Consider the following 72089-nt stretch of genomic DNA (forward strand, 5'->3'; position numbering starts at 1 on the left):
AAATCGCATCTTTTTTAATATCCAACGAGTCAGCATATCATTGACAGTGACAGAGAAAGAAACAGCCTGCAGGCACACAGAGAGGAGCCTCAGCTTTAATGCAGTGAACACATTAGCTTGGATGTTACACACACACACACACACAACACACACACACACACACTCTCCAGGGACATAAATATTTCAGAGAGTGGTTGTTAGTTCCAGTCTGCTGGGCTGGATGAGCCCGTAGCGAAGCAGCAAACACCAGTTTCTAGAGAAGAGGGACACAAGTTCATGACCCATATAGAGGAAATAAAGTCAATGGAAGCAATCTGGCTGAATGATTTCAGAGGCTGTCGCACCTGGAGAAAGTATTTCGGGGAGAAATTAAGCATTCAGAAAACAAGTGAAAGCGTTCGGGTCAGCTGTGCACGTTGGTTTCTCTCTGCCATAACTTCGGACTTCGACCTTTGACATCAAGCCTCACTGTCTTCATGGACACACAGCTTCAGCTTGTGAATTCGCTTATTCAAATGTCAACATTTCATTCCTTGAAGGTATTGACTGTATTATCTGTCACACACGTTTTGAGTAAAACAAGATACAACATAAGGTCGATGAGTGTACGATAAAGTATCAGAAGCTCATTGGAAAAGATTCAAAATGTACTTTTGGAGCCTTCCTCCCATCAGACATATCACATTTCCCCCACAAAGTAAATATCTAAATATGCTTCTACACTCATGACATATTCATCAACATATCTCTCTGATCTGAGGAACGCTGTGAAACCTCACGTTCTGCAGCTCAGTGGACTCGAAACTGCCAAATGCGCTCCCCTCGTTTTCTGAGGGGTCACTCATGTGAAGCACGCAGTTTGCCTGTCAACTCTTTGTGTACAGGCCTGAGGACACTGAGCGGGGAAGACGTGTCCAATCTGACAAGGAAAAGAGAAAATCTCTATTACTCCAAAGGCCTTTGGGCCACACAGCCATCATGAGAAGCAAACAGAATCTAAAACACTGACGTGAGTGAGTAAAAAGCATACGGAGAGAGATATTTCATGAAGAAATAAATCTAACGAGAAAACCTTCTTCTGGGCATAATAACAAAACTGAAATAATCTCAAATCTTTCAAAAGAAGCTGCATTTTATCAAACACAACTTCACATTTCTCCATAATGTCAGACATATGAATAACTTAATTTAATTTTGTCACTTTTGTCTGAATTTCGGTCTAAAATCACAACAAAAACGTCTGAATATTTAGATTAATTGTCAACAATGACGAGAAATGTTCGTACATTTTCACCAGAAACAGGATTAACTCGTTTTTTCTTATTCCACCTGTGATGCTGAGCGATTAGCAAACGGTCGACCCCTTTTTCGCTGAGTACAGTAGACTCATAAAATCAAAACAACAAGCTGAAAGACACTAAAATGTTTGGAGGAGGGAGCCGCTGAGTTGAAAGCTCATTTAAACGACTCAATTACGCACAAAAGAGTATTTTCTTTGCCAGGTGTTGAAAACATTAGCTTGCATTGAAGCGGATCAGAGCAGAGAAGGTTTATGAAGAGAGTGTGTGCCGCCATGAATCACTTCAATTAAATATTATTCTATAAATAAATGGACACACTAATCAGCTGTGAATGCTACGAAGGTACATGCCAAGTTTAATCTGCTCTCGCATCTGAATTGTTTCTGCACTTTGTGGCTCATGAGCACACCCACACATACAATTTAACACATATATATATATATATATATATATATATATATGCACACTTGCAGCACAAGAAAACTCTTGGAGTGCCAGCCTGTGATTTCAAATTAGCGCTTTCAGGCCCGTAGCTTCGGCCTCCATGATTGCCAATTATGTTTTACTCAGCCTGTATTCAGAGACGGAGTGAAGTGTTGCCTGAGCTATCACGGTCAGCATCCTCATTCTTCATTATGACCACGTTATCATTCTCGGGTGGTGAAATATTGATTTTGCTTGTCATTGTATAAAAGTCATTCCCGTATTTACGACGCAGTGTTTGTTCTGCAGGGACCTGTGCGGACATTTTGAGAGTTCTCCCCCCTCCCCCCCTTAATCAAGTGTCAGACACACTATATTCATATATATTCTTTTATTGGTTGAACAGCAGACATTTTGGCTCGTCATAGCAGGAAAAGCACAGATGCAATTATTAAGAATGATTACGAGTGTATTCCACTTAGTCATGGTGTTGTGAATGCTGAGTCACCGTCATGCAGTGAAATACATTCTGAGTGTTGTTTCTATGATAAGTTGTGTCTTGAGTAACTTATTTAACGTTTTTTAATGAATTTGCTCATTTGACATTTGATCTAAATGCAGTCCTAATCCTGCTCGGGTCTAAATATAGAACTGGATGTGCAAACAGTATGTTAAAAACACACACAGTTCACACAATGTATATAGTAAGTGCATTTAACATTACATAAATACACGTTACTTACAAAAGACACAGGAACAAATGTAGTTTTGGAGGTTGTGTGTACGTTTAAATCATCATTATGGAGGCAGCTTTACAACACAGCTGCCTCCGTTTCTCTCTGTGTGCTTCTGTCGCCTGTTTATCTGTAAACAATGTGCAACATCCAATATGAGCCTTTATTGATAACGCTACATTAGCATTCCGTGCAAAGCTAATATGAGCAACAATATGTGCCAAAGTAAAAGCATGGACACTGCTCAACGAACATAAACACAGACCTACAAGCATTACAGTGGCCTTTATGCTAATTAGCTGATTAATGAGGAACAAGCAACGGTGAAGTTGCAGTCAAACAACCACAATAACCTCCTTCCATAGCTGACTGGAGCAGCAGCCAAGTCAAAGAGAAGAAGAGCCAAACCCCGATCACCAAATGTGCGTCATCAAGCTGTTCATAAGAAAGTGGGGAATATTTCTCAATATTGACAAAAGAGGGAACAATGATGCTGATCCAGCCTTCTGAGGACTATTACTTTACGTTTGCATTTAGTCGGCAACAAGACAGAAGAATCTCTGCAATTATGTGAATTTGGCAGATTGGGGAGCGCGGTGAGAGAGGACGTACACGTTGATCTCGGCGTGAAAAACAGCAACATGCGGCGTTGCAGTTTGGGGGGAGTGAGCTTGTAACTTGGCTCCTGCTGATACTGGAAGGCATTTTGGAGACTACTCATGTTTTGCTGAGCACTCTCTAAGAACTGGCCACATATTGCGTCTGTGTGCAACGTGGTGTAGAAATATGCCTGTACTGCCGTAGGCCTATGACTAAAGGCTTCATTCTTACATCTGGGAAAATACATTTAAATATACAGAGAAGTTCCAGAGCCGGGTGATTAAACGAGGGGTTTTTTCTTTCAAGACTAATTTGCAGATGTTGTTTGTGATCTTAATCATGTGTAAATCTTCCATGTTCGTAATTTGTCAACTAAAGAATTCCACCGCAAATCCACCATATTTCACAACACAGAGGATCATCAATCATGGAAGCTGTGTTGGCAATTATAAATGAAGGTTTTTGACAGTATGTTGGGTGCAGGAGGCTCATCTAGCTACACGCCAATGAGATCCATTTAAACTGGCAACGGATCAAAAGGTCTTTCTGAATATTAAAGAAACTTAAATAGTGTTATATTCATAATATAAGCGGAAGTTACGCCGAATCAAGTATCATCCCACGGGGATAATATCAGCGAATTTGAGTAAAGTACTGACTTTGCTTGCTCCGAACACAGACGTGCGATGCATGCAGCTCTGTGAGGCTGCACTGAGACTAGCTAAATGCTAACATGCTCACAATGACAGCGCTCCCATGTTCGCATGTCATGTTTACTATTATGACCATCTTTAGTTTAGCATGTCAGCAGTACAATTGCTAATTAGCAGCAAACATAAAGTATAACTGAGGCTGTTAGTTTTGCAGGAATTTGATCATAAATCTCATTTACTCACAAATCAATGATGCAAATAGTCATTAGCTGCAGCCTTATAATAATAATAATAATAATAATAATAACAATAACAACAATAATAACAACAACAATAATAATAATAATAACAATAATAATAATAACAATAATAACAATAATGATAATAATAATAATAATGACAATAATAATAATACTAATAATACTAATAATAATAATAATAATAATAATAATAATAATAATAATAATAATAACAATCACGTGGAATAAGAGTGAAATACAAGACATCTTCCTCCTGTCTTTCTCGTGCCTCTCTGTTGAGGTGCAGCTGCAGTGCGTACGGTGGATCAGTGGTTGTGATCTCTGGAGGGCAGTTCAATATATGGATGTGTTTACCTCCTCTCTGCATCGACAGGGGGCAGCTCCGTGCTCCCCGCCCTGCATGGTAACACAACAGGTTACGAATTCGACAGAATCGAACCTCAACAAGTTCTCAGTGAGAGACGTTCACGCTCGATAATGGGAGTCCTTCATGTAATACTTACTATTTGAAACACTCTGCGGGGAATCGAGCTTGATTTGTTGCGGAATTGAAAGCAGACGGCTGTAGGTAGAAGGAGTTTCCCCCGATCAGCAGGCGTCCTACTGCTGCTGTTGTAATAGTGTTGTTCTCAAACACTCTTATTATCTCTGTGGAGTGCTTATTTTGCTCTTCGATAAACCTAACAAAAAGATCATTAAGATTTTCACAAAATCCTCCAATGGGGGCTTCTAATATGTGTGTGGAACTCAGTAATGATGTTTACAAGGACTTTATCAAACTGCAGCTTATTACTGATGAGGTTTCAGACATAAACGGTGTATCTTGCAGTTCTTCTCTGATATTAGAACTTCTATAATGTTGCACACATTGAAATGAGGAAATGATCAATTTAAAAGCAACAGTTTCAGTGACAACGTGCAGTGAGCTGTGCTGATGCTCATGTGCTGTATATTATAGCCGGATTCATCTGTCAGGGGGCCGCTGTCCCCCATGTTTAGGAATGTGCACCATGTGAGCACAATAATAAACTAAAATAACCGGTGGGAAAGCGGGCCCCTGACTGCCTGGTTGAGATTCCAGTCATGCTGCATATGATAGTCACAATAAAAAAACTGTCACAGGCTTTGAACATTTGGAATCTGCATCACGATACTACAGTAACACTGTAACAACAGTCGTCCACATCCTTTCCTTCTGCAAACCCTCCCTGATCTACGGTCATACTTCTCACCGAGGCAAAGTGCAATCAAATGCATCCTGCTTCGCAGTTCTCTTAATCTATCAGTGAGAGTGCAGTTGAGGGAAGAGTTTACAAGTTTAGAGTGAATGCATGAACGTCTGCAGCAGAGTCGTGGTGAATGTTGGGTCTCCAAAGCACACTTTGCATCTGGACTGTGGTTCGTTTTAGGCAAACAAAGACTCCGGATAGGTTAGGGAAAGTGATGCTGGTTAAATGCAACTAAACAAATTGTGTCTTGGGATTCAAGTCACTTCAAACTCTCTGTATAGAGGCTAAACACGTGACGTCACAATAGGAAGAAGTCCCACTGAGTGGGCAACGTAAGCTAACCTACAAACGCAGCTAGCTTACAGTTTTCCACATTAAAAGGTGTAATAAAATAAACAATCCACTGGTGTCCTCGTCTCTCTCATTTCACCAACATATCCCACCTTGAAGTATTACCAAGCATCTAGACTTTTCTATGCCTTCATGCTTTGCTTTCTGTCTTTCAGATACACATTAATGTCAGGAAACCCGTCTGGTCACATGCCAATGTCCATGGACCTCTGGCTCTTTGGTAGGTTGTGAGGATCACGAGTCTAACTGCCTTAATAACAGCAACCCTGTTGCAGGAAGTTGTTTCAGGTCCGACTGGTGGGAGATTGACATCAGCGCATGCCCTCTATTAAACCAGGACCATAATCTTTCCCTAACCTTAACCAAAGTGTTAACCTTTAGTGCTGTGAGTGTCCAACAAAGTATAAAAAGTGTCGACAATGCTGCAGTGACTACAAGCACGCATCCCTAGATTTCAGTTTTTGTCCTTTGTCAGATGTTATCAGGCTGTTTTCATATCGATTTGTGTATGCTCCTCCATTAACCTGAAACAGCCCGTAGCCCCAACAGATCAGCCGGTAACACTGTCAGGTACTACTGCAGCTTCTCCTCAAAGAAAAAGTCCCTGAAGTCGTTGAAGTCCTTCCTCAGGGAGCGATAAATAAGTTGGAAGATCAGCAGCCTCCAGCTAGATCAAAACACATCAACCTGCAGGTCCCGTGTGCATCCCTGATGGAAGGAAGGGAGGGAATCTCACATTTCTGTTGCTCACTTGCACTATTTCATTTCTAAAGTGGCTTATGTAACAAATTAAATGTGTTCTGCAGCTACAGCTGAAACGCACAACAAGCTGCAGGTCAACATGTTCAAATTTAACTGAAGTTCACTTGAATTTAAAAATAAATAACAAGTGATGAAACACGACCAGAAGAAAGGGACATGCTTTTATTTCAAAACTAGCTGCAATCTATGGACATTGCCGAATAGAAATGCAGACGATTAGCCTTCATATTCAGGCTGCAAACTAGTGGGAAGCCTCCTCAAGTTATTGTCTAAAGTAAAACATAATTCCAAAACAGGCACCTGCCTGCTGCTCACTAACAATGACAACATCTGGTCTGTCAGCTGTTAACGGTTGGGCCGTGAGAGCAACATGGAAATGTTTTCATTTCAGATTCCTCAATTAGTTTTACAGCAGATCCATAAACATACATGCCAAAGTAGGAATAATTGAAATAGAATGATATTAAATGGTACATCAATAGTAAAGGCTGCTCCAGTATGCAGCACTACCTGTGGCATGCACACATGATAACTTTATTCAAGACATGTTTAAGAGTAGCTTCTTGCTCCGCTGGCCAACGTTGTAATAAAAATCTCTGGTGCAGTTTGAACCCGTTCGTCACAACCACGGGAAGATGTTGCAAATACACGGGGTCTCCTGAAATGAAAAGCCTTGGGCAGAATGGAGACAGGGAGCCAACAACAGTTACATCATGTTTTTAAAGAAGAAATTATTGCATCTTATGCCAAATCCAAAAGACATATTCCAGTGTAACATCAAAGAAACATCGCCAGCATTCAACCCACAACCCCCAGGCATGTGTGGACGTTCTTACAGATGGAGAAGCATGTGATAAAGCTTTTCATCATTTGCATCTACTATCAGTATGCTGGCAATCTCTCTGTGTGTGCGTGTGTGTGTGTGTGTGTGTGTGTGTGTGTGTGTGTGTGTGTGTGTGTGTGTGTGTGAAAAACTAAGCACAGATTTGAGCCATAACCAACCAGAAAATGGTTAAATTATGATTAAATACGAAGATAACAGATTATTTGCAACTATCTTTTAACTGTTCATTAACCAATTATTGGATAACGTTATTACATTTGACTAATGGCGACAAGAGGTTAAAACTCCAAGTCCCAGAAGACCTTGCGCCACCCACTGGTGTGTGTGCTCTGCATGCAGTGGAGGCGGAGAGTCAGTCGGCTCACTGTGGAGCTGTGTCGGGCAGCAGGAGGAGCCGACACCGACAGAAAACACCGATTCAAAGGAAGACGTGAACGTCGCTCAAACGCAGACATTGGGGCTTTGAATTGCACCGGAGGAAACGGTCGAAATTGTTCATCTGAATCGTTTGGTTTTTAACGTGGACATACATGGTGTTGACTACGGAAACAGCAAACCCCCCCCAAAAAAAAAAAAACAGCAAGAGGAATAGGCAAGAGGTGAGAGGAAAACCGTCTGGGGCTGTGAGAGATATTTGAAACTGTAGCGAAAATAGTGAAACGCTCCACAATTGGCTAAATTGAAGTTTAAGGAACAGCTTGGTCTGCCTGCAGTAACACGACAGGCTACATTTACCGTCTGTGTTGGGGGGTTTCCCCCTCAGAGCATGCAACTGTTACCTAGTCTGGACGGTTTTTTAAAAAGCCCCCATAGGTGTAAATTGTATCCCATCTGAAATGGGTGAGGTTTGTGTGGCCATACAAAAGACTTGTGCTGCCTCTTCAGTCACTGCGCTGAGTTAATGTCGTGTGCTTTGATTGATTCTTTGTCGCCATTGGCCTCAGAACAGCTGACCCTTGATGTGTTTCATATTTATTTGGTAAAGCTTTGTGTTGGATGCAGGGAGCGGCTTACACAAAACTGAAAGGTGGCAATGTATCGCAGCCCGTGTAAAACCTTGTTATTTGGCAGCATTACAAAGTAACCAGCAAGACTGTGCGTGCGTGCGTGCCTGTGCGTGTGTGTGTGTGTGTGTGTGTTTTCTTGGCTGGAGAGACTGGGTAATATGTGCTGCTCTAGTATAGAGAAGCAGCAGTAGTAGACTGTGATGAAGGGCTAAATAAAAAGGTGGTTAAACTGCAGTTAGCCAAAAAGCATCATAAATCATATCAAGAGAAGCTTAAATGTTATGCCCTTTCCCATTTTCAAAGATCCATCATCATGGCACTTAACACCACTTCCTAATTCACATGCATACATACCGTTACTCTGGATTAAACTAAGATTACACCTTTTTTAAATTTAAAAACAACTATTAAAGCCTTTTTTTTTAAGGTGGGTTACCTTTCTCTTCCACCCATGTAAACGACGCATGAAAGTGCAGGGAAGTGGGTCCTCTTCTTTGGACGGATGTGGACTGTTTGGGATTTAAAGCCACATAGGAAGGAAGGAAGGAAGGAAGGGGGGGGGGGGGGGGGATCAGTGGATAGACTAGAGAAACTGGACGAACCCCTAACATGGATTTAGTTGCAGGCAGTGATGTGGGTTGTGGAGGATGAAAGCGCCACAAAATAACTTGCAGTACCCACCTTTTTGTATCTGCAGGAATAGTTCACCCTTCTTTTGAAGGCTGGAAAATAACAACGTGCATCATAATTCAGTACGTAGTGGCAAACTGTTGCAGCTTATAAGGGAGGCAATGCATGTACAGATTTGTTAATACTGCTATTTGTTCATCACCTTCATCCCTGCCTTGAACACTGTTAATTATATCTCAACAATCTCCTTGAGGAGGATGGTTAATGGTGCATTAGCATAAAGCATGAAGTTGTATTTAAAATGTGTCCTAATGTCTCCTTTATTTCTGTCTCTGTTTTCCAGGGAAAGAGCCAGGCATAGTATGTTATTGGAGAGATTGACTCTGCGCTGGCAGTCCCTTCCATGTTAATGTAATGGAAACACGCTTTGGTCACCCTCGGTAGCATCTGAAATGCATCAGCGGAAATATATCAGCAACTCTCATGGCTAATTGTATCAAGCGGCGGTGGCTTGAGTTTGCCAGTGGATGCACTCAAGAGCCGGGTGCCCTGCCATGCCCAGCGCCATGCTAAAGCAACACACTCATAATAACAAGGAGCACTCAGTTCAACCAGTGGGAAAGCTGTGGAAAAAGTTGGTGGAAAATCTATGGTTTGAGCCTCAATTTTGATTTCCTTTTTTTATTTTGACCTAGATATTCTGTAAAGCACCATAGCTTGGCTGCTTTTTCTGCCATCTGCAGCGGCTCGGCTTCCTTCTCTGCTTTCATTCAAATTACATTCTCTCTGGCTCCTTGTTGACAACAACACCAAGGACGGCCAGACTGCAGCCTGCTTTCCGAGAGATACCTCTTCAGTCGGCAAAATGGATGTTCGAATTTACTGCCGACCTTTGTTGGAGTTGAAAATGTGAGGGTCAGAATGAAGGGACCCCTATGAAGAGGAGGATTAGGTGGAACAGCAGCACTAGATCAAAATGGCCCAAACCAGTTTGCTGCAGGGGAAGCGCTTTTACTGCCGGGAGTGGGTCTTCCATAAGATCCAGCATTGCCTCCAGGAGAAAACCAACAACCTCAGTGGAGTGACCAGCACTCCCAGTAAGCAGCCCCCGCTGACGCCCGGCGGGGGTGCGTCCAATCCCAGCACCCTGACAGCAGGATCCACAAAGTCAGGTAGCTCCTGGGGGGTGTTGCTGGTCGGGGGGCCGGGAAGCGGGAAAACTGCACTTGGCACAGAGCTGGTATGGCCCACATCAGTCCAGGGAACACACCGGGGTCTGCAACAGCAGAGCCTGGCTTTCCACTTCTGCCGGGCGGACGACTCGGACACGCTGTGCGTCGGGGGGTTCATCCGAGGTCTGGTGGCTCAGATCTGCCGCAGCGGGCTGCTGCCGGGATACGAGGAGAAGGTGCGCGACCCAGCTGTGCAGAGCACTTTGCAGCCTGGAGAGTGTGAGAGGAACCCCACAGAGGCTTTCAAGAGGTAAGGACCAACACGTACACACAAACACAGCCATCTTCTCTTTTCTTGCTTCTTACTATCTTAACTATCTTAACTACAGACGCATTATTTCACAATTGTTTCCCACATATGAGTATTTGCTGCTTTTCTCAGTTTCATATCATTAACTGAATATCTTTGAGTTTCTGACTGTGGCTTTGACAAATCAAGCATTTTGCAGATGCTACCACCTTGGGCAATTTTCACTTTTTTCTCTAACATTGACTGAAAGAATAATTGAAAAAGTAATTATCCGGTGAATTGCTAATCAAAGCAACAGATTGTTGAATCCCTGCATGAAATCACCTGCAGTGTACTTTTGTTAGGAATAAAAAGCTGCATATTATTTGCTTTGCATGCTTATTGACGAGGCTTATTGGTAACATCTAGAATAAGAGCATTGGAATTGAAACACTGCTGGTTCCAGGTAGTGTTTGAAATCTAGGAATCTGGTTTGCCTAGAAATGTAAAATGCAAAGCCAACCCCTCCCCCTCCCTTCCCTCTCCACCTCCTGACCCTGATGCACCCCTCCCCCCCTTTTTTTTTCTTCTGATTGCTCACACTCATCGCATAGCTCCGCCTCAGCAGCCTCTCCACTTATTTGATGTCATGGTTTTGTTGGTTTACCCCCCTGGTGTGGCATGTTGGGTGGGACTGTCTCTCTGCTTGGCTTCTGATTCAAGAAAGGTCAGATATTTTTAAGTCTCAGCCGAGCTTAGGTGGCCGGAGACTCATGAGGAAGGTGCTGCGACTCACTGACTGACTGACTCGATTGACTGCACTGCAGAAAGATGAAGCGCGGATGTGAAACTGAAGTACAGTAGACTTGTGGACTTCGAGGGCCATGCCCGGGCATGTAACACGATCAAGATGGACTGTTATTGTAGGCAGAAGCTTTGAAAGGAGCTGCATGTGTGTATGTGGTTTCCTTGCACAACTTGTCTACAGTGTATAGGTCAGGCAGTCTATGCAACACAGGCTGGAATGCAGCACTGAACACACACACTCACACTTCTTGTCTGGCCATCTGCCAATGCTTATTCCACCATCTCAACATCACACACACGGGGGGGAAGTGGGTCAAACGTTCAGCAAGGTAAATCATTTTATTTTTTAATGCTCACCAAAGTCAACAGCTCAACCAACTCTTCACTTTTTTAAAACACTTGTTCCCTCGGAAGTAAGTGCTTCTCTTGTCATCTGCTTGTAATCAAGTGGCCTCTACCGATGACTCTGACTTCAGTTTGACCCTCTCAGATAAAAGGCAGGTTATCGTAGGGGCATAACCAGAGACTGAACCCTGCTGGGTTCTCACTTCAGCTCTGCTCTGTGTCACGCTGGATGTCGAGGGCCTTTTGCAGACGAGTCACATTTGCTCAGCCTCTCATCGTGAAACAAGTTTTCTGTAGCATCCGAAAACCTCAGGCCTCAAATCTGCGGACAACAAAAGACACCATGCTTATCACCGCAGCCTGTTTTGTTTGCGAGCCAAATAAGCACTTGGGCGAATGCCTTCTCGCCATCTCAGGTGTAAAAGCGTTCTAAGCACCGTTGTACACAAACAATCGTAACGACTCCCCTGCTCGTAGATGATATCTGGTTTCAGGAAGCAAAGATTACTGTCTGTAACTGGCAGTGACATTTAAAAAATAAATTATTATTCCAACATTATGACCTCTAATTGACATCAGGGGTGCATACTTGGTTTGGATTGAACAGATTCTGGTCTGTACTTTACTCGACACAAGTTTCATTTAGTTAAGGGTTAGTTTGTTTAACACAGATTTTTGGGGAGTTTTTGACACCCCCAACCCCCTTCCAGCTGTTTTTTTAAATGTTAGCTAGTGAGTGATTGTAAGAGGCCTTGTCAAATTCTTGAGCCTAGTCAAAGACAAACAAGTCTGTTTGTTGATAGTAATCCCCAGTCTTGTGTTAATACATTAAACTGGTTCAGACACAGGTTTACGTCGCCTCTGTGCAACTTGATCGTTGCGTTTCCATCTGTACGTCTGCATCCACGGCCAACTGGACCTTTTCTTATCTCAAAAGTTGCAAAGAGGCTATCTGCAAAAACATATATTTATTAGCGACATTTTGATACGACACCATCAGGGAAATAGACGTGCATGTTTTTCTGCTCAAAGCTTTTTATAACTTTTTTTTATCAATGAATCTCATTAATCTATGTTATGCACTTTTTACACACAAACAACCGACTGGTTCCAGCTTCTCAAATATGAATATATTTAATATTTTTTCTTGGTCTTCAGTCATAGCGAAGTGAATATTGTTGGATTTTGGACTGTCTGTTGGATAAAACAACATGTAAAGATGTCATCATGGCCTACAGGAACACACTAACGGCATTCTACCTATTTAATAACGCATAAATCAACTAAATGAATAGATTAAACGTTAATGAAAATAGTCCTTAGTTACAACCTTTTATTATTGAATAGAAAACTATTCTTACGAATACTGTTATTGATTTAAGCCTTCCAAGAATGTGTTTTTATTTCATATATTACAAAAAGCACTGTGATGAATTAGTTTGGCAGATGCCTGCCAGCAAAGGCCAGGAGCCACAGTTCTCCGGATAAAAAGCAGTTCCACCTTTTCAGTTTGCTTTTCTTCTGCTTTAAGTCGACCAGCACAAGCTGACGTCTTGTTCAGACAATACACTTGATACTTGTACTTGCACTGTCTGAAGGGTTTGACACTTGGGTTGAAGTGTATCATCAATGATTTGGGATTACCAAAGCACATTCCTCTGATAAAGCGAAGACGGGGAATAAAGAAACAAAGGCCAGTGCCGTGTTTTGACTGGAGTCCTCCAGTTTGAATGAATTTGTGAGTTTTACACAACCTGCCATCATGCCTCACTTTCTCCCTTCCGAACAAAAGAGCTGGCTTCAAATAGGTGGATTTAACCCAGGCATGTGGGTCAAACTAAAGGCAACAGGGTTTTTTTTTTTTTGCTGATGGGACAAAGCTGCCTTTTAGTTTAGGTGTGACCTTATGTTGATCTGTTGTTGGGCTGCTCCACTGAGTTGGGCTAGAATTGCAGCTGGACAAGTTTCTATTTCTTTGTAAAGGGCACAGACTTCAGTAATGATGAATGACTGAGTCTTACGTTTGTGAACAAGATATGAAGTTACTTGTCGGTGTTTTATTCCCTACATTAATGCTGCTGGTCAGATATCTTTTTCTACAAGTCTATTGAAATGTTGGATTTTCTGGCTGCTACATCAAACATTTCTTTGTTCCAAACAACTGTTGATAATTTAGATAAATAGTGATGTTAATGCATGATTAGATATAGTAGCATTGAGTGAATGTGAATATTGTTCAACAAGACAGCATGGCATTAGTTTTTGTACATTTAGACAAGTCAATTCAAGTTATTGGATCTTGGAAATGCAGGAAATTGGGAGGTGCAAAGCCAGATATATTAATAAATATGAAGTTTACAGCAATATCTTGGGATTTAACAAATACTTAAATGAGAGAAGCCCTCAAATAATGTGAAATTAGTGGAAAACAGTAATTTCCCCAATGTGTGTCGGCTCGCTTCGTCTGATTTTGAGCACCGTTCAAATTAGGGCACATTTCACTTTCCAGTAAAACCAACCAAGACATTTTTTATTGAGTTTGTGAGGGAGCATTGTGGATTTCTTTTTCTTTTGTGTCGTATTGGTGACTGTTGCACATTGGGCGGCCCTGCTTATTGGGGTTAAGGGACGCTAAATGAAAGCAGCCCTGTTCCTTTCATGTGGTTTAAGGCCGTGGAAAACTCGCTGCAGATTAGGGCCACGTTTTTAGAAACAAACAAAAAAAGGCTCCCAGTGTGACTCATCAACTCCAGTTGAGCAGATGAGGAGAAACGGCAGTACTGGTGCGGCTGCAACGATGACTCAGCAATCTAAGGCCAGCCTCTGTCTCCACACCACGGGCGGATGGTGCGTGCGTTTATGTGACGGTTTGTTTGTGTGTGTGTGGATGTGCCTACATGCTTGTGTGGGCATACATAACTCGTTCATATTATAGTTATCCCACTCAATAAAGTTCAGATGTGATGGCGCCCAATCTCGTATAACATAAAGAGTTGATGCAAGACTCATTTATGAAGGCACAGGAGGGCTGCAACTTCAATAAGCAGTGAGAAAAGCAATGTCTCCTGTGAAATAATAAACTGGTTCTAACTTTATTTGTGTGTATTTTGGATCCCATTGCTTATAGTAAGAAGCTGGTTGAGAACATATCTTTTTTTTTTTAGGTATTTTAATCTAATGTTAAAAATAGTTTTCTAGTTTTTTTATCACTATGCTTTTTAGAGATGTCACAATATCCGATTCTTCTGTACCAAGTCGATGCCAAAATTCTGAAACCGTGAAGGTACTGTTTTTTTCTACAGTACACAGTACTCGTACTCGGTAGTACCGTCAGGTCCCCGTCATCCCGGGGTGTTTAGGAAGAACATATATTTTCATGTTTCATTGTAAACAACAAATCTGTGTTGAAGTCGTCAGGAGAAGAGCTAGTTAACGTAAAGCTGTTAGCAGCCAGTGGGCTGCACAGTCCTGCTAAACTAAATAACTGAGCTAACGCAGTTATATTATGATGCGTTCAAGCTCTGTTTAGTGAAAATCTGTATTAGGCTAGGTTCATTTATAACTTTATCATGATGTGTTCAAACGTAATCTTGTTAAATGTAGTTTTTGGCATGAAACTTATTAGAAAGAGAATTATGACCGGTTTAACTTCCAGTATGCAAACGGTAATAAAGGAGTGCATGTTGACGTCTATGGGATTTATTGTTTTAGTTTTTTACCGTGGTATCTAATTAGGTAGAGAGAATTGTGGAATTTTACTGGTGTTGATATTAACTACTAAATTTCTTTTATCGTGACATCCCTAATGGTTATAGTATTATATTTTATCCCTGCCAGACGGCTCACACTGCTGCCTTTTGTCACAAGAAATCTGTTGACTTGTGGTAAAGCTGTATATAAAATCCTGTCCTGGCGGCACCGGACACCTTGCAGGTTTACCTGTCCGTGTTGAAATCCATGAGAACTGTGTGTATTCATTCATGTGTTGAGGCTTTTGCACACAAAGACTGTTGTGTGAGAACAGCAGGAGGAGAGCAGTGGTTCTGAGGAAAACTGAGTGTCGGTGGGGAGAAGAGGAAGGGGGTTGAAAAGGATGAAATTTCAGATTCCTTTGACAGTATTGGATCGCTGACCAGGAATGCACACCTCGTCTGCGTTGGGACGAGCTTGGGTAGAAACGTAGTGTGCCGTGTTTACACTTTAGCAAATCATTAATGGCCTGCATTATAGGGGCTAAGCAGTCTGACTGAGGATTGAAGAGACTGGAGATGAAGGTTTTTAATTAAATGTGAATCTCAACAACCTTTTTAACAAGGTAGATAGATTAACTTAAAATGGCAAGTCAAGAGAGAATCATAAGTAATTGAAGGGTGGGGAATCGAGGGTGGTTAGGGTTCAAGATGGACAACACTCTCAAAAACAATGATCACTGTGTGTGACCAGTCCCATGACAGGGTGTTTGGAATCAAAAAACATCATAAGACTTTGTCTTTAAAGATCATCAGATACCAATTTAAGTTTCAATTTCAAGCACATTAGTTAGGGTCTATTTTTGAAACTATTTTGGGCTTGTTTTTTAAAAGAAACTGTTGTTGTCACCCAAACTTGGCTCTCACGTGCACCTCTCTTCCCCCTGACCAAGTCTCCAGGACATTGTTTCTCAGAACGCTGGAGGCATTTGTCTGCTTGGGATCTAGCACAGAATTGATTGTGCAAATCCATTAAGCCAAGATCTGATTCTCACATTGTCCAGCGTATTTAAAGAACAGCAGAAACAAGCACTTTTCAGATGCTTGCAGGGCCATTCAAAAGCTCTTGGAGTTTAGTTTTTTGCTGATGCGTTAGGTCAGTGTGTGTGAGGTAATCTGTCGTTGACAGCTTGTGAAAAAACACCTACTTTGACATCAGTGACTGAGTTGTGACCTGAAGTGGAACATGCTTCAGAGTTTGGGTCTGGGTATGTTAGGAAATTATGTGGCGCCAATATGATACTACACTTTTTGTTCCATTAGCCAAATTCTAAACATTAAATCACTTTTTAAAGTTTCCCCTACACAAGCAGCCGTACAAAACTAACTGGATAAAACTGGATTGGACAAACATAAGCTATTACATGCTAACGTTTGGTGTGTGACGCGATACTTGTTTTTGTTTGGAACATTTGCTTTGGACATCAATGTTTTCATTGTAACCCATCTTGTAGTTGTTGCGATGTTTAATTCTGAAGTGATGGACTGCCAACTAGTGGGGCTAAAAACAGAAGAGATAAAAATCTTCAATGAGAATTTCATCAGCATTGGAGCTTCACAAATTCCAAACTGCAGCCAGGTCTAATAATAAAACCCTTGTAACAAACAACTCACTTAGATCGGACATGTTGGCAGAGTAACTTTATCAGAGGAGATTTTAATAAATTGTGCACTTAATATCAGAGCATGTCTGCATGGCTTTAAGCTAATTTGGGTTTAGACGTAATGCAATTGAACTTAATAAGGATTTTTAAAAACGTTGCCCAATTCTCCACTCACTCATGTCACTGTGAACATGATTATAAATGCCATTTCTCTATTTTTGAAAAATAACAAATTTACAAGGTTGGCATCCTGAGAGGGTTGTGTGTCTAATGAAAGGCTCGTGGCACAAATTAATGTAAATATGTCTTTCCACTGATTTACATAACGGCAGTTCTGCTCCTGTGTAACCACTGGAGGAGAATACAGTTCAAGTGTATGAGCCTGGCGGTTCTGAACATTTGCTCTCAGCACCGCTCGCATCAGTCTTATTGTCTGCATCAGAGTGATTACTTTGAACAAGATGATTGCAGTGCACGTTATGCATAATGTAAGAATTGCATAAGAAAGGACAAGGGAAGAATCTTCTAAGATAGTGGTCTCTTTCACTTCGGGTGTGCCTTTGCATGAGTCAGCTCTTGTTGTTTGACTCTGTGGCACGAAGCTCTCCTGACTTTACAAAGACGCTGAGCAGGCTTCCTCCAAATTGACTGGATACTAAATGAAGAGATGGCGTTATTCTTTAATGAAAAGGCATCTCTGGTTTGCTACTGATCAGGGTGGAAAGCTTTGTCAGTATCACTCTCCTTGGCGGTCCGTCTGAAGCTGAGAGCTCGACTCACCAGTTGGCCCGTCTTTCATTAATAGAGCAGTGTCAAGGCAGGACATGGACTGTATATTTCACCGCCTGTTTTCTTGAGCTTCTGCTTTATCCTGGTCAGCGTTTATGTGTGTGAGCGTGGTGGTGTTTGAGTATGTGGCATGGATTTCAGGCTCTCCGGCCGCTATATAAGATGAGTTGTGTAAATTTGTAAGGCGCTGGCTCTGTGCCCGGCGCTGCCCCGTCGGCCCAGACATCTTCACTAAACGTCACACTGAAAGCTTCATTTTGCACTTTGTTGTGAGAATGACGGCCGTCGCTGTCGCGAACACAACACGGTAGATCCTGAGTGCATCAGATGCATTTCACATCCCCCGTCTTCCCCTTTTGTTTCTTTGTCTTAAAGAGCATTTGGCATAATATTGGACGTATGTCGGGGAGCGAGAACCAACATGGTTTGCAGAAATGTCCAAGACCACAGTGTGTGGCCGAATAACTTTTAATTTTCTGGCTCAGGTAAGCTGCAGGTTTGTCTGGCAAACTACATCGGCTTTTCCTGAGCTTATTTTCTCTCCATCTCTAGTATCCCGTGGAGTTTCCTTTGACTGCGGTCCTTGTCTTTTGACTCTTTGACAGCCCAAAAGTAGCTGAATTGCGAGAGAAGAATGTCTCTTTGTTTTGCACACTTGCTGTCACTGTGGATTTGATTGTCTCAGTAGGCAACATGGCCGCAGACACGGCCATTCACACACACTCACACAGTCACCCCTGTGGATGGACATTCCTCTTGGCAAAGCTCCCAGATGGCGCTGCAGGTTCTCTGTGGGCTGCAGCTATCACATGGAGTGATTGACTCTTTCTGAAAGGCTGAGCAACGTGACAACAGAGTGTGAAGGTTGGAGACACTTTGCACTGAGTTCTTTCCTGCTGAGGGTTCAGAGTTTTGAGTTTTGAACTGTTTTGCAGGACAAAACAAGATAATAGGAGTTATTTCCCTGGGCTATGGGGACTTATAAAAAGTATTTTTTAACCCTTAAAGTGTTGTTGGCATGATATGGAGGCATTGGTCCAGTATGCACGTAAAGCAGTCTTATAAAGTACCAATCAGCATTACCTACCAATTCAGTCTGATATTACATGACTTAATTGTGGGTATTTTGCAACGTAACATAAGGCTTTAACACTTGCACGTATCTACAGTAACCAAGAGGAAGTCATTGTAAAAATGGCCTCTTCTTTATGTCCTAGTACTTTGGACTGAAAGCACACAGACCTTCACCCCAGCCATTCCTGCCCCCATGTGCTTAAAGATAATGAGCTATGGGTAAAATGTAAGCCTAAAATGGTAGATACTTAAAAGGGAATGTCTTTGGAGCCACAGGCTTAGTGACAGGCTGTTGAGCATCCAGAGGAAGTCTCATTAAAACAGTTTTTTAGTGTTTTATGACAAAGCTTACAACCAATGTCAGTTCCATTAAGGAAGAGTGGTAGTTGAAGAGTCCCATCATCTGGAAGGTGAATCAAGTTCATGTTGATTTAATTGATTCACTCAACCTCTTTTTGTTATGTTTAATTAACCTACTGCAGACCAGATTAAATGTCCTCTGATCCTTTATCATGGTCAGATGAGCTGGAAGAAATGTTCCAAGTATTGGGAACTGATATTTTCCCAAACGGACATCTCATGGCTGGCTTCAAACTGTTGGTGGCAGTCACAGTGGAACAGATGTCTTGCCAGCACAAACTCCACAGAACAAAAAAATGCATTGGTTTGCTCTCCAGCGTCAGTGAGCGTTTATGTGTGAAGTGACACATTAGCACTGGAGCAAGTAGACTCCATGCCTGGCTTGCAGTTTGGCGTTGATAAAAGGTTAATGTAGCATTTAAAACCGTTAGATTTGTTCGTGCTCAGCTGTGTATTGATGTGAAGCTTGATGCAGAACGCCATACATCATGTTTACTTTAGCACTTGAAGCCACAGGGCTGGTTTTAATGGGTCTTCATATTCAAACATCAATATTTACTGTATGTTGCAGGGAGATCTGCCGAGGTTTGACTCTCATGTTTAGTTGTCATGATAGTTGCTGAACACACTTCTCAACACCTCTTTGATATAATCTCAAGGCTAAACATTTCGCTCTCGGGCTGTTTTTTGTCGAACAAAAAAAAAGCCTACTGAATTATAAATGACGGTATCTACTCTGGATGTTTCTGTGCGCTCAAAGCAGCCGCAGCGGGCCCGTTAATGGATGCAATTTGGGTTGGATGGAGACATATTTAAACCCCTACTCTACCAACTGAGACGGATGAACTGAGAATTGTGCGGCTCAAGAAAACGACTTTCTTGCTCACCATGTTTCACCGTGTGGCACAATATAATCATTTGTGAAATGTTGTCTTGCAGAAGTATTGCATCTACATTGACACGTGACATTGAAAACAAAACAAAGTGAACACTATGTTATGAGTTGAATAAATGTAAAGGGTGCCTCGAATACATTTATTTTGATGGATTGAAATAACAATTAAAAAATAACAAACTTTCCAAAAAGTTCACACCTTTTACTAACAAACTGATTAAATGTGTCTTGGAATATTATTAATATAAAGTGAAATATAATATCACAGCATGTTTCGCTAATGTAAGCGTATATTATGAACCTCTGTAACGGTATGGGATTAGTACAACGTTGGCTTGTCTGTAAGCGGGAGCCTCGTTGAGATATCACGCCTGTTTTTCCCTCGCCAAAATGTAGCCTACCTTTGGAGAAATATATAGCCTCCTTCCCGACAAGCTAGCATGACAATAGTTGTTTCATATGATACCAGTTTCTTCACTCCAGCTTTAAAAGCACTCAGCCGGCTCCAGCCTCTGAATGACGGTATGATAGCCGGCCGGGCCGTCATATTTATGCGGTTAATGTGATTTCACATTTGTAGAAATCATTTTTATTTTGAAGTTGTTTCATTCCTCCCCCCTGTCCTCTTTGTCCCGAGCCACTTTCTCTAATACACATATCTGAAGGTCAGCTGATGTTTTTGTGTTGCAGTATTACATTTTCAGTACAACAGTATGCTGTATGCAAAACAGTTGTTCTATTGGACTGAATGTTAATGTGCAGCTTGTGGACAAAACAACTTCCAATGTTAATACGATCCTATTTAAAAAATAGCAACACATTTGACCATAGAGCTCATTTTTACAGTAACTCTGACAGACTAGTGCTTCCCCCCCCCAAGTCTCTCCTGAGTGCAACCAGTGCTTGAACAAAGGTGACTAAGTACGGGGCCTAATGATCCCCGTGACCTACCATTTGTTGCAGGTTGTGGGCAGCGTGATTCATCCCTGTGAAAACACATAATTGCTTTAGCAAAGTTGACATTCAACAGTACTAAAGGCAATGGGTTTGAGTTTTCTTTCTAATGTGTGCTGCTAACATATGTTTTCCTCAAATTACTCAGCATATTAAACTTAAACTAAGCAGAAGTCTGGTATTTGCTGGCACCAGTGAGAGTGAAAATTAGATTATATTCCAACATCAGACATGTTTAGCCTAGTAGCCTAATGCTAGCTGGCATCATTAGCTTACTTAATAGTTTAGTAATTTACAACATGGTTAATGATTAATAGCCAAGTTTGTTAATAAATTATAATGTACTGCAGATTATATTCTGCCTCTCAGAACAAAATGTTATCACTCAATCAGAAAGATAACAACATGATGAAACCTTTCTCTTTTTCCCCTTCTGTCCTCAGATGTGTCCTCTTGCCTCTCCTAAGTGTTAAGCCTCCGCAGCAGTCTCTCTTCCTGCTGGTTGACTCCATCGATGAAGGCTGTCAGCTGGGCGAGGGGGAGCAGAAGTCCCCACTCGGCTCCCCGAGGACCATCGCAGAGCTCCTGGCCTGTCATCACGAGTTCCTGCCTCCCTGGCTGCTACTCATCTGCTCCGCTCGACGACAGAATAAGGCCATCACTAAGCTCTTCACAGGTAATACAGTCCGGCTTTTGTCTTTATAATTTGCACGGTTGGTCAATTTAGGTCATCATTCTGTAAGTGATATCCAAATAATTGATTTAAGGTGTCATGACTGTTTAATAGAGGAGACACTGTTTGCACCTGTCATCGCGGCTCCACGCTTGTTTCGGCTCAGTGGCTGTTTTTCTGTGTAAATGAGATCCATTGAATCTGAATATGCTGTTACATACAAAGCCTGCGCTGTTGTTCCTCCGCTGTCCCGACTGTTTGAATAGCACTGATGCATAAAGCGTTGTAACATCACAACATGTCGAAAGAGATCAGGGTCATCATTGCAGAACTCTGTAAGAGTTCCTTGATGTCGTATGACAGCGTACCATACCAGCTGCTATTATCTCCTTGTCAGGCCAGCAGCCTCTTCTGTGTTGATGCGCTGGCATAACATTAATCAAGAACCTGAGTGTGTGGGAGGAAGTCTCCTCCGCAGACTCGCACTGCTGTGTGTGCCCTCTACCTTTCCAAAACCACTGAATGTGGGAGCTTCTGGTGCCCTCGGCTTGCTTCTTAAGCCATTACGTAATATCCCAGATTCCGTGCGACTCCCTTCTTAGGAGATGCATGAGGTCAGGTTCAAGGCTGTGTGAGCTACATGAATTGTTCTTTTACTGCCTAAATGGTGTCGTTCAATGTCCCAATAATAACATAAAGATTCTAGACTGTAATTTGTCACGCTTTTAACGTCATCACATGTATGACAGCAGACAGCTTTGAGTCTTGTCTTCTTGTTGTCTTTGCTCATGTCGTGTGTCATGTGTGGGGTCGAGCAGTGTGTCTGCCACGGGCATGATCTTGTTTTGATTGGTCTTGTCAGGGAGTGTTTTGTTGGGACATTTTAAGATCGTGCAAAGATAAAATGTTCACAAAGTCTGCATTCGAGTAGTATCATCTTATCACGTTACTGGACTCGGTGACAAAACCTGCTGATATTTAGCACCAACACCGAGCCGGACCAGCTTTGAGCTTTTAGTGGGTTGTAAATTCGATCTCTGGCATATGTTCAGAAGAATGCCATGATGTTTTGCAGGTCTGCTAATATATGCTAAAACATAGAACAAAAAACACTCATTGATACATAGCTGGATGTCAAACCATTAAAAGTACTTAAATTCTTCACATCATTGTGGTTTACGATGCCGTGGATTGGCGTCTTCAAACCTTCTTAATCTTAATTTAACACCAAATGTTATTGTGGCCTGCTTTCCAAGAGTGCAGAATGGCAAACACTAAGCCTTAAGCCTAAAGCATGAAATGTGTGTTATTTGTGTATTGATTGGGTATAATTAGTGGGCTTTATCAGAGCACCTGTCTCTCATTAGAATGTGTTTGTATGTAGTTTGAAAGTAGGTTGTAAATGATTGGGTACAGTGTTTGGGATTAAGTGAAATCTTAAGTGTAGGCGTCCGACTGGTGGAAGTGAAGTTTAGATCTGGTCAGTGTTGACGGTGGTAGCATGGAGGAGAGTTGGTTTTTAGGACACCAGAATCTGTTTTATGATCGTCATGCATCTAATTCAACAAACCAGCTGTGTTGCAAGCTGCCCACTTCATAATCGCAGAGACGTGCCCACCCACGCTTTCCTCCAACATCAAAGCTTCCACGTAGGTGCCCGTGGAAGATTAGATTCTGGATTGGTATCCGAGTGTAGTATAATTCAGCCTCACAGTATTTTCCAAAACTTTGAGCCCACAGACAACACAGATGGAGACTAAGTTTTATATTTGATTTCCTTTCAGCAGCAATTTGCATTAAATCGTATTTTCTGTTTTATCGTGTGTGTGTGTGTGTGTGTTGTGTTGTGTTGTGTTGTGTGTGTCTGCTGTGTCTGGCACATAGATTTAAATCGTCAGATTTTACTTGCAGTTGCACATAAAGTTGTCAGTGGAGTCACCAGGGGAATATATAGCTGTATATGCCACGGATGTAAATGCTAATGGAAATTTTTTTATCTGTTACTTGCTTCAGTGTCTCGGGGAGTTCTGTGATTGCCTATTTTCCTTTTCTCCTCTTATGTTGCCGGCTGATGAGCTGTCTGTTCTTTTTGTTTCTGATATGATTTGAAGGGAATTTCCTCTTGGAACAATCTGATAAACAGCGGTTACAGTCGTATAGTCTTCTTTCTTTCTTTTTCACTGCCTCTTTGATGATGGCCAATCTTTTCACAAGCTCTTATTCCAATTGCCCGGCAATTGGTTTAAAAAACACAAGTTGTTTGAACAGAGTCTAACTCGCACATCAGATGTGATGCGTCCGTTTAAAAGGAGTGAAGGTCAGGACATAAGTGATGTAGCTGTGTTTATTTGGACATGCCGTTCCAGATGTAATGGCTTCTGTTATTTGCAGTGTTTCCTTGGATCCCTTTGAGTTTGTGCAGTGAGATGCTCCTACAGACCTACAATACGCCTTGGCCTCGCTCCCTGCCCGATGCTTTTAGCGGCGTCTTTGTTTTGTCTAGATTCAGTCTTCCGCTTTTAGTTCAACACTGGAAATTCTTCTGCTAGACTGGCTTTCTTTCCCCTCACACAGAGACGGATGTAGACATGCAGGCAACACGTTCACTCACTTGCGGCGTCCTCCATTAGTTTGTATGCCTTATTATGAATACAGCAGTGCGAATACTCCTTATTCATGCAGCGCTGGACCTAAAATAGACCAAAGGACTTCAGAGTATCACATTGAGGCCAAATGTCCCCTAAAAATACCCTCCATATTGTTTCCAAGTCAGAGATGGCAGTGACCTGCCAACAGACTCCACTTTCATGCTCTGTGCAAAGCCAACTCCTATTTTATATGAGCAGTCTATTTTGTCTGGGGTGGAGGTTGTGTGGGTTTCCCAGTATACTCTGGTCTGTGGTGATGGGAACTTTGTGGTTGTGTGACTATAGTGTTGATAGAGCATGAGGAATGACCTTTAACCAGAAGGTCGCTTTGCAGACAGTTGCTGGACCAGAAGTCTGCTCCGATGCTTTAAAGAGTTCAGGAGAAGCTGAAGAGTTTGAGTCGTCTTTGATTTGTTTTTAATTCTCTTGAGTCTGACGGATACTATCTGGATCATTTGGAAGATTTCTATCATTTCTTTATTTCTTTTTAAAACAGATGCCTTTTCTCCCAGGAGCCAAGCTCTGAGTTCTTCTTTCCTCGCTCAACTGTTATTCCTTGTGTCTGTCTCAGAGTGGAATGTGCTTTGGGAAGTTTTCAACACCTCCGAGACCGAGCAGGAAGAAGGAGGCATTCTGACTCCTGCAGCAGAATGCCTCGCTCGCATCCGCTCGGCTAAAGCCTCACAAACAAAGACTGTTCTGTGAGGAGGAGTACACGCATTTTGCAGAGTATCCTGCTGGCTGACTCGCATTATATGATCACTCAGTTTTGATTGCGCCTCAGTCTCCATGTATTATCTGTGAAATGGACTAAAGATGCAGTCTTGAGATTTAAGTAGGCACAGCGTTCTACTAAAAACTGTCGAATCGATCTGTAGCTGTGCTGCGTTTTTATGTCCCATGTGACAGCAGACCTACGGAGAGGAGCTTGCTTTTCCTCTGCATACTCCCTCTGTGTGCTGTGCTACTGTAAGGCCATGTTAGGGGTAGCGGAGTGGAAACACTTAGGCAGCGATTTTGGTCGGGAGCCGGGGTAGAATCTGTGCCAATTTAACAAGGCCTCTGGCAGAAGGGAGAGCAGGGGAAAGGGGGGGTGGAGGTGGGAGACGGGGGTTGGGCGTCTAAATAGAAACAGCCTCTCGCATCTATTTTGAAGATACCTCAGTCTCATCATTTTCTCAAAAGACTAATAAAGGTGACATCTCAAAATTGGACAGGACCTCCTATAACTTCTAATTCCAGATTAGCTTTATTTAATCTATTTGACATTTTATTGGGGCTTTCGAAGACTTATTTGTTTTTGTTTTTTGCATTGTTTTTCAAGATATTAATTTTCTTATGGTCTCATTAAAATAATTGCAGAATAATCATAATCCCCTCCTGGCATTTGATCCATCCTAGTGTGTGATCATCGTGTGGAGGCATCACTGAACTGTAATGGCTACCATCTGCCCAATATTGTTTATGGAGCATGCTTGTCAAAGTCACTGTTTGTCAAGTAGTTAAATATGTGTAGGAACTGTCCTAGGGGCGGCAGGGGGTACTGCATGGAGAACATTAAAGTATGTCTAAAAAGTGCTGCGAGTTTCAGCACATGTTAGCAGGAAGTACATCTACCATTATATTTGACCTTATAACAGAAACAACCTGCCTGGTCTGTTTTAACATTGTGACATGCAGCTAATGAGTCATGTAAGGTCTCTGACTACATTACTGTGATGCTAATAAGTTAAATAGAGAAGTAGAGTTTGGGATTGACGTTTTATTGAATCCTTAAGACTCCCTCTGTGAACTGATTTAGCTTTTAATTAGGCAGCAGAAGTTACAAATAACTTTATATATTTAATAACTAACCTCAAAGATTGACATTCAAAGAACCAAAATTCTGGCAGGGGACGTCGTTCCCCATCCGTCTCTCCTCTCATCTCCTGTCATCGCTTCACTGCCGGCTATCAAAAAAAGGCACAAATGCCCCGAAAAATAATTAAATATTTTATAAACCGGCTAATGGGGAGATAAAAGGCTTGATCGGTTTCTTTAACTCCTCTCCAATCTGGCTATTTTACAAACTATTCAGAACCCTAAAGAGGTAAAAAAAAAGGCATTTTCTAAGATCTGACACAATCAGCGCGAGCCGAGCGTTGTCACTCAAGTCTCTCCTCCCGTGTGGAAGATTGTTGTGACTAATCTGCGAATACAGGAGGAGGTAGATGACAGTGACACAGCCCAGTTTAGAGGAAACACAAAACAAAACCTTGTGCAAGCTGTATTTAGGATTTTGAGAGAAAAGCCAACATGAGCGAGGGATGAGGACGGATGGAGAGAAGGCATGGATTTGTCAACTGCAGTGCCAGTAGTTATAATAATATGGTATCAGAATGCTACTGGAGCCGTGAAAGATAATAGCTCCCCTTAAACAACCACATTCCTGCTCTGCAGTGTTACAGCAACTTCAATTAGATTGATTTCCACTATCATAAAATACATTATTGTTTTCATTCCTTTTCAATTTTACTATTAGTTATGCAGTTGGTCACAGGGGGCACTTGGCAGGCGTTGGAGGACAGGGGGGGGGGGGTGTTCCAGCAAGAGACTTGGCCACACACAAAACCACACATAAAAGCCCCTCTTAGTTATGAATCACAGCTGCAATTAAGATGCTTATATTCCTGGCTCAGTCTGAGGAATGTTACAGGAGTGCGTGGCCACTTTAAGAAGACACTCATCCTGTGAGGCATTTGGACGTCGACTCATTTCCTTCCTAAGATGACACGTTTACCCAAAAGTAATTAGCAGGTCTTCTTTCATACCCCACAGTATATAGATAAGTCATTACACATTCCAAAGCTATTGTATAATAAAAGCTTCACTTTCAGGAAACTATGTGACTGTGGGGGTGGGTCTGTGTTTTTGTTTCCTGTATTTGCATCTCTGTTGGAGGGAGGGTAGCCCACCCGCGCACTTGAACCACCTCCACTCTGCCCGCCGTGAATGGAGCTTTCTTTACTCGACTCGCCACGAGACAGAACTGATTTACCACCAATGAGCCACAAATGAAAAGAGCAAGCCCCGTTTAAAGTCTGCACCCTCCTCCACCTCTCTGACCGGCCCTTTGTCCCGAGGCCCGCGGGTGAATCCGACACAGGGGCCCCGGTCCTTCCACCGCAAAAAAAAGGTCAACACAACTCTTAACATCTCGCTGGATGTGTTATTTTTCTTTCTTTTTGGTCAAATGTGAGACCGCGAGATCTTCTGGCCGACTCGCAACACAAACACAGTCGTAAAGCAGCGAGGACGGTTCGTCTTGGCTGTGGAATGCTCCCTGAAGTGACAAAGATGGCTCTGCTCACTGACTCCCCCAGTAAAAGACATTCTGCAGCATAATTTAGACGATTGGATGTTTGGAAGCTTTCCGAATGCAACAGATGACTTTGAAACGTAACTATAAAAATAAGATTGTAGGATTTTTTATGAGAGCGTCAATGCCAAGAACAATTTTCAGTACTGAAAGGGAAAGGAGCTCCGAGGCATAAAAATTAAAACGTCTTTATTTAATACTTTTATACCAATTCCAACACGTTCTGGTCGTTCTGCTGCCTTCATCAGAGAGCCTCAATTGCACAACACTAAAGCAAAGAGCTCATTCGACAAATGCCTCCTGCTACCAAATATAATAAAAGCCCTCTTTGTCCTCCCTTCTGAAGAGTTTCTAGTATTGATTGTCTCTGTGCCTCGATGCCCGGGTAACAAGAGCAAGGACAACATATTTAATTAGCTCAACTCCCCCTTTCTTGAAATTGGCTTACTCAGACAAGCTGATTTATGTCCATATTCATGTACGAGTTGTCGTCTGTGAGGCTGCATGTCGAGCCTCACTTTGGATGAGCTGGAGACCGTAATCCTCGCTGAATACTGTAATTTACCACCATGCAGTCTGACAGCCAGGCAAATTACAGGTCTACCATGTCTGTATCTATAACACCTTGGGTGCTCCACTGCAGTAACATGACTCTGAACATGGTGGATCTACCGGCTGGCCTCTTTCCTTCTGAGGTGATGCCCTTTGGTATGTGGCATGCCCCTGCCACATTTTTATAGACTTGAAAAAAAAAAAAAATTCAAAGGCTGTAGTACAGAGCACAACGTGTCCGTTTTTGCTTTAATTGAATGGTATTCTAATTGAGTCTTAATTTAACTTGAGTTGGAATAAATGTTGTGGAATTCCTGGCACATTTTTGTCTGGTGTTGCTTCAGGGGGAAAGCCCTCCAATGTAAAGACACGTTTTGTTTTTTTTATGCCACACTGCCTCCTAACCTGCCAAGGATGACTCTGCAAGTACCTGAACCCCCCCTCTAAAAATGGTTCCAGACCTTCCTGCCACTGTAAGTCAGTAGCAGATAATGGCTCGTTTGACTGACATGCTTGACTTAGTAGTTCCTTGTGCAGGTGAATGGAAACATGTGTTGGTCGGTCTAAATGAGGTCACCGGGAGGTCAGCCACTGTAATAATGAACAAAAACACGGGCAGGGATTGAGGAAATTTGATCCTGTGCGGAGTAGGGAACCCTCAGCACTACACGAGCTTACTGCCACCATGTAGACTTCAGACGAGTGTCTTAAGAAACAAATTAGTCATTTTATGTTGACAAGCAGCCATTTCTTATTATATTTAGCACATGTATAAACTTTTATATTTAAGGAAAAGAGGGATTACCGACTGTACAAGCTTTACTTTCTCCCCTCATTACAGAAATTGGTAAATGGACAGTTTGAATAAAGTTCATAAGATTTTTAATCCGTGTATCCCTGGTTTACACTGTTACTTCAGTTCTCCTTTTGAGTTTCTTCAACTTGGATTAATTTCCAGCCATCTGTGCAGCTGCAAGAAGCTCCATCATATATAGTTACACCTCTCTTGTAGAGGTATCCTTTATGGGATGCAGTGAGTGAAGGCATACACATGTGGCCAGGTGCACAGCCTCATGACTCAGTCTCTTGTCACCATCTTAATGAGCTCCTGTCGTTCAAAAGCATTTGCACAGAAACTTTTTGTTTTTGGTCGTTAGGAAGAAAACCATCATTTCTGGTGTGTTCTGCATTGATGGTTATATGATTGATGTTTTATTCTTAACACAGGTGGGTTTATCAGAATGCACCTGTGAGGCTGAGCCATGCCGTAAAGCCCCTTTCATGCAGAGTGAGAGATAGATTAAATGCATATTTAAGACTTTGTTTCTTATGCACACCATTAGTTTACTTAACTCGGAAACACTGAAAGAGCCGAATTTAAGGCGTTTATGAGATCAATCTCATATCAGATCAATCCGGAGCAGAAGAGGTGAAAAATAACCTAATTCTGCCGGATATTATAAAACAGGCAGCAGAATTTGCTATCATGCTTTTAAAGTGAGTTTCCCAGTTAGAGGGCGAGCATCCCTTGTAAATGGACTGCATCTAAATGGTAGATGGACTGCATTTATAAAGCGCTTTTCCAATCTTTGCGATCACTTAAAGCACTTTGCAACACAAGTCAGCATGCACACAGTCATACAGAGTCAGAGGCTACCATACAAGGTGCACATCAGCTTGTCAGTAGGGACAACCATTCACACACACACACTCGCACACCGTTGGCCATCGGGAGCAATTTAGTGTTCAGTATCTTGCCCAAGGACAATTCGACATCCTGACTGCAGCGGCTGGGGATCGAACCACCAACCCTCCGACCACTGGACGACCACTCCATCTCTTGAGCCACAGTCACCATGATGGTGATTAATGGCAAAATGGCAAAATAAGTTCATCAGTGATGCAGTCTGAGAGAGTGCGACCCCCCCCCTCAACCATATGCTCCTTTCGCTTGGTGACAAATATTACGCGAACATGTAGCTCGTACTTCAAACGCCCCGTCTGAATGAAGCCATTAAGGAACATTAACGTAAAAGTTAACACAGTCCAGTATCAGATGGATGAAGCCAGCAATGTTCCACGTTCCATGCTTGAAAAAGGCTTTATTGTGTTTAAAGGTATCCTGTTGGCCCCACCCCTCACCTCGTCAGCTCTGTTCAGTTGCACCACAACAGGTTTGACTGGAAACCTTTTAACATCCCGTTTGAAATTAAGCAAGAGGCGTGTTTGGGCACGAGTGTTTTCATGTGCTTTGCCTCTAGCGTAGCATAAATTAATTGTAAAAAAAGTGTAATCATTTCAGAGTCTCGCCTGGTGGTCGTTTAGTACGGCAGGATATATAGAGTTCACATAAACTGTAGCTGGTAATCTCCAAAATGATTTTCTCCTGCAACGGTTATCTTTGCACAGTTGAATTAGTGCCCTATTAGAGTCAAAGCTTCTCAGTGCCTGGCTTTGTCTTGTCTCACTTATGAATAAGCCACATTTATCAGAGATAAACTAGAAAATGTTATCTTCATTCATCTGTCAGAATATATGCACTCTCTAATTTCCACTCAAACAAGGAGCAATGTTTTTCATAGATTAAATAGCAGCACTCTTTTCAAAGGACTGTTGTTTGCAGACCGTTGGAGCGGACTCTCATCCACATACTTGTGTTTTGGAAGTTGGCGCTCTCATGTTTTTTGGAGCCCGGGTCGCTGCAGCTGTCGAACAGACGTTTGTCGAGCGCGGGTTTACTCGAGAGCCTGAGGAGAGGGCAGCGAGGCTTGGGTTTCTGTTTTCTTTATGGATCAGATGACCTAAGATGGTGTCTCGCAAAGAACTCGCCGAATCGGAGACACTGCCGTTCTGAAATCCCGGCTTGATGAGCTCCGACCTCTAATTTCTCAACACGCATGCACGCACGCTGCCTCGTTTGTCATCTGAAAAATGAATCTAGAAGGCAAACAGTCCCTCTTTTGTACACGGGGCTCTGTCTCTTGTGGCTGGTATCCAGTTCTCAAACGAGCAGCAGCTGGCTCAGAGGCCTGTACTCGGGAGCTGCATCCCTCACCCCGATGAATGTGTCATTTGTTGCTTGTTTAGCAGTCGCTTTTGTTCATCCTCTCACACACACACATAAATAACCCTAACATACACAATACTCAGCTACAGTTTGTGTAGCCCACTTATAATGGGGCAAAAAACCAGACCTTCATGGCTGTTGGGTTTTTGGGGAAAACCAAAAGATAATTGTTCTTGGAAGCCATTTGAACATTAGTAGCCAATGAAAGTTCTTGCATTCTTGTGTAGTACTTAATAGTAGTTCCTGTTACACCACAGTCATCAAATGCAGGTTGGATGACTTTCGCCCTGTGGTTGTTTTAGTGCTTTATCTGCAGGAGTGAGGCAGTAATAATGCCATGACTTCACAGTTGACATCCAAGTGATGTCTGCTGATGACTAAAGTGGAAATTGTAGGTCATCTTCTACGACGTGCAGCAACTGAAAGAAGAGGTCTTTTTCGGTGTGTTCTGACTGGAGGCTCTTGCTTCTTCTATTCTTTTATTTCTAGAGATTTCTTTGTATCCAGGCAAGTGGTGATTTCATGGTGGCTGCAGTCAGATGTCTCCTCCCTCCTCCAGCTCTCCTAGTCGCTGTATCTTAATAATTGGCGTGTCAGCGACCGTGGAATGTTGGAGGAACTGTTTATCATAAACTACAGCACAGAAGCTTTTGTCCCCTTGAGAAAGCATTCATGATAGAGTAGCATCTCCAGAATTGGACTCTAATGCACATGCAATATCCTTCGTAGTCCATCTGTGAATTGAACAAATCAACGTCAAAAGAAAATATGAAATCAACAATTTGCTGAAGTCACTGGCTGGGTAAAAATATTTTTCTTTTTTGGTCCTTGTTTTTCCCCGTTAATGGCCTCTCTAACCCCCCCCCCCCCTCCCCCCCTCGCACTCAACCAGTGAGTTTCCTGTCCAAACTAGAGCAAACCCAGATTGTCCAAAGAAGGATTGGGTCCAGAAGGAGTAGGAGGACCAGTCAGTGACATCAAAGAGTCACACACAGGCATGGATCATCACATGTCTGTCTTTAAACATAAATTGTAAAGGCAAATGTGATACTATGTGCCTGTGTCGACTGAGGCAGGGGAGGGAAACATGTGCAGCAGCAAGTTTGGCCTTAAAGCTAAACAAAAGAACATGACATGAATCAAAAGGCTCGGAAAATATGTGCGAAATCCTCTGATGATCGCATGATAGTCTGAAATGTGATCTTTATTGCTTGAAGTTCGAGCCAGAAGAGTTGTGAGGAACAGGAATGCACATTAGGAACATGTGGTACCTTCATGTTTTTCTGTATATTTTGATGCAAACCTAAAATGATCTATAGCCAAACTCATAATAACCCATTACAGTTATTCCCAGGGCATGTTGAAATGAGGAATCAGTCGGCTTTTTGGAGCAAAGATTTTGAATATACAGAAACTTGTTAATGGTTTTCAGCACTTAAAGGTAGAAGTGCTTGAGTGTTTTTACTTGCCTATAGCTGCTACGCATGTTTACCGTGCATCTGTCTTTGTAATGTCCGTGACTTCTCTTGGACGGGAGTGTGAGCTGGCACCGGGGGTCATGGAGCCAGAGAAAAGAGGGTAAAGGGAGGGTGGAACATGTGCACATTCATTGAAAACAAAGACGGACTGAAAGTGGGTTAGGGTCATTGAGTTTTTGTAACGATTGAGCAATTTCATGGTTTATTGCTGTAGAATGATATAATAGTAATATTTAACATGTTTACACTGCTGCCCCAGTGTCATACATTCATTTACATTTATAGACATGAATATTCAGAATAAAAACATTTTAATTAATTTTTTACATTTATCTCAGTTCTTGTTTAGTTTGTAAAGTTGAACCCGTCTGTCCATATATTCCCTACTACAACAGTTTACACATGCTCCCTACTTGTCTGCTTGGCAAATATGCCACAACATATTGTGTGGGAGGTAAGTTTTTTGCCCATAACAAAGTCCTTCCTTAGAGTGTGATTTATTCCTTCTGATTCTTATTTCTGCCATGTAGGCAATCACAGGATGTAATTAAACAGGTGTGAGGTGTGAATGCCTTATTTTCCTCTGCTTTATCACAGTTTGAAATACAACGAAGGCCTCAAGGGCAAAGTAAAAGAAGATTATTGTGAGGCACGGTTTGTGGAGGTGTGTTTATCTTAAACAAACTCAGAAACAGATGATAAAGAAAAGCCCTCTCTCCTGCTGTTTACCAGGGTCTGTTGTCCAAACTGTCAGTAACGGCCTGAGAACTCTCGTCAAAATCATCAGCTCTGTTATCTGGCTTCCAGGTGTGGATGGCACCGGCCCTGTGTGGAGTAGAATTTCACAGCCTTTTCTACCCACACAATAGCAGTCGGATGAACAGAGCAGTGCCTAAGGCTTGGTGACAGATTCTGATTCATATTATGTACAGGGAATAGTTCTGTTATATAATCAAAGCAATCTCAGTTAACAGTTAAAGTGCTGATGTTGAATTTTACAGATTTATTTTTAAAAGAAAAAGTAGTTTCCTGTAGTACGTGAAATGTTCAGTCAGTCGTGAGATGAGATTTAATTACTGTACTTTGAAAAGGTTAATGTTAAGTCTATGTTCTGCCTGCCATATAAATTCTCCTTTTTTAGGGCGAAAAATCCAACTGCTTTTCCCATAGTAGCAGGCCTATTTGTTATTGTCAAGTACAGTATGTCAATAACACTGAGAGAGCCTCTGATGACATTTCTTTCCTGTCCAGTAACCCCTGAGGACCATGGGAACTGTAAATATAAGTATGCAAATATGCTGTCAATGCCCTCTGGCTGGGGCTACACAGATCATGAACAGATTGTTTTAACATGGACGATACTTCAGTTTATGTCCATTAGCCAAGGCCATTATGGAGCCATTTTCCACGTCTCAGAGAGGAATTCCCATTAAAGGTCATTCATTAAGACCCTCAGTGATACTTTCTTCTTTTGTTTTGCAAAAGGGTTTCCAAATGTCTGTGCTGGGAGCATATAGCATGATAATAAGTGAGACACTGGAGAGATGTTATACAGACCACTGATGTGCTACAAGCATGGATATGATGTCTCCCTTGCTCTCCTCCATTTTGACTCTTGTTCATCCTCAGCTCCTACCACAGATTTGTTCCTGCTGGTTAAGCGGCAATAACCGCTACAGTCAATGGGCAGGTTAAATTATCATTAAAACCAACTTTCTTTTAGCTTTCAGCTTTCTCTTTAAAAACGTTCTTTTGATTTGTATTTTTTACATTTGGTTGTTTCAGTACATGGATCAGACACAATATTGCCATTATTGTGTTTCCTTAGTTCTTTGTGTGCTCAAATGATCGTGAACTCCTGCTGATCATGTCTACCTATAGCAACAAGAGGGGTTATGCACTCAATTCCTCTGAAAGGTTTTACTTTAACTACATGGCTTTGCTGTTAAACATCCTATGCCTGAGGAAATTAAAGGTTAGGCTTAACCTAATTATCCAAGGGTGCAAGATCAGTGGATAAATACTGGGTATGATCTCAAGGTCAGACATAAGATAATTACTCATGTGGCACTGTGGGGAAAGTGACACTACTCATCATCAACTATGATTTATAAAACCACTGCCACCACATATTTTCATGTTATTCATACACTGGCCATGTTATTTTAAGTGTATTTTTTAAATCCTCTAGATCTCTTCTACATATTATCCATGTGTCATCAGACTCCTCTAATGTCCAATTATTTTCTTACAGGATTCCGCAAAATCAGCCTTGATGATCTGCGCAAGGCCTACATTGTCAAGGATGTGCAACAATACATCCTCCACAGGCTGGACCAGGAGGAGGCCCTGAGGCAGCACCTGACAAAGGAGACCGCTGAGATGCTCAACCAACTCCACATCAAAAGCAGTGGATGCTTCCTCTATCTGGAGCGTGTGCTGGATGGAGTGGTGGAGAACTTTATCATGCTTCGTGAGATCCGTGACATCCCCGGCACCCTCAATGGCCTCTACCTGTGGCTCTGCCAGAGACTATTTGTCAGAAAACAATTTGCCAAAGTCCAGCCCATCCTTAATGTAATCTTGGCAACCTGCAAGCCACTTACGGTCAAGGAACTGTTCCATGCAGTTTGGACCAAAAACATGACACTAACTATGGAAGAGTTTCAGAAAAAGATGGACATTCTCTCCAAGTTGTTGTTTGATGGCCTTGGGAGTACTAAAATCCTTTTTCACTACAGTTTTGCAGAGTGGCTACTAGATGTTAAGCATTGCACCCAGAAGTACTTGTGCAATGCTGCAGAGGGACATAGGATGCTGGCGATGAGTTATACTTGCCGGGCAAAACAGCTGAAACCACACGAAGTGCAGGAATTTGCACTGCACCTTGTCAGTTCCAATCTGCAGATTGAGCCGTTTAATCTGGCTCTTTGGATGGTTTGGAATGGAACTCCTGCTAAAGACTCTCTGAGCACCTCCATACCAAGAGAACAGGAGGTCCTGCAACTTCTGGTCAAAGCTGGAGCTCATGTAAACAATGAGGATGACCATGCGTCATGTATTGTGCAACAGGCCCTGGAAAGAGAGGATTCAATACGGACATTACTTGACAACGGGGCATCTGTGAACCAGTGTGACTCCAGTGGGAGAACTCTGCTGGCTAACGCTGCATACAGTGGCAACCTTGATGTGGTCAACTTGCTCATATCCAGAGGGGCAAACATGGAGCTAGAAGACAACCATGGACAAACGGCACTTACTCTTGCTGCAAGGCAGGGCCACACCAAAGTGGTCAACTGCTTAATTGGTTGTGAGGCCAACATAAACCACACAGATCATGATGGATGGACAGCCTTGCGCTCAGCAGCTTGGGGTGGACATTCAGAGGTAGTATCTGCTCTGCTTTATGCAGGTGCCAAAGTGGACTGTGCTGATGCTGATGGTAGAACTGCTTTGAGAGCTGCTGCTTGGGGAGGACATGAAGACATAGTGTTGAACCTTCTTCAGCATGGGGCTGAGGTCAACAAGGCAGACAATGAAGGAAGAACCGCTCTCATTGCCGCAGCATACATGGGACACAGAGAGATCGTTGAGCACCTCTTGGACCACGGGGCCGAAGTTAATCATGAAGATGTGGATGGAAGGACTGCCCTCTCTGTCGCTGCACTCTGTGTTCCTGCAAGTAAAGGCCATGCTTCTGTTGTGAGCCTTCTGATTGAAAGGGGAGCAGAGGTTGACCACTGTGATAAAGACTGCATGACTCCTCTCCTTGTGGCTGGCTATGAAGGACATGTCGATGTAGTTGACTTGCTTTTGGAAGGTGGGGCTGATGTGGATCACACAGACAACAATGGCCGCACTCCTCTTCTTGCAGCTGCATCAATGGGCCATGCCTCAGTTGTCAACACATTACTTTTCTGGGGGGCTGCTGTTGATAGCATCGACAGTGAGGGAAGGACTGTGCTGAGCATTGCATCAGCTCAGGGTAATGTAGAGGTGGTCAGAACTCTGCTGGACAGAGGTCTAGACGAGAATCACAGGGATGATGCAGGCTGGACCCCGCTACACATGGCTTCATTTGAGGGCCACCGCCAAGTGTGCGATGCCCTTATTGAGCAAGGTGCTCGTTGTACAGAGGTTGATAATGATGGTAGAATACCGCTGATATTGGCTGCACAAGAGGGACATTATGACTGTGTGCAAATTCTTCTGGAAAACAAGTCATGCATTGACGAGAGGGGATATGATGGGAGGAATTCTCTCAGGGTGGCTGCACTGGAAGGCCACAGGGACATTGTTGAACTGCTGCTGAGCCACGGTGCTGATATAGATTGCAAAGACGCAGACGGACGCCCAACACTCTACATATTGGCACTTGAAAATCAGCTTGCCATGGCAGAGTATTTTCTTGAAAATGGAGCAAATGTGGAAGCTTGTGACACTGAGGGCAGAACAGCCCTCCATGTGTCCTGCTGGCAAGGGCATGTTGAAATGGTGAGGCTGCTGATTAACTATCATGCTGATGTGAATGCCTGTGACAATGAGAAGCGATCTGCCCTCCAATCTGCTGCTTGGCAAGGACACACAAAAGTTGTGCAGTTTTTGATAGAAAACGGCACTCATGTGGATCATACGTGTAACCAGGGAGCTACAGCACTAGGCATAGCGGCACAAGAGGGTCACATTGATGTTGTGCAAATACTTCTTGAAAATGGTGCTGACCCCAACCACGCTGATCAATTTGGACGCACAGCAATGAGAGTGGCAGCAAAAGGTGGCCATTCAATGATCATCAAGCTTCTGGAAAAGTATGGGGGTACAACTCTCAATGGCTGCAATCCCTCTCCAGTACATACCATGGAAGAAAAGACACCATTGGGTGTGACTGGTAAAATGCAGTCTCTCACCATTAAATCAAGTAGTTCCGGCAGTACTGGGGCAGGAGATATGCAGTTGTCTGGACGTGGTCTACCAAACGGACCTGTCCATGCTTTCAGTTCACCATCAGAATCTCCTGATTCCACAGTAGATAGGCAGAAATCCTCCCTTTCAAATAATTCCCTTAAGAGTTCAAAGAACTCCTCATTAAGAACCACATCATCCACAGCCACAGCCCAGACTGTGCCCATCGACAGTTTTCATGGACTGACATTCACAGAACAAATCCAACAGCACTCACTGCCTCGCAGCCGGAGCAGACAGTCTATTGTGTCCCCTTCCTCTACGACTAAGTCCATTGGTCAGCATCCATCATCTCCATCCAATGACTTTGACTGGTCTCAGTTAAAATCTGGTCTCAAGTCAACAAAGGGAAGTAAGACTGGAAATGGGACATCAAACGGTAAAGGAGCACTGGGAGACAAGAAAAAAGTCAAGAACAGCGGATCATCCCAAGGCCAGGTTCTGGAGTACGAGATGACACAGTTTGACAAGAGGATTGCTCTCAACAAATCAGTAGCGAACATTTCAGTGAAGGATCCCCATTGCAAGATTGTGATTGGTGGTTCAAATCGGCAGGAAAGGGGGCAAAGCCAAGATCAATTCTTCATCCAGCAGCAGAGCTGTGCTGACAAGAGGAGGAATGGCATCATGACCAACCCCAACTATCATCTACAGGGTAATCAGGTTTTCCTGAGTAGGGTTTCAGTTCCTCGGACTGTACAGAACAGAGGCCACCAGGATGTTCTAGAGAACTATCCCATAGGGGAAACAGAGCTAAGCCTTAAACAAGCCCTGAAACTGCAGATTGAAGGATCAGATCCTGGTTTTAACTACAAAAAGGAGACTCCATTATAGGTGGTAAGAGATACTTTTCAAAATAGTCCTCCAGTATTTGCTCTTGTTGAAATACATCAAGCATTTGTCTCAAAGTTGAAATGAAGGTCAGGGTGATGGTGCGTAGGCAAGACTTTGGCTTGTCTCTTAATTTAGAGTGGCTAATAATTAGGCTAATAACGGACTTTTAGTTGATACTCTACTGCACTCAACACAACCATCATTAGTTGAATTTAATCAGACTTGCATGAAGAATGCCTCATGGATAAGCAGACATGTTTTCCTCCCAAACAAAACATTAACCCAAATCATTCCTGTACCGTTTCAGATGTCTTGAATGCCATTCGTCATGCAAACATTGGAGGGAATGTGCCAAAGCAACTGTTTTCATCTGCATAAAAAAAATACTAGATGTTTTTTTTTAATCAGTGGGAGACCTCAAAATATTACCTAGGGACGATTGTTGATTGCAGCTTATGTGAACTGATACATCGATGTGCCTACATCTGTTACAGCCTTCTTCATGTATTCATGCAAACTATCATTTTAATTTAATGTAATGCTATTTAATAAACAGTGTATGCACTTTTAAAAGAGTAAAATGACAGACATGCATTTGTTCTATTCACTTTGTATCCCATCCATGTTTTATCAAATTGTTTGAGAGAAACATACCAATGCTTTTTTTTTTATTATTTTATATTATGTTTGTTCTGTCTACTTTTTCACACTGACAGCAATGTACCACCGAGTACATTATCACAAGACCAGAGGACATAACCGTAACTGATGCCATGGTATGAATTTAAGCGCATTGATAGTCTGCCTTTCTAGAGACCCAAAACAATCTGTGTTAACCTTGGATCGGTGTGCTAAACCTATGTTGTGTGTAATATGTTAATAGCAACGGCAATTTACTTCACAAGTATATACAAGCATATTTATTTTTTGGAAAAAAGCCACTTTTGCTGCATTTTGTGTTGCATTACGCTCTACCATGGTGCTGTGTTCAGAAGTTGCCTGCAGTTATTTGGGACTCCCATATTTTGTTGGTTTTTCATGCATTTGTGTGTTATTACAAATATCTAAGAAAGAGGGAGGTTCATCGAAAATGTAAAAAAAAAAAAAAGTTAATTTTGTCCCTATGGGATTTCTCAGTTGCTTGTGTGTTATAATTTTGTGTGTGCATAAAAATCTATTTAAATAACCCATTGTGTACCGTCGGCAAAGGTTTGGTGCTAAATGCAGCGATTTCAAGTGAAAGCAGTGATTTAAAAAGAAAAAATGCATCTGTCCGCAGAGTTACATGTATCACCTACTGCAATGCAAGAAACAAAATCCAAGCTCTGTTTCCTTCTTGTCATGTGGTTAATTTCCAGTAATTCCTGCTGGATTCTTCAGGGGCATGGCACAAAATGGTTTAAAGGGTTCAGCCATTAAGACAACTCATAGCTGTGAATGATATTGTTTGAAATGCAGAGCTGTAAAGCCAAAGTTGAAAGGACAAAAACTCTGTCCCCCCTCCTCCCTGTGAGAAGCTGAATATCAGTTCAACAGGACGTAGCCCCGCGAGAGATGGAGGGGAGGAGGTGCTCGACTGTGACGCTGAGGGAACTGAGGGAACTGAAACATCTGTTTCTCATGAACTGTGTGGAGCTGCGTTAGCGTTTACAGGCTGTGTCATATTTTTTGCAGGCTTTTCAAATTGTCAACAGTGAGCTATTTTTTGCCAAGAACTGGGGGGAGTAGAAACCTATCGCATGCACAAACACTCACAGGCCCTACTGAAAGCTCTCAGCTCTTCAGTACTACAGGAGCTGAAACGTATGTCACGGAGGGTCAATAGAAGGATTCGAGGCAGGATCGGGTCTAGAAGCCGTGTTGGAAAACATACTGTATAGTCTTATTAAGCAGTTATCTCGTTTGTCTTGACCGTGTTTCAGTTGTGTTCTGTCATCTTTGATTTGACTGTCAGTGATTGGATTGTAAATAGCTTAACATGTACATTCAACTTTCATTTAAAAAGAATTCCTGTATTATATGAAGTGGAATTTTCTGATGTATATTAAAGTGCTTAATAAACATATTTGCTTTACTGCTGAAAATTAAATATTTCTTGCTAATTATTGTCAACAAAATACACAGAACTGAGGGATGCTATATACTTAATGTTTTGAAAGTCTTTTTTAGTCATGGAGGCACGAGGACATTTAAATTAATGTCTGGTTTCTAAAGTTATACTGAAGGCAACTTTTTTTAAACTTTTGACTTCCTTGTCAAAGTCCCAAATATTACTGAATCCAAAGCAAACTAATAAGGCTGTAAAAGAAAAGCTTGTGTTAGCACTGATGCTCCTGTTGATTTAGAAGAAGGCTTCATTGTTTTAGTCTATAATATACACAGCAATAAGCCAGATGGGTGATTAAGAGGGGAATGTAAACTAGAAATTGGCAAATCTGCATTGACTAGAGTATTTTCTCATCCATTCCTATCTCGGATACGTCGTTTTCATTGAATCCAAAGGTTGTTTTTTTTCCTGTATTGAGGCTGCAAAACCACAGGCTGTGCTCTTAATACCTTCCTCAATGTTGGTCATTTGGTGGTGGAGGGCCAAACCAGGACACTGCAGACATCACAACACATGGATCAAGCTGAAGTGGAACAGACCAGTGTGCCAAGTGCACTCCGTTCGTCTCAAACAGAAGCTGCAAGACGGTCAAACACAGAGGTGGTTTGATGATTTGTTTAGCTTTGAAACACATTTCATGACATCTTTTAAGAATTAATATCCGGTAAGGTTACTCCTCGGTTGTTATTAACAATCATATCTTATATTATTTAATTTAAATACATCAATAACATTACAGAAACAAACCTCAGCTGTGTTTTCATTGCATTTAACTGAGTGAGCAGCATTTAAGCTTCTGGCCCAACAAGTGAGGATTAGATAAAGTTGTTACGTTGACTAATTGGACTTAATTTCCTTCAAACATCTCATGAAAGTTAAATGAATGTGCCACAGAGCAGCTAAAGTGGTGTTTTGATTTTTCGACTTTAGTTTCGAGAGGGTGTGTGTTAATGACTAAACCATCTGGTGCTGATGTCATTCAGTATGTACTGTCCAAGCTTGGAGGATCTCCCTGTGAACCATCTGCAAAATGGCCACATCTGGTTCTTCTCCATGCCCTTGTTTTGGACACAGTGCTTACAAGCTCCCACGCAGTACACACATTATGGCGACAGTTGTGTCCGACTCGTTCCAGACATTTTTGAACCCAATGGCCTTTATCTATGTGTCATCACAAGCCGTGTGTGTGCAGGTTTTCATTCCAAAAAATACACTTATTTATCTAATTAGCACTTTTTAGCTCGAGCTAGCAGGAACTACTGAGTGAAACCAGCTGCTTTGTTATTTGGTTGTACTGGAAAGCTGCATACATACGGCTCTGAACTGGCTCAAGGTAATTATCAAATCAAAAACATGTTGATTGCTGTGTCCTTGTGTGGAACATTTTTCCCAGCTTGCCTTAGGAAGGAGGAGCGTTGCAAGAATGCAAACATTGAAAAGATATCTTTGCATTTTGGCAGGGCTGTGTGCCGGCCGTCTTGCTTCCAACTCTCTGTGATCACGTCATGTTGTGTTTCAGGAAAGCTCATCACAGAGTACAGATGTTGTCACAAGACAGAGATACAGTCACGTAGTTGACGAGCCTGTGAGTCCAACAACTACGGTGTGAGACTTGGGGATTTCTCTAACGGCTTTTCTAGAAATAATGTTTTCCGTTGCAAAATGCAATCATAGAGGGCCAAGACTGACAAAAAAAGGTACATTTTCAAATGACACTAGACTGTGATAAGAATGCGCACAAAGCACAGTTTTGCTGAAAAAGAGAATTAATGCTTCACAAATCTTGTTTCCATGGAGACATTACTGTTTTCATGCTCATTTCTTCTTTTTCAATCAAATCTCTGATTGTACACCAGTTGCACAGTGGAAACACCAATGCAGCCTTAATGTCATGTAATGTAGTAATCAATTAACCTAAATTATATATATATAGAATGTCATAGTATAGCAGGCCAAGAAAAAATCAGAACATAATGTAATTTAAAAAAAATCAAAGCAAAAGAAAATAATTGTAAAGACCCCCTGCAGTACCTCCGCGGACCCCCTGTTGAAGACCTATGGTATGGAATGCTTAAAATGTTTTATCATGGTATAGTATGTAATTAAAAAAACTCGCAAGTAAATATGTCATAATATTGTATTCCATAAAAAAGACATAAAGGTTATAAATGTCATTAAAAAAATCATAGTATAAAATGTGATAAAGGAAATTTAATTTTAAAAAGTCATTTAATATTATGTCTTAAAAAAGTAATTGTATAAAATGTCAAAAAAGAAAATGTCATAAAATATTCACAATATAGTAAGCCATAAAAAAGCCATAATAAAGTCATAGTATAGTATGTCAAAATCATAGTATAATATGTAATTAAAAAAGTCATATAGCATGTCACAGTATAGTATACCATAAATACATTTAATAAACATTTTAACAATATAGTATGCTATAAATAAATGTCACAAAAAAAGAAAGAGTGTAGTATGTCATAAAACATTTACATATACAGTAATAGTGTAGTACATCACCTGGTAGAGTGGACGTCCCATGTACTAAGACTGAGCTCAGGTTATTCTGCTGTACTGTCAAAAAAGGCAAAAAAGCCCAAAATACAACCTTTAAAAAAACCTCATAGTATAGTATATCATAAAACAGTCATAGAAAAGTCCTCGCATAGTAAGCCATGAAAAATCTCGTAAAAATCTCACCTCGTGTTGCAGGAATTACATTCAGTCCTCAATGCTAGTGCCGTTAGCTAAAGTTAGCGATATCGGTGGACAACTCTGCAGTTTACTGTGCAATTGAGATTTTTATTTTTTTGTGTGCACGTTTCCTTTGCAGCCCTCAATCATAACTATCAACTGTGGATAAAACGCTAGAATATAAGACATGTCTGTAAAACTGGCCCATTCTGCTACAACTCCCACAGAGTACAGTAAGTGCCTGAGTGAGACCGTTTGAAAGTAAATCTTGTCAGACCGTTTTTATACTGCAAATGTTAATTGCTGTTCTGGGAAACTGGCATCCACACATGCATAAATAGTCAACTTATGCTGATCAATGCCAGCAGTGATTTGGTGAGGAGGCAGCCAAGTGGCAGACTCATGGAAACATTTTACAAAGGGGTATTTCAATCTGTCCATCCATTTTTATAATGTCACAAGTGCAGCCATGCAGAGCCCTTCATCATGCCGGGTTTCAAATTAGATCGACTGCCTTTGCCAGTGTAGTGTTCAAACTGAAAAAAAGCAGATTTTCCACCCAGACTCACAGCAATTACTTGTCAATTCTGAAGAGGAAACAACTGCAATTTAAGTATTTTGTACGCAAATTAATTGTGTAGTTGGAGGTCCACTGACCGTGAGAGAGGCTTCAAATACATTCACAGCTACATTTACTAAACTCTAGATTGTTTTCACATGGTTTAGAAATCAGGGTCAATCAGAGACTTGTCGTTGTTTCCCCGTCCTTATAACTTAAATCCTGTTTCTAACTTTCATTTATCCAAGACAGACTTTGGCTGACGTAACAGCTGCTCTCAAAGGCAGATTATGTCACTTTTAAAGGAAGGAATACCACATTGATTATCTCAGAAATGAAAAGTTGAACTCATATACAACATACCCTTGCTCATTTCAACACACCCTGTGGTTACACAGCTACAGCCCAGACTTGGTATTATACATTTTAACTTTCATGAACTGAAAACATCCCTACGAAAGGGTTAAAGTTTTAAGACCGAAACACAGAGAGCGCCAAAACCGAACAACACTGTGGCAGTGACCTGTCAATTACAAGGTAGCCCCGCCCCAAAGCATACGCTGCTCGATCCTCTATTTTACTCTAAATACGACCATACTTTACGGAATGAAGCTGTATTGAAGAAGACTTGAAACTAAAAAGTGATTGAGCCCTAAACTCAGGTTTATAATGTTTACTGAGTTAATAAATCAAGTGAGGAGTCGGGTCATTTTCTCATAGACTTCTATACAATCTGACTTCTTTTTTCAACCAGTGGAGTCGCCCCCTGCTGACCATTTGAAAGCTGCCACTTGTGGCCACGGACGCCGCTGCTCAACAACAGTAACATAAGATCACAAGGCTTATGTCACCATGGCACTATCAGGGGTCAGGCTCTACTGGGGGAACAGGTAGCGGAGCTCAGAAACATGGTGACAACGTTACAGGACTATTAAAGAAAAGAGTCCTTCTTTGCCCCTGTTTTGGAGGTCATTAGTGTTAAGTCTTCTTCCAACGACAAAAGCAGTTTATAGACACATGATTTTATTCATCTGCCAGTCTGCCAGCACCACCCGCTAATCATCTACTTTCAGCCCATGGTACCGAAGAGAGCGATCGTGAGTGTACGGTAGATCGAGACAGAGAGAGAGAGAAAGGGAGCGAGACTGTGTGTGCAGTAAGTATGAAGCTAGCAGTAACACTACAGCTGTGAACGTAGCAGTAACATTATCAGTTTATTTTGTCAGTGAATGCTACAACACCTCGAGACCCAAACCAAGTTAGAGTACAAGTTCCTGCGTCTTGCTTGCTAGCTGTTGCTTAAAGTGAAGAGGGCTGTCCTTTAAGGAACAGCTAATCTCCCTTTAATGGCAAGCCGCTCCTCCGAGTGAAATGTTAGGAAGGTATGAATGTATGTAAGAATTAACACCACCTTGGCCTAGAAGGTGATGTTTGGAAAGAAATAATTACAGCTACCAATAATGTTATGAATATACATATGACAAATGGGTATTGCATTAAGAGATGAGAGCCTGCGTATGTCTATTTTTCACCCCTCCCTCCTAAACAATCGATGATGATCTCAATGTAAGCCATAATTCATAGAACCAAAGTTACATTCATAACTTTTGCTTCAGTTCCAACAACTGTGAGTTTAAAAGCCAGAAATGTCTGAATCTCCTGAAGTAGTCATTGAGTCAGAAACCCCATCACCCCGTGCAGATACATTATGATCACTTTGTGCTACAGCAGTATAAATCTTAAAGCTCCTATAAACTTTTGGGCTCCAACAATGCCAACAAACAGTAGTCACACATTTGGTTTCTAATGCCAGCCTGCTGAATTGTATACTCTTTACTGGCAACAGTTCAAACACAGAGCGGTGGAGTTGAACAAGGCCATTCTAGTCTGGATTTGTGTCAGTGTAGTGCAACAGGTGGGTATTCATGAGCCCTGCAGGAACCAAGCATTTAAAACATGGCTTAACAGACCTGCTTGTACTCATCTGCTTTCATAAACAGCTCTTAGATCCATCAAAAGAAGTGATTTTAAAATACTTTTTAAACTGTACCATCCATCTGTTGAAGTGCAGCATCAACTCATAAATTAAATAAGAAGAATTCAGTGTTAAAAAAAATAGGCAGCTATGAAAGCAGTCGCTGCTCGACAACAATGAAACAACTCATGGCCAACAAAGCTGGAGAATGAGAGATTAAACATACTGTATTCCTCTTTGTTGCCTGTTTACATAATCCCTGCAGTCTCTCATCAGGCAGTGTGGATGAAAAGCTTTCATCGACTCTCTGTGGAAAACCCGTCTTCTTCTTTGAAGCTCAACACAGTGGCCCAACATGCACACAGGTGTTCCACTTTCACTAAACACTGAACAGGATACATGAAACACCTGACAGTAAAATCTAAAGTCATAATGTATGTCTCTGGGAGGAGGAAACACTGGGAAAAAACGTTCTTTTGAGCGTGGGTGAGTTGGCTATAGTGCACTGTCATGCTCTGCATCATTAATCATTACGGCTGAAGCCAAGGACAATAAATGGACTAGAGCTCTACACAATGAAAAGGCTGTAGCTCCACAGACCGAGATATTCTTGTGTCAGACAAAAGCAGCTGTCTGTAAACCAGAGAGCTCACCATTTCAGAGCGCCATGCTTTCTTTTCCTTCACAGTTGCTCTCAGATACAATCTGAAGCTTGATGACAATTTTAAATCCACTTTTGCAAAAAGGAAAATTCCCAACCCATAGAGCATGAAGTATAATCCTTACCCCTGTTGGAGTTACAAGGTTCGCTGTAAGGAGCTGCTGGGAATTGCCAGCTTTAAATATATAGAGGGGAGCCAGCTGCATTGTTAAGGAGTATAAGATAAAAAGCAACATTACAAACTAAATATCGTAAATAATATAAAACATTGAAAGATAGATGAAGATGACAGGAAAACTGTGTCAAGTATTCTAATTGTTATTTCATTGATAAAGTATTTAGATACCAAGTGTTAATCCTCGAGATTTCCCAAAGCAGACAAGCATGTGCACGGGTCCTAATGACATTTACAACTGAAGGAATCTGGGAATGTGTGCTTTTCTTTGAAGGCACTATACTGTAAATGACAGAGATGTCCATTTGATAGTGTTTGACTTGTATACAATGAGTACCAGTAGTGTCACTGTCACCAGTAATAAAACAATGGCACCGCAATACAGGAGCGAAACAGAATATGTGGGCGAAGTAATATTTTGAGAGGAATTTGATCAATATGGTGGATTGTATCAAATTTGGTGTCATTCAAGAACAAGATTCTCTAAAGACACACAGCAGAGGTGTTGACGAGTGTTAACCTCCGCCCACATCTCCTTCCTTATATCATGTGATGAGGGCAGATAGAGAAATAAGCAAATTAGATCGCAACAACGTCTTCAAGTATGTTTCAGGAACAATGAATGCAGGGATACAGGATCAAGACATGATTTTTATTTTAAGGCAGGGCTAAGTGTGAAAATAAACTGTTTTCTACTTTTTTCGTGAAATACAGTCACTACAAATGTCATTGATCTGAAACAAAACCCAAGATATTTGTAGGCGGATACTTTTAAAACGTAAAAGTATAACTAGAAGGGCATGTAACGTGTACATACATCAAACATATCAGTTTAAGATGTATATTTGTAAGCATCAAAAACCAGATTGAAGTGTTTAGTTATGTTAGCATTCGTAAATAAATGCAGTGTCATCTGCATAGAACCGTAATCAACGATTATTAACATTTGGTCACGATAAGTAATGTAGATTATACAAAGACCGAAGAATCCAGAGGATCTTCTGTCTTGATATTGAGAAACTACAACATTTCTGAACCACCTACAGCAGTAGCTATGAACGCCATCTTCTGTAAAGTATTTCCACAGCATGTACAATAGACAGATCAATAACCACAGCACCACCATATTAATTTGTATCTAAGCGGTAATGATCATTGGCACCCTGTGAACTCCCCACAGCTCCTTCCTTCCTTCCTCGTTTCATTGTAGCTGAGCATCACAAGTTCAGACCAAACAGAACAATGAGGAGCGGATTGTCTTGAAACACAGCGTTTGCTCATCAAGCTGAGAAAAGTGAGCACCACCTGGATGTTTTATTGGTACTGAGCTGCTAGATGGGCTTATTATGCAGAGCTATTATCGCCGGGAGTTGAGCACATTTCACAGTATTGGCAAACGTTTGCTCACGCTCCCTCCCTCCCTCTTACTACCTGGCTCTGGCTCTTTTCCTTTATTTTTCTTCTTTCATGTGTTTTTTTTACTTGCTTCCAGTCACAACAGTTTCTTCCTGTCACTCTCTTTCCCTGTTCACTGTCTTTGGTTTCACTCTGTATCTTGTTTTCTCTCTCTCATCGTCACCCTCCATCTCTATTTTAATGTATTTCTCTTTCCTGGTCTTTTATCATTGTACTGTCCCATACCCGGTCCTCTATGAGGCTTCATGTTTTGCCTGTTTGCCTGGTTCCCCTCTCCTGCTGTGCCCTCTGTTTTTTCTTGGCTTTGTCATCCTCCCTTTGACCCCCTTTTTCCATATTTTACTCATGTTCCTGCCTTTCTCTTTGTCTCTTCGCTGTGTTCCTGTTCCTCTGCTTCTTTGGGGCTCATTCTCTCTCTTGTGCTGTTTATTCTGTTACTGTGGAATTCTTCTCTTTGTCTTTTCATTTTTCTCTCTCTGTCTCTTTTGGACTTTTCTTTTCTTTTAGAGTCTTATTTGTCATGTCCACCTTCTATCGCTGTTTTCTCTCTTTGTCTGATTTTCTCCCGCCCCTGCCTCTCGCTCTCTCTCGCTCTGTTTCTCCCCTCCGTCAGCAGTGCTCAGCCCTCACCACGGCTGCTGCAGAGTTCATCTCAGGACAAAACCCCGCTCTGTTGCTGCTGCTGTTGCACACACACCGTTTGTCGACCGAATCAAAGTCTTGGGTGTAACGGGGCCCGGGGACAGATGGAGAACCGTGAAGATGAAACAAAGACATTCTCTCAGTTTCCCTGACGCACAGAGCAGAGAGAGTATTTATTAAAATGACAAGGCGGGCTAAGACTGTAGGGTGTCACACGATATCACCTGGCATAGACTCGGCCCTCTTGGCTTCAGTTTTGCGATCTATTTGCTCCGTCTTGCTTCTGCCAGTATTTACATTTGTTTTGTCATGAGTGCTTAACAGATTTGACCTAGTTTGACTTTTGCTGCAGATGTTAATCAGTAGTCTCAAGACCTTTCCAAATATCAGTTTTCACAATCTGCACAGCACAGAGTTGGAAATGAAGGGATCAGATTCTAGGTGGCAGCTTTGGGACGAATGTATCAATTTTGTTTATCTAACACTGCAATGATGCAGTAAGAAAGAATCACACTGTGGAGGAGAATCAGCAGTGTTGGGATGCCAGAAAGACTGTAGCTTCTTGGCTTCAAATGTTGAAACTGAACTCAACCAGTGAGATTAGCCACGCTGGCAGAGTTTCTCTGGGGATGGTGATGCTGGCCAGCTCATCATCTCTCCAACACTTTAGTCTGAAATATGTTGACAACAATTGAATATATTTCCATGTTATTTGGTACAAATATCTACGTCACCCTCAGGATGAGTTGTAGCAACTTTGATGAATCATCAGGTCAAATCTTTTTTTCAACACTTTGGTTACAAAATACCAACAAAATTAATGTAATTCCCAGAAGCCTCAGCTGCACTTTATGTCTAGAGCTAATTAAAGAATGTTAGCATGCTAACACACTGAACGTGGTCAACATTATACCTGCTAATCATCAGCATGCTAGCATTGTCATTGAGAGCATGTTAGCATTTGGATATATATATATATATATAAACATGTTGTATGTTTGTAATGAGCATTACAGCTTTGCTAACATAGTTATAGACCTTGTAGGCTTGTGTTTACCTCAGAGACACATTTGCATAACTGAACCTCCAAGTTGCTTCACAGTTACGACAGTATTAGTAATGGCTGCAGGCTGGGGTGTCTGTTCTTGCTGTAGCCACACCTACCACCAGTCACTGGCCAAGCTTTTGTGTGTGACACCAAACCCTGGAAGTAGCTGCTATTCAGCACAACTAGTGCATGACCTTTCAAATCTGGACTCTCCTAAATGAGAATTAGGCCTGATCTGGCAACCCTGCAGTTCCCCTCACACTCTCTGTCCCCCCTCTCTCCTTCTCATCATTAGCACTCACCCTACTCCAGGTCAATACCTACGGCTCTTGCACACTTTCTTTATCTCCTTCTTTCTCTCCCTAAAAAGTCACACACACACACTCTGTCTTTCTGTGAGTCTCTTTGTCTGGCTGATGCTGCCCCCCACCCTCTCCCCACCCACCCACACACACACACACACACACACACACACACACACACACACACACACACACACACACACACACACACACACACACACACACACACACACACACACACACACACACATACACACCCACCCACACATTGCTGATCAGGGTAGCCGAGCAGGCAGGAGTCTGACCTCATTAGGAGCCGTGGCAGCCAGCCAGGGGAGGGTCTGTCGATGAATGACCAAGAAGAAGTGATGGAGCAGGACGGACTGATGGGATTGGATCCTTTCACATGAAGAATAGATTGTATAAGTAATACTTAACATGTGGGGCTGAACTGTATGGCAATCCATCCTGAGAGGGACATGAACGTCTGAAGCAAATTTCATGGCAATCCATCTAATAGTTGTTGATACATTTTAATCTGTCAGAAAAGAGATGGACTAAACATTTACATCCCTCGACCCACACCGCTAGCATGGCTGTAAGGAAACGAACAAAACAAGATAAATGAATCCGTATGAACTTTGGTGACTTTTCATCGAGCGCTATCATCACATTTCTTTTATTTTTCTCAATACTTTGGTTTATGACATTCCTATTTCAAATGTGCGTGTGATATATGTGAGAAAGCAAATGTCTGAATTATTCAGACCAGCCATCCAATGGACTTTACCCAGCCAGCTCCCTGGTACAAAGTCCGTGTGATGTCCGGTTGAGCCCATGTTTGAACAGAGGTGCTGGTTGACCAGAGTATTCAAGGCAACGCGTGTGCATGTTGATGACATGTTCATCGTGGCTGGCGTAAAAGCAAATGAAACCAAATATCCAAGGGTGAAGAAGAAGAAGGGGAATTAATGCCGAAATCTCCAAACAATCTACAAACAACAGCAAAGGGACTCGGTTGCTGATAACCAAATTATGAGCCGGCAACATGACTGCGGTGTAATCCACGTCATGTCGTGCACGCTCTAATATATATATATATATTTATATTTATAAATATATATATATATATATATATATATATATATATATATATATATATATATATATATGTATATATATGAATATAAATATATATTTATATTTATAAATATATATATGTATATGTATATGTTTATATAAATATAAATATATATGATTATATACATTTATATGTATATATATATATATATATATATATATATATATACACACATATAAATATATATATATATATATATATATTTATATATTCTGTCAATCTCTTTCTCTCTCTCTCTCGTCTCTCATTCTCTCTCCTCTCTACCGTCCATCTTTCTTCTTTATCTTTATATAAACCTCTCCATATCCATATATCTATTATAACCTATCAATAATGTATATCCATAAATAATATATCTTTACTGTCAATATATTTATATGTGTATATATCAAATATAACATACATATACTAGATATATTATATTATATATATATATATAATAGGTAAATATATTACCTATATATTAAAATATTTTGAGCTCTGAGACCTTTTGCAAAAATATGTGTTTTTTCAAAGTCAGCAAACAGCACATTCCAAGGCCATTTCCTCCCCCGTTTCCGTCAAGACATTAGCTTCCATCCATCATGCCACGCTCTCTGTGACTGTTAGCAAACATGCGTTCACATTAGCAGCCTGTGAAAAAATCTCTAGTTTCCTCCTTTGATGGCCCACATTTGGCAATTTACAGTGTTGCAAGGTCACTGAAATGTAAAGAGAGTTACAGTCAGACACAGGCAACTTCTTACTTTGTCTTATAGATTAATGACAAAAGTTAACCTCAGCTGCACGGCCGCTCTACATTCAACAGATATTTCACCGGTAGTCTTCTATATAAATGGAACAGTTATGAGTCTGGCCGACATGCCACCAAACCTAGCAGATGATGGATTGCTTCCACACTACAAGGATGTATAGGCTTTCCTCTGCTGTCAGAATATGTCCTGCTGAATGCATTACCAAACGGTATGCTGGGATCAGTCAAATCCTAACCAAGGACCACAGAAAGATTAACATATAAATGAAACTACAGGCAAAATCCTGCCCTTCATTTCATGTCTGTTTATGCCAACAATGTGCTGTCAGGGAGGTTTGGCGAGGTGTCTCGTGAAATGGATGTCAAGCCTAAAACTGAAGGTTACTCCAAATGAAAATGTTTTATGTTTGCAAGAATGTCCACACATATAGTGTTGTGCAATGCAAATGAGTAACAGAATTACATTTTGTCCAAGTGAAGAGTATATTTAGTTGATATAACACAGTTACTAAAAATACTTTTCTTGAGAAAACAAAGTATAATGAATATGCTGCACAGCTTCATCAAATAGCTCCAAGATTCATTCCTTTATAAACTTTGTTGTCGCTGGTGTTCATTTTATTACACTGAGTTTTGGCGTTCAGTATATTACGCAAGGGAGGGAGTCGAATGCCCACTGTCTCTAAATCAGTAGTTAAATATTAAAGTCTAAATGTCTTATTTATCGAAAGAAATATGTCTATTTTCCAAATGGATTTTCTTTGTGCAAAGAGAAACGACTTCCTGTGTGCTGGGTGCACATTACTGTAATACAGTATTAATACAACGCTGTGGATGAGATGGACACACTACAGTCCAAATCAACTCTAATTAGTTTTCCTCATAAACCTTTATTCCTCAACAAAGTCTTTCTAAAGCCAGTGTTTGTTGTAGCCTTCAAACGTGGAGAGCAGGAAACAACCAGCACATCCAGCAAACTGGCTGTATAAGTGTACGCTGCACTAAAGGAGCCGTTGCTGTTTGCATCTACAGAGTTTATCTAAAGAACAACAGTGTTGTGTTGTGTGTTTAGTAAAATATGATCTATTTGACTGTTTGTAACTTCTTTCAAAAGGAGAAACAACTTATCTGCTGGCTGTTATCTGTCCGTCACGGTCACCCTGATGCACGCACAGACCAGCATGTGATATAGAAACACAAGAAGAACTCGACAGAGTTCAAGGACGGCGATCCACGCATGACAAACAGCGGGCTTAATGAAAGTAGAAACATGTTCTAAAGAGTGTGCTCCTGGGTCTTACGGGTCATATTGGAAGACACAGACAAACCATCTCCTCCTGACCTGCACGATGTCATGTCATTATGTCATATTCAGAGCTTCCTGCGTTGTTTTGGCTACAAGCCCTGTGAGGCTCCACACAGGGGTAAAACAAGCAGCGTCTGGACAGGACTGGCAAATGGCAGAAGTCAAGCCGGATCCAGACAGGAAGAACTGACTCGAGGCAAGACAAGAAGCAGATTTCTCTCCGGCCTCGTGAGTGAACAGCGGATGCAGCTCTCATGTTGAAAATGGTATGTTTTCTTCAAACGTCAGGTGTAAATTTACCTCACGAGAACACATCCGGGCGGTAGTAATGCTCCTGGATGATAGTTATTGATGAGTCATGATAAAAGGCACAGAACATAATCGAGTAAAAAGCCTATTTTGGCAGTTTTGCAACATGTTTCAATACTATGCAGAAACCAGCAGCGAGCCGGGTGACCGAGCTGATCTGTGTGAGTCATTACAGAGAGGTAAGCGGCTGCAGAAAGCCCCTCTGAGAGCAGACCACCCACTCATGTCCCCCGTCAAGACGAGCAGCTCTTCTTGCACATCATCTCCCCTGAAACAACGAACTGCTCAGCCTGCATGGAGGGCGAATGAGTGGTGGAAGACAGAGGGTTCTTAATGAGACACGGGCCAATGAAATATCAAAACTGCACAATGAATAGAGTCTTTACACCTTCAGAGGGAACATGTGAACTAAATGAAAGTACCTACATATGCTCAGCTCTGCCCGTCCCTTGTTTTAAACTAAAACTCCAATCTGCCTTCATCTGTGGCTCTAAAGAGATGCTTTTCTTGAGACACATTATTCATTCATGGCTTCTCCATGCTTATAGTGTCCGTGAGGAGTCTCTGTGCTGTGCATGGAAAAGCCACGATCACTCACTCACTTCATTTATTCAACTCACTGAGCTGCGCAGGAGCTTCATGTCTGTCGCTCCATGTGTCCTTGTTTGATTCATTGCACCTTTACTATTGTGTTTCCTGGCATGAGGGAACTTGGCAGGAGCAGGTGCAGGAGAATATAGGTCACACGGTGCAACGAGATGACGAGGTTGCACTGCATCCTTTTTTCAGACAGAGATGACATCAGACTTGTTCCACCACAGGAAGTCATAAAGAGACACAACTGTCTCCTGACAACGCTGCGCCTGCATCCCCTCCTGTTGTGTGATGATACTGAAGGCGGTAAGTGAAAGGTGATCTCCATGTTTTGTGCTTCATCTATTACTTACCTTGTGTTCTTCACATGTCAAACATGCGGCCCAGGGGCCAAAACCGGCCCACCAGAGGGTCCAGTCCGGCCCTTGGGATGAGTTTACAAAGTGTGAAAATGTGTTGTTTTGATCATAAAGTAAAAGACAGTTCCAGATACCTGTGACTAAATGTTTTGTGCCTCTGTAGACACACTGTGATCTGTAAGTTGTAACGCACATGTGTAAATAATAAACTGATAATATTGTTGAAATTGCAACTTTTTTTCTTAAGAAATTTCAGGTTGTTCATAAAGTTTTGTAAAAAGATACAATTTGAACATTTTGCATTTTCTTGCACTAAACCGAAGGGAACATGTGGAGTTGTTGTTGTTTATATGTTATCATGCTGTGATGTTACTGGTCCGGCCCACTTGAGATCAAGTTGTGCTGCATGTGGCTCCTGAACTAACATGAGTTTGACCCCCCTGCTGTAGAAGATAGTGAGTGAGTAGTTCATGAGGGAGGGATTTGATGTTTTAGCCAATGTCTGTTATTTTGAGTGTTTAAGGTTTGGTGGTGATGGCCTCGTGGTCCAGAGGTACGCCTTCCAAACAAAACACTAGAAGGTCAGGAGTTCAGTACCAGGCTGCCACCATTGTACCCCTGAGCAAGGTACTTAACCCTGAGCTGCTCCAGGGAGACTGTCCCTGTACTTAGTTCACTGTAAGTTGCGCTGGATGACCTGTAATGTAATTTAAGATCCCAGCATTATGTTCCATTACAGACGGGCAGTGTAATGAATGAAGTCCTAATCATCTGCAACAGTTTCCATTTAGCCTCCCTCTTCTGTATTCTACTACATCTCCGTCTGACTTCTAAACACAAAGACCTTTGTCTCGGGACTTGACTTGAGCCGCAGGAGGTTAAATATAGCCCCGTCACTTTTAAAGAAATCCCTCCGCCGCCTTATGTCGTGTATCACGCTTGTGTTAAACCTCTAATCCCAAATGAAACCCCGTTCTGCCACCAGCAGCCAGTTCCAGTGTCATGTTCTGTTGCTATTAGAAACCCTGCAGTTCCACAGCGGCTGCAGTTCAACTGACGTCGTTTCATCCGCCATGTTGTCCCAATGAGACGAAGCAAACATCTTTTATCCTCTTTTTAATAGATCTCGATGGAGCATTAAGTATTTATGATTTAAAAGTCCTGTCTGTTCTTTGTGTGACACTTCACACTGCAACGTTTTACAATATGTGTTTTATTATGTTGTGTTGCACTCGTGCTATGTTGTTGTTTACCACTAATGATGTGCAGAGCTATAACTCCAGCTACTTGTTAGTTTGTACAACATCTACATCTAATTCTTATCTCTATTATTGCCTTTTTTATTATTTTACAATCCAATTTACCCAGTTTCACATTGCTGACACTGAGGTCATCTCCCGTCTTAAACCCTCATTGGACTCGTTCCTTTGAAAACAATATATTAAAACGTTTTCCCTTCAGCTCATGTATATTTAATGTCATATCGTGGGCTACATGTACGTATGGGTGAAACTTTCTTGACGTGAACTTATGTCTAATAACTCTATACATTCACGATTTGCATGCAGACATCGACTCAGAGGATCCCTTTGCTGGTCACTCGATCAACAAGGTGGAGTTGGAGTTAACGGAGACATGTTGAAGGATGCTGTAACTGATGGAGCAAAGATACATTTCTGAGTCACAAATCTCCGGACAACCACAGCCGGCACTGATCGGCAGAACGCAGCCAGCAGCAGGTATCAGGGGGAACTTGTCTGCACACGTGAGATATGTGGAGCCTCTGGTTAGTTAATAAGTTCCCTTTGAATAATAACTAATGCACACAATTCAGCTGAACGGACACAATCTGTCATCAAGTCAACTAAACGTATGTGACGGCAAAGAAAATTATATTTAACAGCCAAAAAACAACATTTCCTAAATAAATAATAAAAGAAAAGGACCAACTTAACTTGCATTACATTGTGTTAATATATGGAATGTTAAATAATCACAACAAAGAATGGGTTGTGCACCAATGCTTTTTTATCTCCAGAGCATTTGTGACTATATGTGTGTTATCTGCATCGGTTATGATCGGCTGCAGCACAGCAACATTCTCTTGACTCTTCGGGGTTTAATAATTTCTAAACCAATCAATAACCTCTCAGCGGCTGTCCAAATGTGTTGCACTGGTTACCATCCCCCACTATCCTGACACACACACACACACACACACACACACACGCACACACACACACACGCACACACACACACGGCAGCCCTGACAGATGATCCGTGCTGGACAGACACAAGGAATCACTAGATTGGAGTAAATGAAGGATAATTCTTCCCTTCAGCAGTCTTCATGATTCTATTGAAGACCCGCTGTCGTCTTAAAGGACACTTTCAACCTGATTACATGCATACCCTCTCAGCTGAAGGTCAATACTCCTGTCATCACATTGCACGCAGCTCCTGCACTTTCCAGTTGATACTAAAGGTTAAATAAATGCAAAGCGTGTTCGGCTGCTTAGCTTCTCCTGCAGTGCTCGCTAACTGAACATTTGTATTTTGGTGTCACTTTCTGTTTATAAACAATACATTTAAATGGCCAATTGGGATGGATTTACTTTGTAAATAAACATAATAAGAATAGACTTGAAAAGAAAACCAATATTTTATTTGTTGATTCGTTCTGACGGAAAACATATTTGAATGTGAACTCGTCACTATCGTCTATTTCTTTTCTTTCAGGAGAGTCTTAAAGTATACCTCTGGTAATATTTTATATTTTCATCATTGCCAGCAAGTAAAGAATTATGCATGTGTAGAAAAATCATCCATCCTGTTGCTATAAATACTACTTAGAGCACCAAACATATTCATTTGTGGCCAGAAACAGCAAATGCAACATTCACTCCAGTTTAAGGGATGTTTGCTGAAAGCCACAGTTCCCAGTTTTTAAGAGAATATATATTTTTGACTTCCTCAATAGGAATGAATGGTCTTGGGAATGAGTGCCACAGACAGGCTAGAGTCTGACATGTTGTTGTTTTTGGTCTTTTCATGGGATTTGTAGACAATGAGAAAAACATGTATGACATCAGTGTCATCATTTAAAGGAATGTCTTTATGGATCAGCGTCAGCTCATATTGAAATATGAAATCTAAGAGAGCTGTATACGAATGAATTAACAGCTATCTTGAGCTCTAAACTAAATCGGGAAGACAACCTGTATTTTTTAAATAAAGACAAACAGCAAATTGGAGGGAAACGCACTCATGTGTCAGATTAGTGCTGCGTCATTTGGGCTGATGCAGATTCTCTTCACTCGACATTAGAAGCAGTGCAGTGATAGCAGAAGTACTTCAAGCTCGAACACTCTTAATAGGGCCGTGTGTGTGTGTTGTCCAGTCCAGTACACTGCTTGTTTGATCGGAACCATTTTCTCTACTAGCCTTGCAAATTGGATTTCCCTCAGGATAAGAACTGCTATTGCATTTTGCATCTGATGAGCATGCATGCTGACTCTGTACGGAGGAAGTGATCTGTGCGCTCCACAGATCATTGATTTCTATTTTGGTGAGTCTTTCCTGAGAAGAGCGGGACTTTTCTGTTTTGTGCTGCAAGATTGTTGCCATCGTTTAGCAGGCCACCAATCCATAACTTAACATTGAAATGTCAATACTGTATGTCATTATGTCAAAACATGTGGCTGAATCACTTCCAGAGACACATCTAGCATTACAGCTTTGTATTGCTTTATCTGTGTTGTTATGCTGCTGCAAAGACACATCCTCTTACCTGCACGACAGGATAAGTCGCCCAGATCAACATATCTTAAGTTACAACGTGGACGTTTCACCAGGAACACAAACAGATGTGTCCTGGGTGAAAGTCCTGTGTTGTGCATGAACACATTGAAACTCATTTATTGAATGTGTTCATTAAAGGTGCTTATTCAGATTGTTTTGGTGATGCAGTCTGTAATAATCTATCTAACAATGCAGACTTTGTCACTAGAAGTTTCTGCCTAATAATAAACATAACTATAGGTCATAATAAGGGACCCTGTGTGTGTGTGTGTGTGTGTGTGTGTGTGTGTGTGTGTGTGTGTGTGTGTGTGTGTGTGTGTGTGTGTGTGTCGTCATCGCAAAATATGCTTCTGGGGTCACCGACTGTAGCAGGAACGACCACAATTTATATAAATAAATTGGAATTTTTTTATTTGAAAAATGGCCGTGGACCAAGCAAGGGGAAGGAAATGAGGAACGGGACATTGGACGCCCAACTTTATGCCTGATTTGGGCGTCACGGCTGGTGTTCAAGATGGTCTCTCGTTTTTAATCTTTTTTTAAACCCTAACTGTCCATCTGGCCGAACAAAAGCGAACATGTCCATGAATATGAACAGGGTCTGATGAAGTGTCCCACTGCACAGAGCTCTGACGCACCATCATCCCCGTGTTTATACAGTAAGTCGCTCTGGCATGACAAATGTCATCTCCTGGATGTAAATGAAATGAAACTGTTCCACATGGCTCTTTTCCAGCTTCATTCCTCACAGAGTGTGTCTGAGGTTACTGATCACAGGTCAGCTGAAAAGGTGCTTAAACGGTAATCCCTCCAGAGTGAGAAGTGTGGCTGCAGAGGGAGACTATTGATTGTGTTGTCATAAACAGGATAGTGTACTTAATATTACTCTACTGCAAATATTTCCTTAAGTTGAGCTTCACTGCATGAAAGCAGTCCAACAATATGCAAATGACAGAATGCTAATGTTGACAGAAAATTATTACTTTGGCTGTGACTGAGCTTCTGGGCGTTTCTCCTTCATTAATCTCCCTCTTTCCCTCTCTGTCTGTCTGATCGTCATAGCTGGTTAAAGACGGGGGTGGGGAAGGGGAATCAGGATGGGGGAGGGGTTCACAGGTGCAGCCAAACGGAGCAATGCCGTTCTTTAATGCCGTCCTCTGATCAATTATGGCCCGGCTGAGGCATCGAGTCTATACATATTTCATGACGATCAGCGGATGTGAGCCCAGCTCCCTAAACCTCTCACTTTCCATCCACACACACACACACACACACACACACACACACACACACACACACACACACACACACACACACACACACACACACACACACACACACACACACACCGTCTCTCCCAAATCCACCATCACCCCCTCCCAAAGGCCCAGATGAAAGGGAGGCTTGACTTGTTAGCACCCTGCAGCAGTCAGCTCCGGACAGGAAGGTGGGGTGCCACAGCGGGGGAGCCTGGCCAGCTTCACCCTGAGCTGTGTGAAGCTCCAGGTTCCCATTTGTCTTTGTCTGCCTGCACATGCACCGTCTGCAGTGGGTGTGCATATGTTAGGATGACACAGGCACATGGCAAGGTATACATTAATCATACCACAATGTGTACCGGCTAGATGATAAGAGCAGAGCACATCTATCTGTATAACATCTATTTTTCTCTCTCTATATATATTTTCCCATCCATCAATGTATCCATTTTTCTACCCATCTTTCCTTTTCAGAATCTTCATGTATTCCATTCAGCTTCAGTTTGAAAGGAAATGATAGTTGCCCTGCACTTTTTCCTTTTTCTTTCTCTTGTTCTTGATTACTTTCATGATTACACAACTGAACCCTTTCATGTAATCAAACAGCATCACTGTGGATGGGAGCCATTTTGGTTGAAGGGTGCAGGGGCCCTGCAATTATGGTGGTGGGGGTTGGGAGAGAGAAGTGGGTGCTGGAGGCTGTTGGCCAGTAGTCGGTTAGTAATGTATTGCTTTGTAGTCGGTTTCCACCCTGCAGCCCGCTGCTGATGTTTTCAATCAACAGACAGACGCTGCAGAAAGTATAGAAGAACCTTTTTAAGTTAAAAAACACTTAATTTCGATTGTTTCTAATGTAGATTTCTTTGTTCCAAGACATTTCTTGACAGCAGTAATCTGCACCATTCATGAAACGTCCATGTTATTAATGGAAATTGGTGGAACAGATTGAGTTGCATTTCAGTTATCAAACCTAATGGCCAGATGTTTTCACCGCAAAGAAGAATGAAATACAATCACACCTGGCAGCTAGACACAAGCACACACTGGACTCGTCATTATTATAGAAAGGTGCTGATGTTATTTGAAGAGACTTGAAGCATGCACTTGCATCACTGCTCTTTATCTGGAAGAAGATTTTAAATTGGGGCGCTCACTAAAGAATGTCTTGCCTTAAGATGTTAAGAGTATGTCCCGATCAAACACATCAAAGTCTCTTCTCAACCTGTTGGGAGGCTGCTTAAAGCACCACCGAAATCCTCTTTCTGGTCTTGATAAGACATTTTGACGCAAGGATTCATTAATTATTAAACTTGAAATGTCATGCTCTGAGGGTAGTGAGGACGAACTGGTGACTGGTTCTGTTCTACAGAGGTACAGTATAGTTTTATTTTCCTTGACATGAAAAACTTTTTGGACGTGAGGCTAGCAGCTAGATTTTGGATTCTCCAGTGGAACGAAAATGCAAAAGTTCATTTATTCAAAAGAGCGTTTGTTTTTAACTTTATCTTCCTCGACCACAATCTTCCCCTAACATTAAGTAGATATAGTTACCTGAACAAGTCATTGATATTTTAGGGGCAATGGAACAAAGTGTAGTGAGTGTGTTAGCAACAAATTGATTATTCACACATCTAATAGACTTGGAGCTTCTTCTCTTTTAGCTAGTTTTGGTCTCCTTCAAAGCCTCAGGGAAGTTTCAGCTACTAACTGTGCTCACTATCGAACCTTTTCACTGACTATAGCGGCTGCACACTGGCTGCTGCTGGAAACTGGGTTAACGAGAGCAGCGAGAGTGAAGTTGTGGACCATAAAAACCAAAACAATTTGCTGAAAGATGCTATAAAAAAAAAAAGCTCTGTAGGTCAAAGAGGAAAAGGAATTGCAAAAGTTGAGTGATAATGTGGGTTTTTTATTACCAGCAACACCCTACACATTACACATAGCCCTTTCATCCACTGTCAGTGTAAAAAGTTTTGAATAGTGCAGCTCTAACTAAACCCGAACCATATAAATGTCTGATCAAAAAGCTTCAAAGTGATTTTCAAATGCTTGAAAAACCCATTTTGCCTTTGAGGTCTGAGGACTTGTTGGATTCTGGCAGCAGAGGTGTTCAAAAAAACTTGCTTCACTCCTCATTCATTTACATGATAATTAACTTTTTAATTAGCATTTTGATAAGCTATTAATTTCATACCCCGTGATGCACATTTAAGCCAGCAGACAGAGGGCTTTGGGTCCAATCATCTCTAACAGCAGAGTGCTGGATCCACTGCGGCCCGTTTACTGAGTGTTTACTGGAGGATGGGAAAGGACACCATTGGAGGAATGACAACAGAGAGATTGTTTACAACATCATCAGCTCCTCCTTAAAGAAAGCTTTGCCTTTCCTTGTAACTCCTCCGACATGGTGTCATGTCCCTTGTAACCTTTGATAACTGCTCCCCAGTTAGTGCGAGCTCTCCTCATTGCTCTGGAATGGCCTCAGTGTTTGTCCGTGTCTGAGGCTTTGTTGTTAAGTCTGTGCTGCAAAACAACTGATTGCCATGGCATTAGTCACTGCAAAACATTGACCGCAGCATTCCATATTTTAAATGTCAAACATTTTTCAAATAGCTTTCTTTTGAACGGTCAATATAAAGTTGAACAGCATAATATTATACAGCGCTTCATTCAAGACTTAGAAATGGGAGTACATTGCGATATGGGTGGACATGTTAGAGGTAAACATGTTGAAAGTGTGTGTATGCTAACCTAGCGTTTGCTGTAGCCTATAGTCTTTTGAAGATTGACCACTTTACTTTTTTAGCAAAACTGTCACATTTAGTGCCATTAAAGTTCCATTCCATCCACAATCAGCGACTAATGTTAGCCAACCTTAGCTAATGTTAGCCAACTTTAGCTAATGTTAGCCAACTTTAGTTAATATTAGCCAACCTTAGCTAACGTTAGCTAACTTTAGCTAATGTTAGCTAACTTTAGCTAATGTTAGCTAACTTTAGCTAATGTTAGCCAACCTTAGCTAATATTAGCCAGCTTTAGCTACAGCAGAGACTTCGTCGCCAAAAAAGAACAAAATATCAATTAAAATGCTCATTTCTTAACACGTAGTTGTTGAATGCCATCCACACCCTTAAACCTTTCAAATCATTACTTCATTCAAAAACATTCCACACCCACTTGTCAGGTGTGACTTCTGTGTTATATTTCGAGTGCTGCGGCAGACAGAGAGCATTACTTCTCAGTGATGTTCGGATAAGAGGTTGTGATTCAAAAGCTTACAGAGGTCAGAAGTTCATTCTGTCACAAACCATTTTATAATAACACTTCACAGACATTTCTGGTTTGATCTTTGTTTATGCAACACATGAAAAGGCTTTATGCAGAGCTGTATTTGTCATGGTGCTCGAGGATCGTGCTCCTATCCAGCATCCCGTGTGGATAAATTGAAAAGGCATCTTATAGTAAGTGTTGCAATCAAGTCATATATTTACTTGTTTCTCTTTTGAACAATATTTTCCTATGAAAGTGAGAGAAGAATAAAACTTAACCAAAATAAAAAGTAAAATAGCACAATTGTCTATAGTAGTGAGATGAAAGGCTACACAATAGATCATGTGACATTTAACGCTCAATGCTCCTTAGCTTGAGCGGTTCTGGCTGTCTCTGGCCATCATTTTCCTATGGAGAATTTAATCTAGCGACAAATCTAATCTAAAGAAAACTGTTAAGAGACAACGTAGAGTATGTGGACATATTTACAGCTGCTGACATACCACTCGTGTCTGAGTGTGTGTGAGAATGAAGGATGAAATGTGTGGGGGTTTAAATGCATGCTGGCAAGGCCTAGAAAATGGTTCATGGGAAAAGTCTGTGTTTATCATGATTTAGACAGAAATAAACGTGCCAACAGCTGTCACATTGGGCATTCTCCACGGACTGGCTAGCACAGATGTAGTGTACTGTGTCTGTGTGTGCAGGCATTTTTTTTTTTCAAAACCAACTTCTGTCACAGCCATTTCCAGTTAGGCTTCAACAGAGCCCCATAATAAATCCACTAAATTGCATTTGACTAATCAAATTATTCAAAAGGTAAATGAAGAAACATTCACTGACAGTGCAAGGAGACCTGTTAACTCGCCGGGAACACAAAGCAATTTAGATTGGTTGCAGCAAATCCTGTTAGCATTGATTTATCGGGAGATGAAAACCATAACATAATTGTTCAAAATCTCTCATCTTGACTCCATTAGCATCGGTCTCACATCTTTCAGAATCTACCTCTTTAAGTGAACTCACAAGGTATATCTGAAGAACAAATTATTATTTTACGTCAGGGTGGAGGAGTAGAGCACAATGCTAGTACAAAAGGAAACACTCACTGTCTTCATCTCCATTAGCAGCCGTAACAATCCTCTGCGTGTCTCTGAGAGCTGACACGGTGTGCTGAAATGTGTCCCTCTAAAACCCTTGATCATTAATACCCTTTTCATACTGAAGACGTGAATACAACACGGTGTACTGAATGCACTTTGGACCCATGCATATATAGACACTTGTGCTAATCTCTTGTTCAGCGTTAACCACTCTGCTGTGCTGGTTGCTTTGTGTAGATAAAACGACTAAAATAAAATAAACGTAATTATTAAATATCTCCTTCTGTCCATGCATCCTTCCTCTCTCTCTTACCAACATATGTGCATCTGCTCTCTCTCGCTCTCCTTTTGGGGAGTTGGATAAATAAAATAGTGATTTAAAAAAAGACAAACACCAGAAACACACATAAGCTAGACACAGCGGGGCAGTACATAACCATCACGTTATCTTTAAATCAAATGGCAACAACTACAACTGAGAATTAATGTGCCCGAAGAGTCACAAGCTGCAGTTCCTGAAATGACCACTACATGATGCAAGTTAGCTTTTACTTAACTAGCTAGCAAGATACCAAAGCAGCTAGTGCGCTAATTGGCTCGCTAACTACAAAGCTGTTAATGCAAGGCTGTTCTCTAACCGTCACTGTATGGTAGCCTGTCAACAAGCTTCTTTCTCTGACATTAGCAGCTGTGCTGTTGTTGCACTCTGTAGGAAAAGCTTAGAGACTCAAAGAAGCCATAATGACACATCTGTCTTTATCACCCTCTGGAACTTAATTGAACCTTTCACAAGAATCTCAATAACAAATTATTGTGAGTTTCTTGGACAGATTGAACTGGGATTTCATCCTCAGTTTCTAAACACTTGAAACAAGCAGGTTCAATGTGGAAGAGGGCATGTGTTGACCAGGAGCGGTTTAAATGTATATTTCCTTTTATCTCCCCAAAACTAACAAGAGTGTTTTTCGGAAAAGAAAATACCACTTCAAATAAGCTCTGTTCTGATCTGTAACATGTTTACAGCTAATGAGTTGCTAATGGTGGCTTTTTATGGAAGGTTATGGGGTCTCCTGGGTGGCAGAATATAGTGTTTCCATTAAGCTTGCTATCTTGGCCTCTTCTCTTTGTCTCCGCACTCTCCGTCTCTCCAGGGAGGCACTACATAAGTTCCCAAGTGGCTTGTTTACTTGCAAGGCAGTGCAATGTCCCCTCAGCAGCCCTCCAGCCAGAGCTGACAGTGGATTGGCTTTTGCCATTGCATTCAAGTGCTCTAATCCCGCTCAAGTGGAGCCGCTCGCCAAGACCTAAGATACACTCAGAGACAGACGTGAGGTGAGAGGAGGGACGAAACAGAGAAATTAAATTCTCTGAAATGAGATGAAGACAGAAAAAGTTAAACGGGGAAAGATAAAGGATGGAGGGAGACAAGAGAGAGCAGGTCGAGGTGTTCTCATCAGTGTGCATGTTTGATGAGTTAAGAAAGAGCAGACTTTTGATTTTTAAAGACTATAACATTAAGCCAAGTAGTTAACTACTATTTTATCATTTGACTTGATCAAGAAATTCTACAAAAACAATTTAAAGCCATAAAACCATGTGTTAAAAGTTAGTAAAATATCTGGGAAGCAGCTGCAAAATCAAAATGTGTGTACAGTAATTGACTTGAATATAGGGAATTATCAGTATTCATTTGTTAATAACAAACATTCAGGTAAAAACTGATAAAAAAATGAAAATAATTATTAACTTTTTAGTCATTTCTTTCTTCATTTTCTATTATCTGAAGATTTTTGGAACCTGTCTTAAACACTGGAGCACCTAGTTTATTTTGCACAATATGGTGACGTATGTCTTCTTGCAGCAGTAAACACACTTCAAAAAAACTAATCTGCTACTTTCAAAATGTATTTGTATTTTACTATTATTAAAAAAAGAGTAAAAACATAAATCTATGAGCTTTAATGTGTATTATCTTGGTGTGCGAGCGCACATGTGCATGTATTTTGTGAGACATATTTTGTATTTTCTGCAGCCTCCCTACAGAAGATGATTTACAGGCGGCCGTCAGAGGCATGTCATAGAAGGAGATTAGACTCCTCTCCGGTCCTACCATCAATACTGGGAATGGGGAGCGAAGTGGCCTGCCTGCAGATAAACAGGGCGACACCAGCCTGGAATTGATTGCCAAAGTGCCACATCTGTCATAAAGCTAACCATAAGGTGATTGTACACATTGGGGGAGGATGGGATTTGGTTTTTGTTTTGCCTTAGAGTCAAAACACCCATGCAGATCTTAATCCATCTATCTATTCATGCATTTTTTAGAGGACAACATGCTGGTTAAAGCAGCTCCCTGCTTCTCATTCAGTCAGTTGCATATATTCACAGCCAGGAGCTTTGCAGGACAATTGGTTTGTCTTCGGTCGGCCGCTGAGCAGCTGCACTAGAGCAGGTGGTGGGTGAGTGCTTTTCTAAAGCACACTCAAAGGGTCTTTCTCTTCCAGGGAAGTAAAATATATTTGCTTTCTGTCCAGATTCTTCCAACCAATCTATACATCATCAACTTCATTTTCAGTCAATTTGTATGTGAAATGGACTGAAAATGTAAAAATGAGTCTCTGATGGGTGCAGATGAAGTGTCTGCATTCCACATTATACCAAGTCATGGTTTATAAAGGGTTTACAAGTTGCACCAAGATAACTTTTGGGTTGCTCTGAACAAACTATGTGCTGTTTCTCCTCCTGCTGCATCACACTTGCTTCATCAGGTAGAGCCCTCGATGGGACCACATGACCTCTGACCTTCTGGGGAAAGGCTGCAGAGCATTCAGACCAACATAATTAATTGAGAACTAATTTAAATTTGTAATCAAAGCCTTGGATTATTACATGAACCCTTTGGTTATAATGTATTAGCATTTATAGTAACATATGACTTAATCAGTGTTTATTAGACTGTGTTAATTAATCATCTTTTTCCAAAAGCTGTTCTTATATATGCTATTTATATTTATATCTATTATTAAAGCAATTAGTTACAATGTAAACAGTATTCCCTTTGTAAAGGCCCATTTATAAGAAAGTGGTGCATCAGTATGATTTATTTGCATCTATTTCTGCATCGTAGAATAAAGACAGGAACCTGACAGCACCTGTAAACCAGCATCCCTGTAGGGCCTTATGTGCCCTAACAATCCAATCATTAAAAATACCCATAATACTCTGCAGAGGTGATGCTAACAACATCATTTCTGTTGTTTTGATCGATGGATTAGACTTCCAACTCAGTGTCTTATTGTTCAACCACGTAACAAAATCGACTCCAGTGCTGACAATGTGATGCATGCACTTTCATAAGTATGCGAGGAAATATTGACTAAAACAAAAGAACGTAACAACAGGACAACCTGTTTTGAATTCTAAAACAAACACACTGACGAACACCAATATGATGATGAATGGCAGCATTGTGCTGCTTTCCCTCGGCTCTACAATGGCACTCTGTTGTAAAGAGAACAGTGGAAGCTCTGGCAGAAGCACAGCGAGCATCAATTAAACTAAAGTCAGTGTGAGCAGAGCAACAATAACACCCTCGAGACGTTGAGCTGAACACTTATTGAGAGCAGCTTATGATGACTGAACAGGTAAGAGTTTGATGTTTCGCCCTGGGACCCTGGATATTGAGGATTCACAAGCAGAAATTTTGGTTCAGTTTAATTTAATTTATTTCCAGGAGCCATTGGATTGATATTCATATCAGACATCCACCAGCAAGAATGATGTGATGGCAACGTGCCTTACATGGCAGACCAATGGCAAGCTCACCTGATGCAAGACAGCAACAGGATCAATGCACTTCCTGCTTTGAAATATATCCTTCGCATGACGCAAATGACATGCAATTTGGACAAATGCATGTTAAAGCATCGCACCATAGATCACCTCTGGAGCCTTGTTGATTCACTTATGCCGCCATCGTCCTCTCAAGATGAAACATCCCGGCATTCTGTGCTTTCCAGCTGAGTTGAGATGAAAGATATTCACAGGTAGAGTATCAGCGAGTGTCGTGGTGAAGTGGATCGTCCGCGCGACCGCAGCGAGACCCTCCTCGGTAATTAAGAACTCTTGACAGTTTCTTCCTGTTGGTAATTGCTGTACCAAGAGCAAGTTGTGACAAATTCTAAAGGATAGAACATTAATGGGCTGTGAATTCAGGTGAAAGCTGATTATTGATTTTGCAGAGCCAACATATTCACTTCTCTCTCATGAGATGGAGAGGAAGGAGAGGAGACACATTTGGGTTAATGAGTGTCCACATTACAAGTTGTTCCATCTTGGGTCTGCTGTAGGCAGCAGTAATCAGCGATACCTGTCTGTCAAACACGATAAAGTAAAGATGTTGATGTCTGAATTTAAATGTATTGACGATTTGGGAATTTTAGGGGGGTTGAAAAGTCAGAGCCACAACACAAAGTGAAATCTACTGAAAACTGTTGGATTGATTATACCAGGAACTCTGGAGGAGACGTTTATGGTTCCCAGGGAATAAATCCTAATGACTTCGGTGATTCACTGACGGCTCAAAGCTAATGACTGAAGTTTCCATCAGTCTCGGATAATGTGATCTTAATGCTGACATGCAAACACGGCATGCTAACTGTACATGTTACATGCACTGACCTAACTGCGTGCTATGTTGACCGATAAGTAAACTAGGGTATTGTAGTTCTCTTGCAGAATGTTGCATCTGACAGCATGGATGGAAACAATGTGTGGATGAAGGGAAGCCTGCTTGCTGACTTTGTGAAATTCAAAGAGAGAAACAATGTCAAAACAATGCTTTACCGTGGTTTAGGACTAGGCTATTGAATGCTAACACATTCGGAGCTTAGCCCGAGCTGTTTGAGGGACTTTAAGAGATCTAAGGGAGTGCTTAACTCCAGTTTAGCCAGATGAAAGTTGAGCCTAGTTTGACAATGTAAAGCTGAACATGACAAGCTGACTCTGAAATGTCCTGAACTGGCCACAGTGAGTTAGATTTACCACCTGACAGAGGGTTTAAGGATTTAAATACAGCAAATGTTTGTATCTATGGCTAGCTTGTTACATGTCTGCTTTGTGACACTGCTAAGTGCTCCTCACTCCTAAAGTTCCTGAAGGCTTTTACAACAGGCATGTTGTGTGGACCTCCGGCAGCAGTTTGCAATGAAGGAATAACTATGGTGCAGTATTTGATTGACAGATGATCTTTCGAAAGTGCAGTGCAGCAACACGGCAGAACTTAGTATTAAAACTAGTGCCAGATTTAAAAAAGAAAAGGCAGGAGAGATAAAATAATACCAGTATTAGAAAACTTGGAAAGGTCAACCTCCACACTTTATCCACGAGTTGGAGATTCTCACAGCGGGAAGAGAGAGCACGACATTAGCTGCAGTGCGATGGAATGCTAGTGCAACACATTTGGCTCGGCCACAGCGCAGCAATGAAGTCATGATGGCAGTTCAAGGTTGAGCTGAAACACCACAGCTGGATTGTATTTCATACTTCTTGAGAGGACAACAAGGGGATGTAATTTCTGATGTCATTGGAGAGGAGAAAGGGAGGTAGGGGGGAGGGGGGGGGCTACGAAAGATGAGTGAACTGAGCCATAAGTGCAGTAAGTTATATCCCCAAATGGGGGAGTGCAAAGACTGGATAATTGCATGATGGGATGTGAGAAAACTTCCTGACATGGGGGAAAAAGGAGAGCAGTGCAGGAGTGCTTATGGAAAATAGATTACCGTTATATGAGAAGCCTCCTCTTGAACTTTCCTCATTAACTTCAGATACATCCTTTTGAACTTGAATCAGGGCAAAGTCAAACACAAACTGCGGGCATAGATTTCTTTAATGATCCGCATTAACATTTTGCTTTTAACGTTTAATAAAGTTCCTCAGTCGGTCTCGGTGAGTTGCGTGTTAGAATTTTAAATGAAGGGGCCGGAGAGTCCTCGTCTCCCGACTTGTGATCCTTTCAAGTCCAAATGGATAAAGTTTAAACTACATAAAGCTCTGATAAATGCTAAGGATAGGGGATTTTACCCCACAATATGTCATATGTTATTATTGTGTTTTTCTTTTTCCAAACCCAAGTGAAAGTTTTCCTCTGACAAATAATGCGTTCGGGTTTGTTGGACTCCTGAAAAGCTATTAAAACCCAATATCTGTGCATCATATCTTTCTGAAAAGCAATCATTTTGAAGATACTTTTTCCTTTTTTCACCTGACATGTTGTGTCTTTGCCTCGCTGCTTTAATCGCTCTGACTTTGGTTCCCATCCTTTCAAGGCTTCTACTTGTCCTTGTGTGATGTGATGTGATGAAAACCCTTCGGGGGGGGGGGGGTATGGAACCAGAAGAAGTCAAGTGAGCCGGGCTTTGATCAAACCCCGGCTCAAACGCTTGATACACTCGTAAAACGGCTGATGATTCCTTGTTTGGACCGGCGCTTAGCCTATGGCAATTCCAGATGTTTCCTGGGTGTCCCACCGAGTGAGAGTGGGGGGAGGACATAACCCGGGGGCAACCTGTAAATCCAGGCGGGCAGTGATTACATGTATCACACTGTGAATCAGCCTTGTAAGCTGTTGCCCTCCTGACACAAAGTTCCACTCATTTGGAGAATATCAGGACCTTTCTGCAGGAGTGGAGTTGCATGATGGGGTTTTAGCACGTGCTGACTGATTGCAACACTATATCATGTGGAAAGATCGTTAAATCACGTCCGCGCGCACCAACCAGGAGCCAGGCCTGTTTAAACCGTGCAGCAGAGCAAGAACACAGCAATGATAATAAATCAGAGTGATGACAGGCTGAGACAATGACCAAAGTATGTACAAGTTATTCATCCAACGGGGTTTATTCTTACTACTATTACACTTTGATTTTACCAAGTAACACCAACCGAACAATAAGTCTGTTTGATTACATTTTCTTAGAACATATGAATATATCGCGTCTCCGTTTAAAGTGGAGGTGATGAAAGCAGGACGAGATAAAGAGAACGAATCTTAATAAAAATCAACTTGATGTCATGCTGAGAAAATGATAAAGGCAAATTTAAAGCGTTTCATCTGAAGGGAGTTACAAGGTAAAATGATATGCTCAACATTAAAGCTGAAATAAGAAACGTTAGCAAATCAAAGTTCAAACTGCATCAAAGGTGGAAAGCCTGAATTACATTTGAAAACACAACACAAGTCTCCTGCTGGATTTATACTGATGTTTGAAATGTGTGAAAATACAAACGTAGTGTGGAAAGAATCACTTCCAGCATCGTCATCCAGGACAAGCAGAGTTTTATTCTGTAGCCCTGGCTCATTACGGCGAGGTCCACAGCGCAGTGGTCCCGTATCATTTATTATGTTGGGCTGAGCACAACGTGGTGGCCGGCTTCCAAAGTTGCAGGTCCATTAAGGGAGTGAGTCACTGAGTTCAGGCATCTTCTTCATGAGGGGGGGGGGCGTAAGGTACAAAATGACAGGGAAATCATAATAATCGTGGTAAATAAGAAGCTTCATGTGATCTTCTTCGGCGGGATTGTGGCTTCCACTTACAGAAAGGATGAGGAGCTCATACGTCTCAAAGAACCTCACAGTAAAGCCGCTTTTTAAACTTTATTCATAATAAATAAAAGACTCTTTTACTAGAGTGTCCTGGCCAAGACAAGCAGCACAAAGAAATATAACAATGTACAATGAAAACAAAGAACAGAATCGTAATCAACAACATACAAAACATCACCAGCCAGATGTTTGTACTTCAAGTCATTGAGACTTTACTGTAAATGCGTCCAATGAGCCCGGCTCTCGAAGATTCAACTTAACGCCCTTTTTCCCAGTTCAGTGCGGACTTTAGGGACAGTTAGTAGGAATAAGTCCTGGGAGCGAGCACAATAACTCCTCTACCTTTTTGTAGGATGTCGGTAAGAAGGAAGCAGTCCAAGAACAGCCTTATAAATAAGAATATGTCAAAGGTGAAGTGTACAGATCATACAGACAGCAATGGTGACTAAGAGCTTTGAGATTTGTAATAAATCTCAGCGCTCCATGGGAGACAGGAGTCTGAAGAAGCCATGGAGAAGTTTGAGTACCTTTCTTAACCTGCTGCCATCGTAACCTCGATCCCAAATAAATGCCAGAACACAGATGGAGGGAACCAGGGAAA

The 72089-nt window shown here is 41.6% G+C and overlaps 1 protein-coding gene across 2 annotated transcripts; it reads left to right on the forward strand.

Moving 5' to 3' along the window:
• The first annotated feature begins 7510 nt into the window (after positions 1–7510).
• On the forward strand, positions 7511–40493 carry ankrd50 (ankyrin repeat domain 50). Of its 2 annotated transcripts, XM_029441271.1 has the most exons (5): positions 7511–7756; positions 9138–10276; positions 21276–21508; positions 34863–38407; positions 38712–40493. In XM_029441271.1, exons 2-4 carry the CDS (start codon positions 9771–9773, stop codon positions 38402–38404), a joined length of 4281 nt encoding a protein of 1426 aa, XP_029297131.1. In that variant the 5' UTR covers positions 7511–7756; positions 9138–9770; the 3' UTR covers positions 38405–38407; positions 38712–40493. The 2 variants fall into 2 exon arrangements, with proteins under 2 accessions (XP_029297131.1, XP_029297130.1); XM_029441270.1 differs by having other exon boundaries at positions 34863–40493.
• Positions 40494–72089: the final 31596 nt, after the last annotated feature.

The sequence above is a fragment of the Cottoperca gobio genome, chromosome 10 (assembly GCF_900634415.1).
Source record: "Cottoperca gobio chromosome 10, fCotGob3.1, whole genome shotgun sequence".
Classification (NCBI taxonomy): domain Eukaryota; kingdom Metazoa; phylum Chordata; class Actinopteri; order Perciformes; family Bovichtidae; genus Cottoperca; species Cottoperca gobio.

Excerpts from the sequence above, each read along its gene's own strand:
- ankrd50 (XM_029441270.1), top strand. The coding sequence starts at position 9,771 with ATGGCCCAAACCAGTTTGCTGCAGGGGAAGCGCTTTTACTGCCGGGAG. Across the intron at positions 10,277-21,275 it reads CCCACAGAGGCTTTCAAGAG|ATGTGTCCTCTTGCCTCTCC; the intron begins GTAAGGACCAAC and ends TTCTGTCCTCAG. Across the intron at positions 21,509-34,862 it reads CATCACTAAGCTCTTCACAG|GATTCCGCAAAATCAGCCTT; the intron begins GTAATACAGTCC and ends ATTTTCTTACAG.